The sequence below is a fragment of the Polyodon spathula genome, chromosome 4 (assembly GCF_017654505.1).
Source record: "Polyodon spathula isolate WHYD16114869_AA chromosome 4, ASM1765450v1, whole genome shotgun sequence".
NCBI lineage: Eukaryota > Metazoa > Chordata > Actinopteri > Acipenseriformes > Polyodontidae > Polyodon > Polyodon spathula.
Genome location: NC_054537.1, coordinates 1312166 through 1384254, shown reverse-complemented (window position 1 = coordinate 1384254; position 72089 = coordinate 1312166). Strand labels below are relative to the sequence as shown.

Below are 72089 nucleotides of genomic sequence, written 5' to 3'. Positions count from 1 at the left end.
GCCTTTCCTTTGTTCAGTACTATAAATGTCTGTGAGGAGAGAGAGAGAGAGAGAAAATATCTTTACACAAAACACAAAAACCGCCTGATTGTCAGGAAGTAAAAGAAATTGCTGCTTAAAGACAAGCAATTAGTGATCACCCAAGACCACTGCTTTTAGGCACTGCATGCCACCGGGAGATGTATGGCCATTCAATACTGTACTCTGTAGAGCTACTGTAAATAGAATGACAATACGCAGGACCACAAGGCATTTATCAATGCAACAGTCTTTTCTTAAGACTATGGGGTCATATTACCAGTTTAAGAAAGCTGAGGCACATCAAGATGCAACTTGCAAGGCAGGGTTCACAAACTCTCTGATAAGGCTATTCTACATGGAGGTGTAGGCCAGGGTGCTTTTTTTTTTTTCATTGTCCTGACACTAAGTTGACGGAGCTGTGTGTGCTCAGAGCCACATTTCTGATGCTGTGATTACATTCTACATGCTATGGGTTTACAGCAGGGTTACCTGTTGCTCATGGCACTATCGCTTTAATATGTTAGATGTGCTGTGTGTTACTTTCTCAGCATGCTAGCTTGTACTGCAGCAGACACAAGAACACACCAAAACTAAAAGGGCTAACCTATGTTACATCCTAAATAAGCAAGCACTGTATGTAGGCAGTCAGAAACCTATACAGATGGCTCTATTAATTAATTTACATGAATGAATGGCGAAATGCAATACACTGCAATGAGATCTAATACATTTATATGTATTTCTCCAGAGTGTCGCTCTTTTTGAGGGGGAACCCCCTCTCAGGGCAGAGATGTCATTTTGAAATGCAGAAGCCAATACATGGGTTCAGTTTAGGATGCCTGTGAGGTACAATACTTACTCTCCGGGACATAAAGAAACTCTGAAATCATTATCTAACATCGGCCTCATAATATGCCCATGGGTAGCTCTTCAGCAACAGGACCGATCTGTATATCTATTACCACATGTGTTATTTCAAAAATAATAAGGCAGTGGTGAGGACAGTTTTTTTTTTTTTTTTTTACAGGATTTAAAAGTTCTGTGTGTTAGAATAACCTCTCAATTTATCCAATTCTTTTGGTATTTAATATAAATCATATTGAAATGCTTCCTTTATTTCTCTTATGAATGTCTTTGCCTAAATCCAGGGGCTGCTAAAAGAAAAGCAGGCCATCGTGACCAACAGCACATTTACAATATACACAATGGAATCATTTATTGTGACTTGTGACTTTCTGATTGACTATAAAAATGCGTCTGTCATTGAACAGGTTGGGACCCAGGAGTGGAAGGACAGTCTTTTCCACCCCTGCCCTATGCAGCATTCACTATTCACACATCCAACAGTTCACTCACTTTTTTACAGTTGTAAAAAGGGTCAAGATCGTCCAGAGGCTCTCCGATGAGGTGGGGTGGGATATCCCCATATATGCGTGGCAGCTGCTTGCTGGCCTCGAGGTCGGGTCTCGGCCGTGGCTTTTCCTGGTCTCCCAGAACCTCTCGGTACTCCTGTTTGGCGTTCCGGGCCTGCTCCGCAGCGATGCGGTTCTCGATAGCAGCCAGGGATTCACGAGTGAACCGGTGCAAGCTGTCAGGACCCGGTGGTAACAACAAGGTTGCCATCTTTTCATCCTGATTCTTCTGTACTAGTTTTTACTTACAGCTGGAAAAGAATAGAAACACATCACACAAGAGTCAATGTTTAGAGCAGCTGGAGTTCACGCACACAATAAGTGATACAGGTAGGAAGAACAACGTGGCTTTTACTGCGATAAGTCCAATGAATAGCTAAATAATATCATGCATCTTTTTTTACTGTGTTTATGTTGTGCTGTGGTGTTGTGAGCCTCGTGTCAGGTCATCATTGTGAATGAGAAGTTATTCTCAATTGACTCATCTGGATAACAAGGTTTTTAATGATTGATTGGATGTTCTTTTGTATGTTTTTTGCAATCATTGCCTCTTATTCTAGTTACAGGTACAGTAATCGTAATTATTAGCTTTCACCTGCGTCCAGCAGCTGCTCTTCAGTTCTAGTTGTCTGATATATAGTGTATATATATATATATAAAATACTGTTTTTAATTATTCTGTTTTTACAAACTGGCTTTTTTTTTATCATAGTTTATCTAATTTTACAATTAAAACCACATTTTGTATCTCTTTTTTATTTCTGTTGTATTAATTGTTGTTTTTAATGTAATGGTTTAATTGTTCATTTTTTGCGTACGTGTGTGTGTGTGTGTGTGTGTGTGTGTGTGTGTGTGTGTGTGTGTGTGTGTGCTTGCATAGAAAGAGTAAGACCCCAATAAATAAATATGTTAGCAATAATAATAATAATAATAATAATAATAATAATAATAATAATAATAATAATAATAATAACGTTGTCGTTTTTCTATTCTAATTATGTTAGGGACTATTTTCCTCAACGGAATATTACCTGGCAAAATATCAGAAGTTCAAGGTAAATATAGGTTTTAAAGTTTTTTTTAAAGAGAAAATTCATAAATAAATAATTTTCTAATAGCGATAGAGCCCTCTCGATGCGGGCTCTACTGTGTGGTAGATGACCTTGACTTTCATTGACTTTTTTTAAAATAAACAAATCCCCTGGGCTGGATGAGAGCCTCCCAGTAGTACTCAAAGAAATGAAAGAAGTTATTTACAAACCGCTAACCAAGATCATGCAACAGTCTCTTGACACAGGGGTTGTACCAACAGACTGGAAAATTGCTAACGTAATACCGATCCACAAAAAGGGAAACAAAACTGAACCAGGTAACTACAGACCAATTAGCCTGACTTCTATTACGTGCAAACTTATGGAAACTATAATAAGATCCAAAATGGAAAATTACCTATATGGTAACAGTATCCTGGGAGACAGTCAACATGGTTTTAGGAAAGGGAGATCGTGTCTAACTAACCTGCTTGATTTTTTTGAGGATGCAACATCGATAATGGATAATTGCAAAGCATATGACATGGTTTATTTAGATTTCCAGAAAGCTTTTGACAAAGTCCCGCATAAAAGATTAATTCTCAAACTGAACGCAGTAGGGATTCAAGGAAACACATGTACATGGATTAGGGAGTGGTTAACATGTAGAAAACAGAAAGTACTGATTAGAGGAGAAACCTCAGAATGGAGTGTGGTAACCAGTGGTGTACCACAGGGATCAGTATTAGGTCCTCTGCTATTCCTAATCTACATTAATGATTTAGATTCTGGTATAGTAAGCAAACTTGTTAAATTTGCAGATGATACAAAAATAGGAGGAGTGGCAAATGCTGTTGCAGCAGCAAAGGTCATTCAAAATGATCTAGACAAGATTCAGAACTGGGCAGACACATGGCAAATGACATTTAATAGAGAAAAGTGTAAGGTACTGCACACAGGAAATAAAAATGTGCATAAATATCATCTGAGAGATACTGAAATTGGAGAAGGAATCTATGAAAAAGAGCTAGGAGTTTTTGTTGACTCAGAAATGTCTTCATCTAGACAATGTGGGGAAGCTATAAAAAAGACCAACAAGATGCTCTGAGACATTGTGAAAAGTGTTGAATTTAAATCAAGGGAAGTAATGTTTAAACTGTACAATGCATTAGTAAGAACTCATCTTGAATATTGTGTGCAGTTCTGGTCACCTCACTACAAAAAGGATTTTGCTGCTCTAGAAAGAGTGCAAAGAAGAGCGACCAGAATTATTCTGGGTTTAAAAGGCATGTCATATGCAGACAGGATAAAATAATTGAATCTGTTCAGTCTTGAACAAAGAAGACTATGCGGTGACCTAATTCAAGCATTCAAAATTCTAAAAGGTATTGACAATGTCGACCCAAGGGACTGTTTCGACCTGAAAAAAGAAACAAGGACCAGGGGTCACAAAGGGGCATTCAGAACAGAAAATAGGAGGCACTCACAAAGAAATGTGAGGGTCTGGAATCTGGAATCAACTCCCCAGTAATGTTGTTGAAGCTGACACCCTGGGATCCTTCAAGAAGCTGCTTGATGAGATTCTGGGATCAATAAGCTACTAACAACAAACGAGCAAGATGGGCCGAATGGCCTCCTCTTGTTTGTAAACTTTCTTATGTTCTTATGTTCTTATGGTTGCATAATAAAGTGTGCAGGAATAAAAAGAAAACGGAAGTGACATGTTTAGTTTGTGCAGTCTGGGTGTCTGTGCACATCTGCATGAGAATGTCACAGCATGTAACTGCAGCCAGGGCAAGATCACATACAGAGAGGAGCCCTCCATTGCTCAAGGACCATCAATCCTTTACAGATGGATAATACCCTGAAGGGCAAGGGGGTTTTGTCTCAAGAAAATAAAAATATATATTTATTTTAGTATGAGAAAACAAAAACATTCAGAGCGTTTTTTTTCTTGTATCAAATGTATCATCTGGTTTTCCTGCAGTGTAGAACATTTGGATAATTTAACAAATATGCATACGTTTGACTTGTTTCTCCTGCTTACGTGATCTGCTGTTACTAGCACCATTCACATGTCAATATGTGCAGCATCGCACACTCCTGATTTGAACAATGAGAAAGTCACAACGTTAGTCAAAAGTTAAATCAGTCAAAACATTTATTTTATCCAGATGAGTCAATTAGAACTAATTCTCATTCACAATGAGGACCAGGTACGAGGCTCACACCACCACAGCAAACAACATCAAACACAAGAAATAAGGAGTAAAAAACACATAATCAGTCATAAAACATCAAACATAAAACTCAGTCGCCACTTAGCAGGCACAGATGTCACTCTGTTCTAATAGTATTTTGAAATGTACCACTGTCCAGTGTTTCCAAATTTCAGTATAGAGATGAATGGGGGCCTCTACAATAAACACTTTAAATGCAGTATCATATTATAACTTTGTTTGTTTTGCTTGGTTTGTTTGTTTGTTTTTTAAACTGTAGAGGACACTTTTAAACTAGCTGTCCTAATATTCAGGATTGTTCCATACTCTTCACCGCACGTCAGTACATGCAAAAACAGCATGCGCTCATTACTGATTTTAACATGGAGCAAGCCTTATAATTAAAAGGTCACTCATGGAATTTATGTAACATTACATTAGTGTTCTAGTTTTTGTATCGAGCCAATATATGGGTTATACAATAAACATAACAGCTTTTAACTGTTTTCTACTGTTTTTCACAGGCTCTACTCCAGGTGTAACATATCCCAGCTGGCATACGTTGATCAAAATAACCCCCAAGCTAGCTTGCATCCTCTTTGTCCTGATGCCACTGTAGCTCTTAATAACTCACTATACAGTATACAGCTCTTTATATGCAATACAATACTGTTTAACACACAACAGCATCCATACAGCAGAATAAAACAAAAGACATTTCAGTAGACCAGCTGTTTGAGTCTTCAGTAGCTCCTGCCATCTCTCTCTCTCTCTCTCTCTCTCTCTCTCTCTCTCTCTCTCTCTCTCTCTCTCTCTCTCTCTTTCTCTCTCTCACTCTCTCTCTCACTCAATTCTCTGGGTACCTTGAGTCCCCAGCTGACAATTGGAGATGATTGAACAGGGGCGGCTGAACTGAAGTGCTGTTGCAAAATCAATAACTTGCCAGCCGACTTTAGTGCACATACAGTAAAGAGCTAATCATACTTATGGACGTGAAAATATGTCCTGTTTTCAGAGTACATTTACTGGTTCTGAAGTATTGAAAGCACATCCAATCTACTCCAGAAGACAGTGGTGGGGGTAGGGCTGTTCCCAAGGCAATGGTACACAAGGTCTCTGCTGTTAATTACTGGGAAGTGCATGCCTTGCAGTAGATGATTGCTGCTTGTTATTTTGATGAAGTGTAACAGCTAGGTATTCTGTTCAGGTTTTGAGGATATTAGCTGCAGTACAGTGTTAGCTATTCGCATGTTTGTGCTGTGCCAGTCAGCTGGAATGCAGATCACTGTTCTCTGCTGTTGTTTTTAATTCACGGTTAGGGCATGTTGACATGTCCCATACTAGCCCTTTTGTTCACTTGGTTTCTAAATTCCAAGATATTTCAATGTGTAAATGAAAAAGACAAGGGAGCCCCGTGGTTGGCAGATTTGTGTTTTGTTCACCAGTTTAACATCAACATTTATGAAAATTTGCAAGCAGCAAGCAAACATGTTGCGATACTTATGATTTAGAGTGGCAATGACTACTGAGCAGTTCTGTTTTGAAATTGTGTCCAGGTTATACCTGTACAATCTCTCCTGAAGCTCTCTCTATTAGAGCTACAGCTGCTGTTCTTGTTTGGGAATTTTGGTGCATTTACTGAGCTGTCAACATTGATAACGACTTCAACAAATCCATAGACATCTTCAGGAAAATAATGTATGGGCTGAAGATATCAACAAAATGTCAAGCACTGTAGCAAATAAGCACCGGAAATCTTAATTAACTTCATGAAATGTTGATTGACAGCCACTGTAGCTATTTTAAAATGCACATTTACTGCATGCCCACCACACAGCATTGCCTACGTGTAATATTGACCAGAGAAAACACTTATGCACTTTACAGGGTTGCTGGCTTAATTTGCTCTGTCAATTCCCAGAGCAGGGAAGCATTACTCTTTTTAACAGCACAACTTCAGCCCATCAATGCAGTGTCCCCCTTTGCTTGCTAACGTGCAGATGGCAGACTGTAACCCTTTCCACACCAAATGCCCTTCTTATGCTCGGCAAGACAGCAGATCTTACATACAGTTAGAGGGGCTGCCAGGCTGAGTCAGGTTGGAAAAGGTTCTATTCTGTTTAAATTGTTTCCTGATGAAAAAGTCTCGTAAGTAATGACTATGGGACATTATTTTTTTATAATTTCCACCTGTTTAGAACTACGGCAGATATATTAAAGCTGAGGGAACACAAAGTTCTTAAATAAATAAATAACATTCCTTAATAACATTCCTTAAAACAGTGTTTAGAGTTTTGTGACCAGGAGCTGATGCTTCAGACTGTGGCTATTCAAAACAGAAAAACTTTTCCATTACTGTTTTAAACAGTAAAAAGTCATCCGAACATAAAGCTAACAACGTTGTCTCTTCCTTGAAGGAAAACTACATATAAAAACTTTCCCAAGTTTTCCCAATGTTAAATTCCATGCTTCTCTGTGTTTTTATTTGCCTTGCTTAAGTGTGAAATTTTTTAATTTAATTTTTATTTTGAAATGCCTTGGCGCTATCTGTTTAATGGATTGAGGCTTCACTGAGGGAGCGTCGAGGGTTTTGTTATCATGTCAAAGTGTTCTCTGATGTCAGACTGCATTTAGTCAGCCCGTAGCGCTTGGCATTTCGCCACGATGCTTTCTCTTCATTTATGTTGTGTTTTGAAAAGTCACAGTGCACACAGAAGTTAATGCCGACTTTCCAAGCAAGGACACAAGAAAGGAAATGTTTTCAGTTACAAGGAACAACATGCCGTCAAACTCCTTTAATACTGCTCTTGTTAATGTGTCCTCCACGTCTCATCATCACGAGGAAATGTCCTCACCAGAACAACAATAACAAATAATATACAGAACACCCTCGCTATAATGAACCCGTGGGAGTCCAAGCCTTCTGTTCATTATAGCGAAAGGACACTATAAAAATGAACTATAAACTGTTGGAGTAAGTTAATGAGGTGAGATTGTGAATACCTGTTCATCTCATGTATGCAGTATTCTGCCTTTGCTTTATCCTATTCGTTAAATAATTAAAACACAGTACAAAAAAGCAAAATCCCTGACTTGAAGCTGAAATTTAATTAATAATCAATCTGACATGAACCGTTTCTAAATGCACCAAATCGGAATCGGAATGCAAGAATCCCAATCTGAGTTTTTATTCCAAATCAACCCGACATCAAAGGTTAATCAGATCCTCGAAGTTTGTTGTTGTTGTTGTTTTGTTTTTTTGTTTTTTTTTTTAATCAGTTTTGCTTTGCTGCATGGTTACTAAACAAGCAAAAGAGCAGAGTGCTTTTTGTCACCCTATATTCCTGACAGAGATATGCCTGCGTTACTCCTTTTTTCAAACGCTGAGTATAGTTTCCAACTCTGTTGCAACACAAAATGATTTTCTTTTCGGAGGCACAGTTACACAGCGCTCGCTTTAAGACTGAAGAGTTGACTTCCCTGACTGCGCAGGTGACGTCCCGTACGTACAGCCCAGGATGTTGAGAGTGTGTTTCTATGTTATCTTTTTTATTTTCTTTTATTTGTGGTCCAGGCTTCTGATTTTCAGTTTTAACTGATATAAAAAACGGTAAAACACCCCAGACACAGAACAAATTAAATCAGTGTATATCCAATAAACACAGGAATAACAGTTGAAATGGTTCACCTTGACTTGACACCTTTCCCTGTGGGGAAAAATAATAATAAAATACATACAAAAAAAAATATTTAAAAAACCATCCCAGTGCAGCTGGGCAATGTCCCCTCCTTCCAGACTTGTATCTCGCATTGATTCGTTCTGAATACTTAGTTTAAACCCATCCCTACTATAGTGACAGCAAACTGTATGAGGATTGTAAACACATGTGAGACTTAAAACGAGTTGCTCTTGCTCACAAGATTTAAAGCTGTATTACAGTTTGATAGGGAGTATTTACACGCTTGTGGAATTTAAAACAGAATTGCAAATTGTGGTGACATGAAAAAAAAAAAGCCTAAATACACAATACTCCCAGAAGAATATGCCTGTGACCATAATGCTTTCGCTGTGAAAGACAGCAAAGCAAAGAAGGTACAATTGAAGTGTGCAAGTACTGGCGAGTTACTGTACATATTGTGACTAGGGTGACCACCCACCACTAATTGGACGGGACAGTCCCTAAATGTAAAGATCAAGTCAGGGTCCCGGGCTAAATTACTTCAGGATGGAATTTGTCCCGGATTCCTAGACACAGTGCACCCTTACAGTGTATTGCCATAGTCAAACCATAACATATCAGTCTGGAGCAGTGTCTGTCTGTTGCATCGCTTTGCTGTACCAGGCTTTTCAATCAGACAGGGTGATCCATCCCAGTCCATCCACAGACCCTGCCTGAGAAACAGTAGACAGAGCTGAGGTGCAGGGGAGAGCCTGACACCAAACCACCTCCCACTGTACCAGGCTTTTCAATCAGACAGGGTGATCCATCCTACTCCATCCACAGGCACATATTTTAAGTGCTTCATTGCCTGTGTCAGCTCTTTGTTATTCAGCTGTTGCTTTCTAAGTAGGGCAGGCATAGTTCTGTGTCAGAAGATTATCAGCTGCCAGGGAACAGTGACCCGCAAGTGTCACTGGTGTAATTTTATTTGCTCACACACAACAGACAATTAAAGGTTATCAATGAGGGATCTGGTGTCAAGCCATGAATGTCTCCAACTTTAATACTGGTTTCAGCTTCCTTAGATTGCATGTTTACAAAATCCGAAATCTCATCTCACACTTAATGAAATGGTACAAGTTGTAATAAATATGAACTGTGTTATGCTCTGCCTACAGCATTTGTCAAAAATCTGACTGTTTTCTGTTCTTTAAAGTCACTATAAGCAGCTCCACAAAAGTGTATATGGCTCCAATTTGCATTGAAGCTTCCAAGCACCCTAAACAAATCAAACAGCTTCCTTTACAACCTGTAAACCACCTACTGCTCATGCTGTGCATTTTAGTGATAAAGCTCTTCTTACCAGGCATGTGGCGAGCAAAGCAAGCAAGCCAATCCAATTTGTTTCACTCAACACCTTGTCCATGCGAGCTATTTCACTCAATGTTTTTCCTTCTTTATTCAAGTCAAGGTTGTTATAATAGTAGAAAACACCAGTGGAGACTTTGAGTACATTGTTAGGGTTAGGGTTAGAGTATAAAAATGCAACATGTCTAAGACTTTTGCACAGCAGTGTATAAACACATGCCAGGTGAGGGACTGAGGGCTGCTAGTTGCCTGTTCATAGATCCTTCTTGCTAGTAGTTAAGAAGAGGGATGAGGGGAGGTTGTTAACTGTAGATTCTGTTACAATAACATTGACACGTGTGATTGAACTAAAACAACGGGATATTTATGGGTCTACTTGTATTTCCCTTATTGCTGATGATAAGATTTCACATTGACTCTGAGGAAGACACAATGCAATATGTAGGCATATAGGTTCAAATATATGGACGACCACATTTGTTTGTCATTCAAGCTATACATACACAATTGGTGCACATTTAATAAAGCCACATCATGAGACATCTCCCTGCCCTGCTCCACCATTAACCTGTTCCAATAATCACACTTCTGAGAACAGAACAAATCTTTCCATCAGATGCAATCACTCAAGTGCATCCCTGGATTTCCTCCCTCATCTGACATATGGAAGAGAAGCTTTCGCAGCCTTGTACAATGAAAAGGTCCTTGCGATGTTGACCCTGCTTCTCAATATGCAAAGCAACGCTGACCCCGTGGCATGTGAAGCTTTATAATTTCCTGGTCCATGCAAGGTCAGGGTTTGTCATTTTAACATTCTCTCATCTCACCGACTGTACAGGACAGAGTCTGAACACTATCTCCCGAGAAAACGTTTTACACACTGCTCTGATACAGTATAGGGTTTGTCATTTTAACATCCTCTCATCTCACCGACTGTACAGGACAGAGTCTGAACACTATCTCCCGAGAAAACGTTTTACACACTGCTCTGATACAGTATAGGGTTTGTCATTTTCTCTCGGTAATTGGTACTTCTGATCTAAAACCCATGTAACTCCAATAACTTGATGTTAGCAGGTGATGGAGGAGCAGAGTTGAGATTAAAATAGAATTATTCAAATGAAGCAGAGTCCTTTACAGAGATTATCAACGGTTTCTATATTTAGCTGACACCTTCTAAACTCTTGATTAGCGTCCAGTTTAAGCAATGAAATGTGATTCCTGCAAACTCTAAGAGGAGGAGGGTGTGCGGCTCCTGTGTGCGCTGAAACTCTCTTCCTCCAATAAAGATGCAGCCTTGCAGGGCACTGCTGTACGTCAGCTAACCTCAGAGCAGTCAAATAAAACTTCTAGGGTTAAAAAATAAAACAAACAAAATGGACCGAAAGCAAAACCTTGAAAGGGTTAATAAAACTGTAAGTTGAAGATTTTAAATGTGTTTAAACATCAGTCTGTAATCATAATTAAACCCTAATTATTGGGCATTGCACTGGTAGTTGACCCTGTCTTTGTCTGTTATTTAACTGATACTTTCCCAATGCAATCAACTACTAGGCAATAATGTCATCTGATCAAGGTTCTCGTGCTTAAGCAAAGTCTGTGTCTTCAACAATTAATCGGAGAAAAGGTGGATTTATATGACATTCATGGTTTAAAGTCCCAACTCATCTAATAAAGTGACTCGCCTTATCAATAAACAGATACATTTGGTGTCCTTAACAGGGATGAGGCTGAGGCGAGAACCGGCAACCCTGCCCAACGCAATCGACCGTCTCTACCACAATGCAAAAGAGCTTTAACCTCCTCCCATCTCACTGAAAGGGGACTGGACAGAATCCGTAACGGCAGCATACACACAACACTGCCTGCTGCATGTGCTTACACATTTTAACATAGTGTGCATAAAACGGGATGTGGTTTGATTTCTTGCAGTTCTACCTTGGAATTCAGACTGAGCATTTCAAAGTTATGAATGAAAGAATGCAAAGGATATCCATTCTAATCATATTATTAACTATTATATAACATAACATAACTATTACATGAATACAATAAACACATGTTGCTGTTTATAAAAGATTTTAAATATGCAACTAGTCAAATGAAAGCTAATAATGCATATGTGATTGTGACAGAGAGCGAATTAATCCTGTTAAACAATCTCCCTTTCGAGCTGTGAGGGCACGGTATAACTGAAGCAGAGTGCCCCAGACTGGATGGTTCAGCAGTTCATTCCAGGGTCAGTCGGAAGCCGGCCATCCAGGAAGGGGGCGGGGCCAATATACCAGAAATCATCGCCTTAATGCGGTAGGTGATGTGTCAGTCACGGATTGGAGGATACGTGATTGGCCGTGACTGAGGGTATTTAGGGGAAGTGGTCCAGTGATCTGTTCCTTTGGTTGGTTACTGAAAGGACCCGTGGGAAAGCGCATGTAATTAATAATCGTGAGAGTAATGGTGTTTTGTTTGTTTGTCAGTCCGACTGTTTCTGTTTGTTCTTGCTAACACAATCCGGGAGCTGTCGCTTAAGACAGCACCCAACCCGGACTTCAGTGCACGCGTGTTCACTAATAAATTGTATTGCACCACTCACACTTCAGCACTCACTCAGGACTGGCGATTGTGTGTGTTCTGTGTGTGTTTATACTGTGTTTATTATTTCAGGACTAAACCCTGTGGTTATTTCACTGAGCAATACACATTGTTGTGCATTGCCAGTACTCCTTTATTATTGCTGTTGTCAAGTGACATTTGTATTATAAATAAACGCCATCACTTCACCAGTGCTTTGTTGTTTGTCGTTGTATTGAGCACTGCATCACCTGCACACCTGTGCACTACTTACTACTTTGCCACAGCTATATATAAAAGAAAGCCCACAGGAAAGCAGTATTTATTGAAGCGTTCACAGATCACTGCGTCCTTCCCTTTGAACGTCTTCAGATTGCCCTGCATGTGGGAGTAATGTAAAGGAAATGTGTGCGCCCTAGTAATGTGGGGTGGGCTCTTGCATACACACACAACCTTTAATGTTTTTAAATCTAGTGCTGACTCAGATACAGTCCATGTTGTATTAAACTCCCTCCACACACAACTACCAGTTCACCTTGTGGAAAGACCTGAGTCTAAGGGACTGTCTAAAGTTCCATTAATTAAGAAGACCTGGATCTAAGGGACTGTGTCTAAAGTTCAGTTAATTAAGAAGACTTCGGTCTAAGGGACTGTGTCTAAAGTTCCTTTAATTAAGATGAAGAAAAGTGCCTAACAATTATTCTGAATGGAGCCAAGAACTCTGCCCCTTAGTGTAACCAGAATGTTTCCTAAACATTTTCAGAAACTTTCACTAAAAATGGAAATGCAGGTTTTCTTTAAATTAGTCCCAGTTTTTTTTTTTTTTTTAGTTACTTATCACTTAGTTTAGTGTGTTAAAGCATTGCATGAGGCGACCAACATGCAGTTAAGCACAGTAACGAACAGTCAATGGTATGTTAACCATGAAAAAGTACAGTAAATGCAAAGTAAACTGCACATTACCGTGCAAATATGCTGCAGTAAACTTTTACTCGTGCTCTGCTAATTAAAATGACCTGTAACTAAGCCCAATGTACCACATCCATACTGGCCCTTAGAAGTTACTGAGTTGGTTCACTCTACCAATCTGTGGTCACGTTCCTTGTCTGATGCCTTTACTTCTGGCACTTAACACAAAACGACAAGATCAAATTAATGATGCCCTGATCTTTGTCATAGTTTTCTATAGGTGGCTTTCTGTTGAGCAATACTACATCAATCAACATTGCTGGCGGATCTGAAAGCCTACGTGGCATCAGGACTTTGCTCATTCCACTCTGCTGTTTCATTGCTGTAAGCTTGCTAGAAACTCACAGGGAGTTTCTTTACTGCAGTGAGGAGAGCTGCTGAGTGTTTGGGGGGATCAGTTTAATGTCTTTAAATTCCCGCTGCATTGTACATGCAGATTAGCAGCCCAGGAACTGCATCTCTGTGATTTAGGATGAATGTACAGCTCAAACATTCTACTGCGTCTACATGTTTCAGTTTTGATGACTATAATAACTCAAACCATTTAAAACTTTGTCCATGACATTTAAATTAAATAGGTTCTGTATCGTGAACGCCACCCATTGACAATCTATGAATTAACTCAAGTTTGACTGATCTAGCCTGGTTACATATGGCAATCAACTACAACTGAGGATTAACTCCTAAATTTAGATCAAATCACCAATAAATTGAAATGACTTCAAAAGAAAACAACAAAAAGAAAGCAGGTAACAAGTGTCCAGTCAATGACTCTGATTGATTGAAGCTGAATAAGCAGCCATGAACATGCATCTGTGTGCAGACTGGAGCCAAAGCCCAGTAACTCTGGTTCTGTGATCTCCATGGATTCCATGCTAGGAGAACATACTCTCCTCCCTGTGTTACAATCACTTACAATGTGTTCATACACAGTTCAATATATTGAGCCAGATTAGCCACACCAGATACTGTATGGGGATGTTAATGTCACAGGGGAGTGTTGTGTGATGCATTGTTGTTGGTGAGGTCAGCGCATCATTAGCACCACTGCCTCGCTATACGAGCATCAAGCCTCAATATCAGACTCTTCGGTCATCACAGTAGAGGGACTGCAATGCGTTTAATCATAAACGAAAGGCTGTCTGAATTTTTCCTCCCATGTGCTCACACTCCACGGAAGATACCAGGAAGGCTGTGCTGAAGTGCGTTGAAAGACGAGGTGCTAACCTGTCAGACAGGCACTTGAACCACATACAGGAGGCGTGATAAACACACAATACTTCCAAGGTCATCTCTAGTGTGTGCCAGCCAGTGATTAAAGGCAAAGAGCATACAGTTTAATTGTCTCCCAGATGTCACATCTGTAACAAGTGGTTTCCAAGATTTAGCCTTTAATATTAAGTACTTTTTTAAAAAGTAGGTCAGACCATTCAGATCATCACTGCACTAAGCAAATCGAGACTCTGCTGTAATGAAGACCTGACATAGCTTCTCTCAGCCCAATCAGTTCAGACCAGAACTCACATAAAAGTAGGAAACTGCTTTGGACATCCACAATAACCTACAGCAGTGTGCAAAATGTACTAGAACACCTCAAGATTTGTCAGTTTTTGGGTCCGTAATCATTGATGTAGAAACAATAGGCACTCGTGAAAATGTTAGACCACTTTGTGCTTTACTGAGGCTTCTTAAACAACTTCTAAAAAGTCATGTATTTTACCATTTGTGGCTGTATGTTCCTTTTCTCTTACTATTTGAAATTAATTGCATGTGTGGCCTATTAAAGTCATCAATTAAATTAGACAATCGCTAATTTCCCTATTTTGCCAGTTTTCCAAGATTTTCATTTTCAGTGATTTGATTTCATATGCACAACAAATCAAAACAACAGAAGAAATGGGGTGTTGTAATACATGTGCACACTGCTGAACTACAGAAGCAATGGGGTGTTGTAATACATGTGCACACTGCTGAACTACAGAAGCAATGGGGTGCTCTAATACATGTGCACACTGCTGAACTACAGAAGCAATGGGGTGTTGTAATACATGTGCACACTGCTGAACTACAGAAGCAATGGGGTGTTCTAATACATGGGCACACTGCTGAACTACAGAAGAAATGGGGTGTTGCAATACATGTGCACACTGCTGAACTACAGAAGAAATGGGGTGCTCTAATAAGTGTGCACACGACTGAGCTACAGAAGCAATGGGGTGCTCTAATAACTGTGCACACGACTGAGCTACAGAAGCAATGGGGTGCTCTAATAACAGTGCACATGACTGAGCTACAGAAGCAAAGGGGTGCTATAATAACTGTGCACACGACTGAGCTACAAAAGCAATGGGGTGCTCTAATAACTGTGCACACGACTGAGCTACAGAAGCAATGGGGTGCTCTAATAACTGTGCACACGACTGAACTACAGAAGCAATGGGGTGCTCTAATAATTGTGCACATGACTGCACAGATGTCCATTTCATCATAATCGGATAAGCGGTGTCACACACAGATGAACAGACCAGCAGACTACGAGCCCACTCACTGTATCCCTCTCAAAGGTGAAATGTACCCACCACATTGCTATGAAAAAAAAACAGCCAATTGAATGATCTGACACACAGAAAAGTACATCAATTTATTCTAAAACTAATGTAAGAATAAATAAATTGTCATTGATGTTTGTAAAAGTTTATATGATGATAATGTAAATATCAAATGTAATGTATAACTGGTGGTTTAAAAAGCTAGCTAATTAGATAGGGGTATCAGTAAAATAGCGTATTGGATAGAAAGTGTTTATCATTATCCCTATGTTAGCTACTTTGTTTTTAAACATGTTACATGAATTATGATTAGATGGTATCTGGTAGCATGATTATACGTTTGTACAAATGCCAGTTTGATGCCAGTAAGGGTGGAATATGCAGAGGTTATGTTGCAACACACAGCAATGATAATGGATACATCTCTTCAACCAGATCGAAGCATGCTTTTGTGACTTCACAAGCTTCCATCTGACTGAATGTTACGTGCCCACAGTTGGGAGAATGTTGTGACATCACGAGATTCCATCTGACTGAATGTTACGGTGCCCACAGTTGGGAGAATGTTGTGACATCATGAGATTCCATTTGACTGAATGTTACGTGCCCACAGTTGGGAGAATGTTGTGACATCACGAGATTCCATTTGATTGAAAGTTACATGCCCACAGTTGGGAGAATGTTGTGACATCACGAGATTCCATTTGATTGAATGTTACGTGCCCACAGTTGGGAGAATGTTGTGACATCACGAGATTCCATTTGATTGAATGTTACGTGCCCACAGTTGGGAGAATGTTGTGACATCACGAGATTCCATTTGATTGAATGTTACGTGCCCACAGTTGGGAGAATGTTGTGACATCACGAGATTCCATTTGATTGAATGTTACGTGCCCACAGTTGGGAGAATGTTGTGACATCACGAGATTCCATTTGATTGAATGTTATGTGCCCACAGTTGGGAGAATGTTGTGACATCACGAGATTCCATTTGACTGAATGTTACGTGCCCACAGTTGGGAGAATGTTGTGACATCATGAGATTCCATCTGATTGAATGTTACGGTGCCCACAGTTGGGAGAATGTTGTGACATCATGAGATTCCATTTGACTGAATGTTACGTGCCCACAGTTGGGAGAATGTTGTGACATCACGAGATTCCATTTGATTGAATGTTACGTGCCCACAGTTGGGAGAATGTTGTGACATCACGAGATTCCATTTGATTGAATGTTATGTGCCCACAGTTGGGAGAATGTTGTGACATCACGAGATTCCATTTGATTGAATGTTACGTGCCCACAGTTGGGAGAATGTTGTGACATCACGAGATTCCATTTGATTGAATGTTACGTGCCCACAGTTGGGAGAATGTTGTGACATCACGAGATTCCATTTGATTGAATGTTACGTGCCCACAGTTGGGAGAATGTTGTGACATCACGAGATTCCATTTGATTGAATGTTACGTGCCCACAGTTGGGAGAATGTTGTGACATCACGAGATTCCATTTGATTGAATGTTACGTGCCCACAGTTGGGAGAATGTTGTGACATCACAAGATTCCATTTGATTGAATGTTACGTGCCCACAGTTGGGAGAATGTCTCCCGTCTGTAGCCTGGAGTGGTGCCCCTTCCTGCTACACTTGCCACCAGAAAACCACCATCAATGGGACTGGTGAATAGTCATATACTGTAAGCAGGGACTCAAACATAATCAACTACGGTGGAAAAGTTACATAAATGGCATCTTCCTTCAACAAATGAATTCTCCCTGGATGTTATCCATCTGTAGAGAGACTCTCCCCAGTGGAGCTAATATAAACTGTTAACATCCAAAAGTGGGAGACGATACACAGATGGTCCCATACTTATTACAATTATTAGGATTTACATAAACTGTTAATCACAATTTCCACTCTAGTGATAAGTTTTCAATGGCTTGTTAAAGCTGAGAGAACACGGAGCCACTTTGGAACTTGGTTTCTGGAGACTAGGTTTCAGGCCACTGCACAGCACTCCAGGGGAGACTTGGGGTTTGACACAGCAGTTGCCTCAAACTAGGTCTCCCTGTCTCCTGGAACCAGATTTCAAGCAACTGTTCCTGAAAAAGAGGCTTCCTGTATGTGTAAAAGTACATTAACTTTACAGAGTTCACACCTCCGCCTGGAAATCAATTCATTCAATAAAATGACAGTTACGTTGAGAAGATTATTGTGCAGGAATAGCGATGAAACATACACTTAATTTGTTTTAATTAAAGTCGAGTAAAATAAACGGCAAGTGCAACATAGAGATTTAGTTATGCATAAGGTAATACAATATAGATAGGTCAGACAGGAAGGCACGCAGGCAGGCAGGCAGGCAGCCACACCAATTGAAAGAATGCTAGTAATTCAAGAGACAAGGCTACAGGGATATGAAATGCTTATGTCAACAGACATTAGGCTTGGCCAGGGGATCTCCTGTTTGTCCCGCCTGGCAGACACACTCAGATAGGTGAGACCAGACGGTAGCCACGTCCCAAGACTTCACAATATAAAACAGGTGTTGTGAAATATCCCACATCTCAAGGAATGCGTCCTTGTGTTCTTTCAGGTCACGCGTACGCAAAGCTACGGAATAGTGCTAGGGCCTCGCCACAAAAATGTGACTTTCAAACCCCAAAATGTCGCTATTCTGCATATGAGCTGGGTATGCACTTGCTGACAGCGCTGCTGCCTGAGCCTCAAATTCACTGCCGTCGGGTTTTAATAAAGTCTAAAAATGGGCTTTTCTAGCATGCATTCCTTTTTACACATATATTATAGACTCATATCTGCTAGAAAAACAAAGCTAAAGTTTGGAGTAGGAATGTTTTAAATAATTAATAATAAATCTATGTTTCCCTTCAGGCAATATACAGCTTTTAATTAAGGCTGTTTTATCCATAAAAGCATCTTGCCCCACCACAATGAATCATTTTTATAAAGCCTAGACAAATGTTTCTTTGAATTAAATTGGTAGCAATGCAAATGATTTATATATATTAAGCACTATAATTATGTCAACAAGGGTGTCTATAGTGAGTCATTAAGGTGGTTTACTATCAATGTGGGGACAAAATTTGAGAAAATATCCCTGCAAACTCCTGAAAAAACGACGTTGTGGGGACGCCCCCACTTTGTAAAACACCTTTTTAAGAACTAAATATGCCTTTACAAAAAAAAATAAAAGTGCCAAAATATTGAGTTTGTTGTCAACTTTCACCCTGTGTGGAGTTTTGTCTGACTATATAGAAATAGTAAATATAAATAAAAAATAAAAATAATAAATAAAAATATAGTGAGAGTCAATGAGAAGTCCCCACAAGTATAGAAAAACAAACACGTGTGTGTGTGTGTGAGCGTATGTGTACGCCTAATTTTTATGAACACTATTCTGTTTTTATAACGTAGAATTACATGCTATACGATAATAATAATAATAATAATAATAAATAATAATAATAATAATAATAATAATAATAATAATATGATTCAACGACAGCAAATTACTTTATGCCAAGATAACGTACTAAGCTATTTTGGTTTAAACTCCTGCGCTTTGAAAGGTTAATAGCGCTGTATTTAGGTGAGATAAATAAAGGAGACTGTTGTGTAATAAGTAGGCCTACTTTTCATACTTCAGCCTACTGGTAAAAAACAAAACAAAAATAAAATAAAATAAACAGCACTCGTTTGAAACGTTAATTATTGTTTTTGTATATATGTTATGGCAGAATAAAACGAGCACACAACAATGACGTGCAGTATTAACAGCGGTCTCACGAGGAGAAATAAATCAAGGCCGCTTCCGAAGAGACCCGAAGTGCATGGCATGCAGAAATGCCACAGGCTGCGGGATACTTCTCAACACTGGCCGGCCGCTTCCAAAGAGACCCGAAGTGCATGGCATGCAGAAATGCCACAGGCTGCGGGATACTTCTCAACACTGGCCGGCCGCTTCCGAAGAGACCCGAAGTGCATGGCATGCAGAAATGCCACAGGCTGCGGGATACTTCTCAACACCGGCCGGCCGCTTCTGAAGAGACCCGAAGTGCATGGCATGCAGAAATGCCACAGGCTGCGGGATACTTCTCAACACCGGCCGGCCGCTTCGGAAGAGACCCGAAGTGCATGGCATGCAGAAATGCCACAGGCTGCGGGATACTTCTCAACACCGGCCGGCCGCTTCCAAAGAGACCCGAAGTGCATGGCATGCAGAAATGCCACAGGCTGCGGGATACTTCTCAACACCGGCCGGCCGCTTCCGAAGAGACCCGAAGTGCATGGCATGCAGAAATGCCACAGGCTGCGGGATACTTCTCAACACTGGCCGGCCGCTTCCGAAGAGACCCGAAGTGCATGGCATGCAGAAATGCCACAGGCTGCGGGATACTTCTCAACACCGGCCGGCCGCTTCCGAAGAGACCCGAAGTGCATGGCATGCAGAAATGCCACAGGCTGCGGGATACTTCTCAACACTGGCCGGCCGCTTCCGAAGAGACCCGAAGTGCATGGCATGCAGAAATGCCACAGGCTGCGGGATACTTCTCAACACCGGCCGGCCGCTTCTGAAGAGACCCGAAGTGCATGGCATGCAGAAATGCCACAGGCTGCGGGATACTTCTCAACACTGGCCGGCCGCTTCCGAAGAGACCCGAAGTGCATGGCATGCAGAAATGCCACAGGCTGCGGGATACTTCTCAACACCGGCCGGCCGCTTCTGAAGAGACCCGAAGTGCATGGCATGCAGAAATGCCACAGGCTGCGGGATACTTCTCAACACTGGCCGGCCGCTTCCGAAGAGACCCGAAGTGCATGGCATGCAGAAATGCCACAGGCTGCGGGATACTTCTCAACACCGGCCGGCCGCTTCCAAAGAGACCCGAAGTGCATGGCATGCAGAAATGCCACAGGCTGCGGGATACTTCTCAACACTGGCCGGCCGCTTCCGAAGAGACCCGAAGTGCATGGCATGCAGAAATGCCACAGGCTGCGGGATACTTCTCAACACTGGCCGGCCGCTTCCGAAGAGACCCGAAGTGCATGGCATGCAGAAATGCCACAGGCTGCGGGATACTTCTCAACACCGGCCGGCCGCTTCCAAAGAGACCCGAAGTGCATGGCATGCAGAAATGCCACAGGCTGCGGGATACTTCTCAACACTGGCCGGCCGCTTCCGAAGAGACCCGAAGTGCATGGCATGCAGAAATGCCACAGGCTGCGGGATACTTCTCAACACTGGCCGGCCGCTTCCAAAGAGACCCGAAGTGCATGGCATGCAGAAATGCCACAGGCTGCGGGATACTTCTCAACACCGGCTGACCTCACGAAAGGGGAAGATGCCGTTGAAAATTTTATTTTTACGTTTTCTCAAAAAGTATAGGAGAAATTAACCCTGTAATGCCCACGCATGTTTTAAATGAGAGAAGCTACTTTATTTATGTAACTAGATTCTGTTCCGTGTATAAATCACTGTGCTGCATACCAAATCCCCTATACCAGATCGGTGTTATCCCTGTGACAGAAGCACACATGTTCTGTGCAGTGTTTCTAATGTAATAGAGGCTCAAGACCTCCCAAGCTGGTCCCCTACCACTCCAGCAACGCTGTTAGACACCCTTCCAATAAACAATTTACATTGAAGGAATATTTCTAAACAAAACATTTACACAGTAAACGTGTCTGCCCCTTTTAAGCACTTGGATTCGGGCAGCTTTAAAAACGAACATCATTATAAAGTAGACTCGCTTTCACGTGCTGACCTGTTAAATTGAATAATTTATCTAAGTGTTATCGCTTCCTTTATATTGTACTCATATCCGGGAAATAGTTACAAAATACATTATTTTAAAAACATTTTAACGGTGCTTCTTATCGCCTATAAAGCCTCGTATTAGTCCCGTATGCCCCTGGCCGGCCACTCGGATCCCAAGATGCAGGGCTGCTATATGTCTTTCTTTATATCGTTGTATTCCTATTTATTTGGTTTGAGTTCCTCATCTGTTGCTTTTATTTACTTTAATTTTAAAATGTTCTCTCTCTCTCTCTCTCTCTCTCTCTCTCTCTCTCTCTCTCTCTCTCTCTCTCTCTCTCTCTCTCTCTCTCTCTCTCTCTCTCTCTCTCTCTCTCTCTCTCTCTCTCTCTCTTATATATATATATCTCTCTATATATATATATATATATATATATATATATATATATATGCCTATGGTATATGGAGGAATAATATTTTCTCAGTTACCCGCATATTAAAAATATTTTAGAAGAGCATAAACAAAGAAAGAAAGAAAGAAAGAAAGAAAGAAAGAAAGAAAGAAAGAAAGAAAGAAATGCAAACTCGCCAGTTCGCTGTTCCTGTGTTTTGACGGTTAGTCTCAGCTGTTGTCGTTCATCTTTCAGCGAAGCGCTACTGTTTAAATCAAACGTGTTAAATCCACAAAGCGAAAGAAAGAAAGATGAAAGATTTAAGATGAAAGAAAGAAAGAAAGAAAGAAAGAAAGAAAGATGAAAGTTGTAAAAAAGAAAGATGAAATATGAAAGAAAGAAAGAAAGAAAGAAAGAAAGAAAGAAAGAAAGAAAGAAAGAAAGAAAGAAAGAAAGAAAGAAAGATGTAAGAAGTCTAAACATGCACACGCTCGCAGGAGTTTCAGCACCTTGGACAACAGACCAGCAGTGCCGCTTGCCTTTCAAGGTAAAAAGATTAAAAGCGCTTTGCTGTGTAAAATATCCCGAGTTCTTTCAGGCTTGCGTTTGGTTTTACACTCGAGAGTTTAACTGCCAGTTTCTCTGGAGCCGAGAGCAGCAAGCAGCAGGGCTCGCCACGAGTTCGGCTCGCTATATGACAGTCGGATGCACCTGTTGTTGGGTTCTCCTGTAAGTATTGCAGGTACAGGACCGGCACTCCCCATAACCTGTATAACACGAGATACTTCACTTTTACACATGCATTCGCATCACGCATCCGCACATACACACAATGCTAACTGATGATGCTGAACTAGACTTGCGTTTAATTTGCAAGAAGAAAAAATACAATAATATACAATAATATATTGTTTTAATCCAGACAGAACTGTATTAGATTAAGAAGAACCCCGTAGCACCGAGAACTGATTCCAGCCGTTTCGCAGTGGTAGTAATACAAGTCGACTCGTCTCTCTCTATCACCACGCTTCCACTACACTCATAATAAGAAGCTAAAGGGACAGTACTAAACATGCGTACTCAAATAATTCAATCCCTGAAATTCGTGCACAGACGTGTGTTCCCATAACTACAACATGCGACACAACAAGGCTTGCACTGGCCCGAATCTGTAAAACGCATGAGATCTTAAACCTGGTTTTCAAATGTATTTGAACACAATGCAGTGCCAGACTGACTAGAACGCATTTTACATTTAGTAACGTTTACACCCTCAACAAAATATGAGCCGAAAACTAAACAATCTGTTCAATGGAAATAATGCAAATGTGCATAAAAAATACTGATTCAATTGCATATAGAGACAACTCCCCTATATTTTAAAATCCCAGCATTACTAAATTAGCAGTAGCAGTAGCAGTAGCAGTAGCAGTAGTAGCAGTAGCAGTAGCAGTAGCAGTAGCAGTAGTAGCAGTAGCAGTAGCAGTAGCAGTAGCAGTAGCAGTAGTAGTAGTAGCGGTAGCAGTAGCAGTAGCAGTAGCAGTAGTAGCAGTAGCAGTATTATAGCAGCGTAGTAGCAGTAGCAGTAGCAGTAGTAGCAGTAGCAGTAGCAGTAGTAGCAGTAGCAGTAGCAGTAGCAGTAGCAGTAGCAGTAGCAGTAGCAGTAGCAGTCAGCGTAGCAGTAGCAGTAGCAGTATCAGTACGTATCATAGCAGTAGCAGTATCGAGTAGCAGTATAGCAGTAGCATAGTCAGTGTATCAGCAGCAGTAGCAGTAGCAGTCATCAGTAGCAGTAGTAGTAGCAGTAGCAGTAGCAGTAGCAGTAGCAGTAGCAGCAGTAGCAGTAGCAGTAGCAGTAGCAGTAGCAGTAGCAGTAGCAGTAGTAGCAGTAGCAGTAGTAGCAGTAGCAGTAGCAGTAGCAGTAGTAGTAGTAGCAGTAGCAGTAGCATAGCAGTATCCATTAGTAGCAGCATAGCATAGCGTAGCAGCAGCAGTAGCAGTAGCAGTAGTAGCAGTACAGTAGCGTCAGTAGTCAGTAGCGTAGTAGCAGTAGCAGTATCAGTAGCATCAGTAGCAGTAGTAGCAGTCATCAGCAGTAGCAGTAGCAGTAGTAGCAGTAGCAGTAGCAGTAGCAGCAGTATAGCAGTCGCAGTAGCAGTAGCAGTATCGTCGGTCATAGCAGTATAGTAGCAGCAGTAGCAGTCAGTCAGTAGCAGCGTAGCAGTAGTAGCAGTAGCAGTAGTAGTAGCAGTAGCAGTAGCAGTAGCAGTAGCAGTAGTAGTAGTAGTAGTAGTAGTAGTAGTAGTAGTAGTAGCAGTAGCAGTAGCAGTAGTAGCAGTAGTAGTAGCAGTAGCAGTAGCAGTAGCAGTAGCAGTAGCAGCAGTAGCAGTACAGTAGCAGTAGCGGTAGCAGTAGCAGTAGCAGTAGCAGTAGCAGTAGCAGTAGCATATAGTAGCAGTAGCATAGCAGTATCGCATAGCGTCATCATAGCAGTAGTCAGCAGTAGCAGTAGTCATCGTAAGTCAGTAGCGTAGTAGCAGTAGTAGCAGCAGTAGCAGTAGTAGCAGTAGTAGCAGTAGCAGTAGCAGTAGCAGTAGTAGCAGTAGCAGTAGTAGTAGGTAGTAGCAGTAGCAGTAGTAGTGGTAGCAGTAGCAGTAGCAGTAGTAGCAGTAGCAGTAGCAGTAGCAGTAGCAGTAGCAGTAGTAGTAGTAGCAGTAGCAGTAGCAGTAGTAGCAGTAGCAGTAGCAGCAGTAGTAGTAGCAGTAGCAGTAGTAGTAGTAGTAGTAGTAGCAGTAGCAGTAGTAGCAGTAGCAGTAGCAGTAGTAGCAGTAGCAGTAGCAGTAGCAGTAGTAGTAGCAGTAGCAGTAGCAGTAGCAGTAGCAGTAGTAGTAGTAGCAGTAGTAGCAGTAGCAGTAGCAGTAGCAGTAGCAGTAGCAGTAGCAGTAGCAGTAGCAGTAGCAGTAGTAGCAGTAGCAGTAGTAGCAGTAGCAGTAGCAGTAGCAGTAGCATACCATTAAATGCGTATTGTTCTAATATAGGCCTAGATCAGTCATCTGGAGCATTTCCATTAGGTAAACATTGAATCAATCCGTAGTTATTTCTTTTCAATTTCCCAAATCTAAGCTCTAAGTAGAACGCTCTTCTCAGTTTGGAACCCGCTCTTCAGTGAAGTGGTAAGGTAAAAAACAACAGCGGTACTCACATATGAAACTCCTTGGTGTACAGCATTGCATCCAGAACTTGTTGTGTGTGTGTGTGTGTGTGTGTGTGTGTGTGTGTGTGTATATATATATATATATATATATATATATATATATATAATATATATATGTTGTTCTTTTTATTTACAATGTCCACAAAGTCATAGCAGCCCCCCACTTGTCGCCATGTTTATTCTCTCCTTGTAAATTCCCCCTTAATCCTTGATGCACTTGTTTGCCAAGTATTAGACTATACTATTATTACTATTAATATTGCCTCTCCCCGGCAGTCAGGAACACGGAGGTCAATTGTCAACCCTTCTGGTACATCGCTAGCTTCCGTGCAGATTACTGGTAGTTTGTAGCCAGCACTGACCTCCGCTAGCTCGCCTCTCAAAGTAGGTTATTGTTTTTTTTTTTTTTTTTCTCGCAGGCGTCTCTTTCAAACACCTCTCAGTTTTCTTACAGCTGTTAATGGAGCCCAAGGGAAACAAAAGCATAACCATGAAGTACAGAGCCCGTCCTCCAACTGCCCCTGGCTGGAATGAACAAGCATCCAAGCCTCTCTGCGAGCCCTCAAGCGAGGAAGTCAGATGTTCCGAGGTAACGCCTACTCCCCCAGCAACTGGGGGGCTGTTCATGAAACCACTGTGTGACACAGCATTTCAAAAAAGAAAAAGTTATTCTGAAACGAGTTTAAATCCCCTTCAAGTCGGTTCACACGAGTGGATCCAGTGGACACGTGACTGGCATGAAAACTCGTGCTCGTGGAAGCCTCCGAATTCATATAGCCCTCCAAAATCACTGTCACGCGGACAGCTGTTTTCTGCCGCTGCTCGCGCTTCGTTATAGAGAGATGATTGGTTTGGAGGTTTGCTTTGACATCCGGGGTATTCTCCAGCACCCCGAATTAAATGAGACACGCACCTGTTAATTGCACGAGCACGGGGGGCAGAGCAGCGTAACACTGCGCCCGAATATTCTGACAGGTAACCAGCAGACTACCTGTACAACAAGCAGCCCCACTGATAGAAGCGCGTACGCACTTTAACCAAAGCACCATTCATTTTACTGCACTCTACACATGGGCTGATGTATAGATTAACCTAAAGGGTTAGCCTTTCCGATTTATTAATACCAAATTAGTTGACAGTTTAGTTAACAATTGAAGAAAAAAGTAATGAGAAAATTCAATTCAGTGGACTTTTAAAGACTTCTTGTTTGCAAAATTCCCTGAGCGTTTTTTTTTTCTTCTTTTTTTTAATTATTATTTTTTACCAAAAGCTCTGTTATTTACAACTCGTGCTATGACGTCAGGTGTACCTGCGTTAGTGATTGCTTGCAGGTCTTTTATATCTGAACTAACAGCTCCCCCTCCCGGCCGACTGCCACACAGCGGAGTCCTGAGCCGTGCCTTTGAAATGAGTTAATGCGCTCAGCGAGGAAGACGGCAGAAAGCAGGTGGACGTCACGTAGCTAGTATGAGACAAACATTGACTGTCTGCACCTGTTGCCACATACATCAGAGGCCCTCCTCCTTAGTATCACCCCCCCCCCCCCCCCCCCCCCCCCCCCCCCCCCCCCATACAAACACACACACACACTCAACCAAAAGCTCTCTCCTACTGTAAACAGAGGAGCTCTGGATTCCTGTGTTTCCACACTGCACCACAATATAACCTGTACTGAGCTGTAATCTCTTAGCCCTCGTAATACCAGATTGCCACCAATAATACTGACTAGACGAGGCTTGCTTACGTCAGCAACTGTAGTTCTACAGGTTTCTGAAAATCAATCTCTCTCTCTCTCTCTCTCTCTCTCTCTCTCTCTCTCTCTATCTATATCTCTCTATATCTCTATATATATATATATATATATATATATATAATATAAATAAAAAAGTGCATGAACCAATAGTTATTTACAAAAAAACCAACATGAATGACCCTCAATTTGTAATTTTAGAAGAAATAAAATTAGATAATGTAAAATACCATTGAATAAAGGCAAATAAATGCATACTGGTAAATAGACTCAATACCATGAGGTCTGAAAGTTTAAATAGAAAGGAACCGTAGATCATTACCTCAATAACTACTGTATGTAGAAAATTACATCACAAACACATTAATAGATTTACATAGAAACAAGTGAGTGTAGTTACCATGGCATCAAAACCTGTAAGTACCTGCAGTGTTTGTTTTCAAACACAAAATCACTTAACAACACTGTGACAGAGATCGAATGACGCTTGGTGTTAGATCTCCCTCCCGACCTGAGAGGATACTAGATAAAGGGAGCAGAATACCCTGGACTAAAAGGCATGACACTTTAGTCCTGTGGGTAGGTGAAAGTTGGCTGGCTAGCAAAGGGACTGAGCTATGGTACCTAAACTCAATGAGCCGAACGAGAAACGACGTGGCATCCGTTGATTGGAGGAGCAGATGCGCTCGTTAACCAAGGGGTCATGAGCAAGGGTATACAATAGGGGCATAGCAAAGTAATCTGCTCCTTTGTAAATGGTTGTAGTTAACCTAAAAGCAGTAAACATATTGCCGAGATTGTTTTGTGTTTGTAAAGTGTCGTCTGTAACCGGGTCCGGAGTAAGAACTCACAGGGCCCTGGGCACAGACTAGACAGACCTTTTGTTGAGCAGCTTCGAATGCAGTTGCATTTCTACTGCATTTTCTTTTGCCTGCAGTTTCTCAGCATTACCAGCTCCATGGGCCGACTTGCTCCTCGTCGTTTTTTTCAGCCACTTCTCAGCTGTCTTGTAGTGGCTTGTCTTTATTTACTTTTTTTGTAAAAAGCTAAACTTTGGATTTTGTTGTACTAAAGTTGCTTCTTTTAAACCTTTTTGTTTATTTTTGTTTCTGTTTATCACACCCCACTTGAGTCACGACGGTTGGTAGCCAAATCCATCATTTACTAATTACCATATCAGCGGCTGTTAAAATACGCAAGCACGCAGTGATAGAACATTACTTTACACAGCTCCACTACAAACAGGCAGGTCGCGTATCAAAAACACTTGAGCCATTTTCAAGAGCGGGGGTGTCAAGAGTTATTAAGTAAAAATTGAACAGTATTAACTCGTCTTACAGTGATGGACACGTGATACACATGCATTCTAAGGCTCTGTAAATAAAACAAATGGAAGATTAAATATGTAAGATCATAATTATGGGGCCCCTGGGTCTGGGGGGGCCCTGGACCGGGGCGCTGTAGGCCCACCCCTTAATACGGCCCTGGCTGTAACTGTTATAGCAAAACAAAACTCTGTACCCCAACACATTGCTATGAGATGAATGCGCTGCATTCTGTTCATAACGATCTTTTAATAATTGGTCCCTCTTCCTTGTACTCTGTTGATTATCTATCGGTTATGAAGCTGCAGAGACCTCCCTTGAGTGAGTTCACTTGTGGGCTTATTAACAGAAGTACCTGACTCTGTGACATGCTGTGGAATGGTGTTGATGTTACAGAATGGAGCTGTGGACAAGACTACTGTACCTGACTTTGTGACATGCTGTGGAATGTACAGTACTTTGCAAAAGTTTTAGGCAGGTGTGAAAAAATGCTGTAAAGTAAGAATGCTTTCAAAAATAGACATGTTAATAGTTTATATTTATCAATTAACTAAATGCAAAGTGAGTGAACAGAAGAAAAATCTAAATCAAATCCATATTTGGTGTGACCACCCTTTGCCTTCAAAACAGCATCAATTCTTCTAGGTACACTTGCACAAAGTCAGGGATTTTGTAGGCATATAGTGAGGTGGATGATTAAACAATTATACCAAACAGGTGCTAATGATCATTAATTCAATATGTAGGTTGAAACACAATCATTAACTGAAACAGAAACAGCTGTGTAGGAGGAATAAAACTGGGTGAGGAACAGCCAAACTCAGCTAACAAGGTGAGGTTGCTGAAGACAGTTTACTGTCAAAAGTCATACACCATGGCAAGACTGAGCACAGCAACAAGACACAAGGTAGTTATACTGCATCAGCAAGGTCTCTCCCAGGCAGAAATTTCAAGGCAGACAATGGTTTCCAGATGTTCTGTCCAAGCTCTTTTGAAGAAGCACAAAGAAACGAGCAATGTTGAGGTCCATAGACGCAGTGGTCAGCCAAGGAAACTTACTGCAGCAGATGAAAGACACATCATGCTTACTTCCCTTCGCAATCGGAAGATGTCCAGCAGTGCCATCAGCTCAGAATTGGCAGAAAACAGTGGGACCCTTGTACACCCATCTACTGTCCAGAGAAGTCTGGTTAGAAGTGGTCTTCATGGAAGACTTGTGGCCAAAAAGCCTTACCTCCGATGTGGAAACAAGGCCAAGCGACTCAACTATGCACGAAAACACAGGAACTGGGGTGCAGAAAAATGGCAGCAGGTGCTCCAGACTGATGAGTCAAAATTTGAAATATTTGGCTGTAGCAGAAGGCAGTTTGTTCGCCGAAGGGCTGGAGAGCGGTACACGAATGAATGTCTGCAGGCAACAGTGAAGCATGGTGGAGGTTCCTTGCAAGTTTGGGGCTGCATTTTTGCAAATGGAGTTGGGGATTTGGTCAGAATTAATGGTCTCCTCAATGCTGAGAAGTACAGGTAGATACTTATCCATCATGCAATACCATCAAGGAGTCATCTTGAATTTATTTTGGCCCCAAATTATATATGACCCCAAACATACAGCGAAAGTCATTAAGAACTGTCTTCAGCGTAAAGAATAAGGAGTCCTGGAAGTAATGGTATGGCCCCCACAGAGCCCTGATCTCAACACCATCAAGTCTGTCTGGGATTACATGAAGAGAGAGAAGCAACTGAGGCTGCCTAAATCCACAGAAGAACTGTGGTTAGTTCTCCAAAATGTTTGGGCCAACCTACCTGCCGAGTTCCTTCAAAAACTGTGTGCAAGTGTACCTAGAAGAATTGATGCTGATCTGAAGGCAAAGGGTGGTCACACCAAATATTGATTTGATGTAGATTTTATTTCTGTTCACTCACTTTGCATTTAGTTAATTGATAAATATAAACTATTAACATGTTTATTTTTGAAAGCATTCTTACTTTACATCATTTTTTCACACCTGCCTAAAACTTTTGCACAGTACTCTCTCTCTATATATATATATATACCATAAATACAATATAGGGCAATACATTCTCTTACCAAAGCTTGATATAATACAGCTGTCAGACCCATGCCTTTGAGTTTATCTTTTGTACACTCAGTCATTTCCACTTGACATTTTTATTTCTATACATAGTTCACGGAACACATGATTCAACATCACATCACTCCCACTTATTCTCCACTCAGGGCTATAAAACTCTCTCACTCCAGTTGCTGGTCCCCTTGGTGTAGATCACATTTCTCTACAGCACTGGTGCGCATTATCATTAACCACTTAATCCTTTACAGGGTCGCAGTGAGCCAGAGCCTAACACAGGGCAGACACAGGATGCAAGGCAGGACTACACCCTGGACGGGATGCCAGTCCATCGTAGGGCACCACACACACACAAAGGGTAATTTAGAATGACCAGTCAACCTGAACAGCATGTCTTTGGACTGTGGGAGGAAACCGGAGTACCTGGAGAAAACCCATGCAGACACAAGGAGAACATACAAACTCCACCCAGACAGACCCCTAGGCCGGAATCAAACTAGGAACCCTGGGCGCTGTGAGGCAGCTGCGCTAACCAAAAATAGATTGAACTATTCCCCTGACATCCTTACACTATTGGTCAATACTCTCGGCCTGTCATGTGATTGGTTCACATCACTGTCAGTCCCACCTCTTTTCAAAGGAACACCTTTCTCTCCCCTGCAGTACGCTGAACACTGATTCTATGAGTTAACAGAAAATGAATTACAATTCATACTACAAATGATGCTCCAAACACTAAAATGGTTATTCAAACATCAGTTTTCTGAGACAGACTTAAAGGAAAAGCTGGAATAACAGCTCTTAGACAATGAAAATTATATGCAGCAATTGAACGTGGACAGACTTTACTTACTTCTCAATACAAACAGAACCTGAATGTGTTTGTAAAAGCAGGTGTGATGTTGAACAACTAAGTGCTGAATCCACGTTGCTGTAATTATTGTATGGATGCAATGGGCCTCCACCTCTGAGGTACACAAAACCAGGGGTGTTAAAAGAGTAAACTCGCTTCAGAAATCCTGTATTCATCCAATAGGAAACATTGATATTACTGCTGTAGCAATGGCAACCAATTCATATTGTCTGTTGATTCCAGTAATGTTGTATCGTGATTTATCTAACTTGTGCTCAATTTATGGTCCTGGCATTTAGTGTCCCAGGAAAGCACATAGAATTCCTGGGAAATGATCCAGGGTAATCAGCATCACATGACAACCCTAGGATGCACCCTGTGCGTGTCTGGCTGTGACACTCTCTGTGAAATCTAGAGAAGCACTGATCTACTTGCGATGAAGCTGACTCTGGATATCCACATCAGCACAAGCTATTGCGAGGGATCAGAGTCTAGAAGTATATGTAGGGCATCCATCTGTACTGTATGGGAATCATCCACTTTTGCATGTGCAGCCAGTGGTTATACAGCAGGTAGTGGTGACCTATTTTACTGCTAGCTATCATTTTTACATAACAGCCATGGCGGATGATGAACGTAATTTTGTTTTTGTCAGTGTTGCAAAACAATGAATAAAAAACTTAAGAGTGCTTATGAGACCTTGAATTCTTGCTGAGGGAACACAAAGCCACTTTTTCAGGAACAGTGGCTTGAAACCTGGTTCCAGCAGACCGGGACCTAGTTCCAGACAACTTTGCTGTTTCAAACTCCAAGTCTCCCCTGGGGTGCCATGCAGTGACCTGAAACCTCGTCTCCAGAAACCAAGTTCCAAGCTACAAAGTAGCTTTGTGTTCCTCAGCTTCTGAGACACCTAAGAAAACAGCTGTCTCAACATCCATACATGTGAATGTGATCTTTGCACACAATAGACCTGTGCAATACGGAATTAACACTTGTGTGTTCATTGCCTTGGTGCTGTGCTCCCAGTGTTCTCTTCATGGCTGGAGGATGGACTCGGGGGATCTTTCCTGGAGTGTGACACATGCAGAGAGGAGTCATTGGGTCTGGTGCTTACATTCACCCTGCTTCATTCTCTTATTGAATCAGGCTCTGCAGAGCCTGACCCTCTCAGGGCAGCCCCGGTGCTGTGCTGCAGGGAGTTCAGGTGAGGTCACCAGCTGGGACAAATATCAGTGACACAACAATTATCATGTCAGTGTCTTCAAAATAAACTCATGGACAACGCATGTGAACCATACTGAATGACTCTCCATGGCAAAGTGGACCCTCTACATGCCCCTCTAAAGGAATAGTATACTGCATTATCTGCAAGAAATGCAACAAACTGTATATTGGGCAAACTAAAAGGTGTTTAGCAGACCGCTTTGTGGAACATTTACAAAGCATTCAAATCAACACCACGCATTGCCCGACATTTCAACCATGATAATCACACTGCTGAAGACATCATCACCTGTGGGATCAGTCAGTGGAACAAATGCTGCTCGGAAAAAAAAAAGAACACGAGTTTATCATCAAAGTAGGAACTTTGGAACCTCTTGGAATGTACACATTCTATTGTGACATAATCGTGACATTATCCACAGAATTGTTGAAATATACAACTTTACTGCACTGTGTTTACTTTTCTTTCTACTCAGCTGAAGGGCTTTGTGTCTGATACATTTCTGTAGATAAACCATGTTATTTGTTATTTTAGTCACAATTGTAGTACTTTTTAATCCCTTACCAGACCTAACTTTATTGTATTTCAGTTTAGGAATAAAACAATTGAGCCCGATTGAGACCTTTACCATACAAATAGAAACCATCAAAATGAAAATAAGGGAGTAACTGAGTGAATTTGTGAAGGACACCAAACCGATGAGCGAGGAACAGGAACCGGCAAACAGTACAGACAGCACACGTAACAATCACAGAGTGCAGAGCAGCTTGAATAAAAATGTCTTATTACTGTATATAACTCAGGCCTGGGTGAGCAAGTCCACCACTTCATACAGGACAGGTTGCCTCCTCAGCCACCACAGCTCAACTCAGAAAGAAGCCATTCCCACAACCCAACCCCCGGGAAACAAAGAGCCAATGAGATGAAAGTTCCTTACGTCATACAACCAATAGTAAGACATTGATGTTCACTTCAGACTGCAGAAGGACACAAAAGAGTCAGAAAGTCAGCAATGTCTGACACACTGGAAGAGAGTCCTGCAGGCTTTCTCCAGGGTGCATCTAATGTGGAAGCATGCGGAAAGAGTACAGACTAGCTCAATACATATGTACTTAGCAAGCCACATGCTGTACAGGACATAAGAACATAAGAACATAAGAAAGTTTACAAACGAGAGGAGGCCATTCGGCCCATCTTGCTCGTTTGGTTGTTAGTAGCTTATTGATCCCAAAAGGATCCCAGGGTGGCAGCTTCAACAACATTACTGGGGAGTTGATTCCAGACCCTCACAATTCTCTGTGTAAAAAAGTGTCTCCTATTTTCTGTTCTGAATGCCCCTTTTTCTAAACTCCATTTGTGACCCCTGGTCCTTGTTTCTTTTTTCAGGCTGAAAAAGTCCCTTGGGTCGACACTGTCAATACCTTTTAGAATTTTGAATGCTTGAATTAGGTCGCCACGTAGTCTTCTTTGTTCAAGACTGAACAGATTCAATTCTTTTAGCCTGTCTGCATATGACATGCCTTTTAAGCCCGGAATAATTCTGGTCGCTCTTCTTTGCACTCTTTCTAGAGCAGCAATATCTTTTTTATAGCGAGGTGACCAGAACTGCACACAATATTCAAGATGAGGTCTTACTAGTGCATTGTACAGTTTTAACATTACTTCCCTTGATTTAAATTCAACACTTTTCACAATGTATCCGAGCAACGTGTTAGCCTTTTTTATAGCTTCCCCACATTGTCTACATGAAGACATTTCTGAGTCAACAAAAACTCCTAGGTCTTTTTCATAGATTCCTTCTCCAATTTCAGTATCTCCCATATGATATTTATAATGTACATTTTTATTTCCTGCGTGCAGTACCTTACACTTTTCTCTATTAAATGTCATTTGCCATGTGTCTGCCAGTTCTGAATCTTGTCTAGATCATTTTGAATGTCCTTTGCTGCTGCAACAGTGTTTGCCACTCCTCCTACTTTTGTGTCATCTGCAAATTTAACAAGTTTGCTTACTATACCAGAATCTAAATCATTAATGTAGATTAGGAATAGCAGAGGACCTAATACTGATCCCTGTGGTACACCACTGGTTACCACACTCCATTCTGAGGTTTCTCCTCTAATCAGTACTTTCTGTTTTCTGCATGTTAACCACTCCCTAATCCATGTACATGTGTTTCCTTGAATCCCAACTGCGTTCAGTTTGAGAATTAATCTTTTGTGCGGGACTTTATCAAAAGCTTTTTGGAAATCTAAATAAACCATGTCATATGCTTTGCAATTATCTCTTACCGAAGTTGCATCCTCAAAAAAAATCAAGCAAGTTAGTTAGACACGATCTCCCTTTCCTAAAACCATGTTGACTGTCTCCCAGGACCCTGTTACCATATAGGTAATTTTCCATTTTGGATCTTATTATAGTTTCCATAAGTTTGCATATAATAGAAGTCAGGCTTACTGGTCTGTAGTTACCTGGTTCAGTTTTGTTTCCCTTTTTGTGGATCGGTATTACGTTTGCAATTTTCCAGTCTGTCGGTACCACCCCTGTGTCAAGAGCCTGCTGCATGATCTTGGTTAGCGGTTTGTAAATAACTTCTTTCATTTCTTTGAGTACTACTGGGAGGATCTCATCCGGCCCAGGGGATTTGTTTATTTTAAGAGCTCCTAGTCCCTTTAACACTTCTGCCTCAGTTATGCTAAAGTTATTTAAAACTTTATAGGAACTGGATGACATGTGGGGCATGTTGTCAGTATCTTCCTTTGTAAAAACTTGTGAAAAGTAATCATTTAATATATTTGCTATTTTTTTTTTCTTCATCTATGATTTTGCCATTTGTATCTCTTAAACATTTAATCTCCTCTTTGAATGTTCTCTTGCTGTTGTAATATTGGAAAAACATTTTGGAGTTGGTTTTAGCTCCCTTAGCAATGTTCATTTCTATTTCTCTCTTGGCCTTTCTAACTTCCTTTTTGACTTGCGTTTGCAGTTCTGTGTACTCTTTCTGCGTACTTTCTTTTTGGTCCTTTTTTAATGCTCTGTAAAGTGCCTTTTTTCGCTGTATATTTTTTTTAATTGATCTATTAAACCATTTTGGCAATTTAGTTTTACATTTAGATTTGTCTACTTTAGGGATGTAATTGTTTTGCGCCTCTAGTACTACATTTTTGAAGAACAACCATCCTTCTTCTGTGGGTGTTTTCTCTATTTTACTCCAATCTACTTCTGTTAGTCTCTGTTTCATACCTTCATAGTTTGCTTTTCTAAAATTGTAAACCTTAGCTTTAGTCATTACTTTTGGGGTTTTAAAAAACACTTCAAATGAGACCATGTTGTGGTCTGAGTTTGCTAGTGGTTCTCTGACCTCTGTTTTAGTTATTCTATCTTCGTTATTTGAAAAGACTAAATCAAGGCATGCCTCCCCTCTAGTCGGTGCCTTGACAAATTGTGTTAGGAAGCAGTCATTTGTCATTTCCACCATTTCTATTTCATCCTTCGCGCTACCCACCGGGTTTTCCCATTTTATTTGGGGGAAGTTGAAATCCCCCATTAGTATGGCTTCTCCTTTGCTACACGCATTTCTAAGGTCATTGTATAACAGATTATTGTGCTCACCTTCTGAATCTGGCGGTCTATAGCATGCTCCTATTATTATGCCCTTTGAATTTGTGTCTGTTATTCTGACCCACATTGATTCGGTTTTATTTTCTTTGTCCAGATTTAACACCTGGGCTTCAAGACTGTTTCTTATGTATAGCGCTACCCCTCCTCCTCTTTTGTCCTGCCTGTCTTTCCTATACAGTGTATACCCACAAATATTATATTCGTCCCCATCACTCTCAGACAACCACGTTTTTGTAACACCTATCACATCATAGTTACCTGTTAGTGCAGTAGCTTCAAGTTCTAGAATTTTGTTTCTGATACTTCCAGCATTTAGATAAATACATTTAATGGTTGTCTTACCTGAGTTGTTGTTCTTGTTTTGATGCGGTCTCCCTTCTGTTTTTTTGTTGATTTCTCCCCCCTTCCTTTCTAGTTTAAATGCTTCTGAACCTGCTCGAGGATCTTTTCTCCAAGTAGACTGGTTCCCTTGTTATTTAAGTGCAGTCCATCCCGTCTATACAGATAGTCCTCGTTGTAGAATGTGGTCCAATGATCAAGATAGGTGAAGCCTTCCCATGTGCACCACATCTTCAGCCAAGCGTTTTGATTAATTATTTCCAGCTGTCCATAAGGAGACCAGTAAGGGTCCGAGGGAAATGAACTTCCACCTTGTGTAACTTATTTTTCAACACAGTAACATTAATGAGTGCTTTGTAACACAACATTCAATACTGTGCACTATGAGAATGCAAATACTGGATTTGTAATGAAATCCATTATACCTTATATCAAAACTACATGGCCAGACTACCATGGTCTACCAGAGTGAGGCTGGGATTATGGAAGTGAGGTCAGACAATGGAATGGAATTCAACACAGGAAGTGACAGAATACCAGGAATTACATTTCCAGCAAGATACTAGAAAAATCTAGATGCATTGTTAAAGCAAAACAAGTACAAAAAAGCAAAAAACAAAACATTAACTAGTAATAATGTTTCTATTGGTAATAAGAGTTTAATAAACAACTTGTTTATCAACATATAGCCTCAAGGAAGACCAGCAAAGGTGACGTGATCAGAGACAGCGTCATCATCTATGATGAAGTTTTACTTTGTGATGTCATTGACATAACAACCAAGCAATCTGACAAAACAGACTGAAAATTCACAGCAGATCAGCTGTTGTCTGAACCTTCTTTGTGATTCAGTAAGTTGTTTTGGCAATACTTTTTGGTCCTGTTCTCGTGTATGTTCAACAAAGGAGTTCCTTTTTTTAATTATATAACTTAATTTTGCATTCTTCAGCTTGACAAAGATAACTCAGGACTGACAGGGTTAAGAAATGCCTCTGAAGTACCTTGCAGTCTTTCTCTTAGTGTGTTGCTCTTGGTCGTTACACGACAATATCATCAAAGCCACTTCCAGTCTGTCCAGGTGTGACCAGCAGCTTGCTAGCTCTCCAGAGACCATGTCAGTGTTCTTTGCTGCTCCTGGATCCTGTTTCTACAAGTTGGAAAGAAAAGAGACCCAAACCCAAGAAGAGGCTGGCTAAATGCAGGCCGTTCTGAACCGGATGAAGAATGCATTGAACCCTGTCTCAGCACGTCCATCCCAGTACTCCCGCTTCAGAAGGATTCGGGTTAGGATCCAGACAGCAGGAATACTGCAGGGTGAGTGCTCCTCGATCGGAGTGCTGGTGGGTGAGGGCTCCCCGATTGGAGTGCTGGAGGGTGAGGGCTCCTCGATTGGAGTGCTGGAGGGTGAGGGCTCCTCGATTGGAGTGCTGGAGGGTGAGGGCTCCTCGATCGGAGTGCTGGAGGGTGAGGGCTCCTCGATCGGAGTGCTGGAGGGTGAGGGCTCCCCGATTGGAGTGCTGGAGGGTGAGGGCTCCCCGATTGGAGTGCTGGAGGGTGAGGGCTCCTCGATTGGAGTGCTGGAGGGTGAGGGCTCCTCCTGGAGGGTGAGGGCTCCCCGAGTGCTGGAGGGTGAGGGGATTGGAGTGCTGGAGGGTGAGGGCTCCTCGATTGGAGTGCTGGAGGGTGAGGGCTCCCCGATTGGAGTGCTGGAGGGTGAGGGCTCCTCGATTGGAGTGCTGGAGGGTGAGGGCTCCTCCGGAGTGCTGGAGGGTGAGGGCTCCTCGATCGGAGTGGAGTGCTGGAGGGTGAGGGCTCCCGATCGGAGTGCTGGAGGGTGAGGGCTCCTCGATTGGAGTGCTGGAGGGTGAGGGCTCCTCGATCGGAGTGCTGGTGGGTGAGGGCTCCTCGATTGGAGTGCTGGAGGGTGAGGGCTCCTCGATTGGAGTGCTGGAGGGTGAGGGCTCCTCGATTGGAGTGCTGGAGGGTGAGGGCTCCTCGATCGGAGTGCTGGAGGGTGAGGGCTCCCCGATCGGAGTGCTGGAGGGTGGAGGGTGAGGGCTCCCCGATCGGAGTGCTGGAGGGTGAGGGCTCCCCGATTGGAGTGCTGGAGGGTGAGGGCTCCCCGATCGGAGTGCTGGAGGGTGAGGGCTCCTCGATCGGAGTGCTGGAGGGTGAGGGCTCCTCGATTGGAGTGCTGGAGGGTGAGGGCTCCCCGATTGGAGTGCTGGAGGGTGAGGGCTCCTCGATTGGAGTGCTGGAGGGTGAAGGCTCCCTGATTGGAGAGCTGGAGGGTGAGGGTTCCTCGATTGGTGTGCTGGAGGGTGAGGGCTCCTTGATTGGAGTGCTAGAGGTGGTTTTAGTGCTGGCTGGAGTTACTCTGTTCATTGCTATTTGGAAGAGAGACTTGAATCAGGTAAGAGATCTTGGAAAAGTCTGTCTGTTGGTCTACTGGTACCAGGGCAGTGCGAAGGGGCCCAGAAAGATCTTGTTTTGTTTGTTTGTTTTTCCCTTCCCCATCTGTTCTTCCATCGTTGGGTCCTGACATTTCTTCAGAGATGGCTAGGAAGGCCCCTTTTTAAAAGTACTTAGCGTTGATTGTTTTTTTCTGGGGAGCGGGTTTGAGTCTCTGACCCGGGCCTGGAGCACCTTTGGCATGGCACAGCCTGCTACCTGTTATAACAGACTGCTTTGCTGTCTCTTCCAGGCAGTTGTATCAAGTCTCAGGCCCAAATTGAAAAGCTCTCCAAACAGCAGCCCATCCAGACCAGGGCCTCAGGATGGAGACTTTGCTGAGCAGCTGGTGGAGATCTGGAAACAAGTGGAACACATAGAGAAGATATTTCAGAGTCAGTACAGAGTGGGAGCTCAAAAGAAAAAGAAAGAGACTTGTGAAACTTGTCTCCTCTTCCTCTTCACCCAGTTCTTCATGAAGTGACATGGAACACTTCATCACTGACACCTCTAGGGGGCAGCATCGTGCTCCAGGACAGAGATGAGGGAGGGACTTCGCTTGTATGTTGCTGTTGAGTTGCAAAGCACTACATATGAATGAATAAAGATATTTATGCAACATGTTGGCTGATAATAATACTACTAATAAAACAGTGTTATCATATTGCCATTGGTACAATCCAACTCAGACCATATGCATTTGAGCATATTTTGTATATATTTGTGTTTCTTTCCTTCTAAAAAAAATGTTCAGTATGATTCAATATATGATAATAAATGAAACTAACTTTAAAAACCTGTGGTGTTTCCTGTTATGTTTTATTAGGACGTTATGATATACTATTTTAAATGAATTGCATGTGTGGCTGATTAAAGTCATCAATTTAATTAGACAATCACTCATTTGTCTGTTTTGACAATTGTCCAAGATTTTCATTTGAAGTTATTTGATTTCATATGCACAACGAATCACAACTACAGAAGCAATGGGGTGTTCTATACATGTGCACTCTTTTGAACTACAGAAGCAATGGGGTGTTCTAATACATGTGCACACTGCTGAACTACAGAAGCAATGGGGTGCTCTAATACATGTGCACACTGCTGAACTACAGAAGCAATGGGGTGTTGTAATACAGGTGCACACTGCTGTACCTGAAGCACTGAAGGGTACTTGAGCACCTGTATTCTGTGTAAAGAATAAGTCCCTGGTGTTTACAAGGCTTCTGACCTGTATGTTTGCCAAACATTTGAGACCTAAATATGAAGGTCAGAAAAGTTTATTTATTAAATATGCAGTTCCCAGGGAGAGTGTTATTTCCAAAATGAGTCACTTCAAATCTCTGTTTAAAGTACTGTGTACAGTGCAATCAGGGACACATCTGTCAGTGCACTGCCACCAATAACCTGCAACAGCTCCAGTTCTACTACTGTCATATCAGTGAATGGACATATATATGAATATATGAAGTCACAGAATATATATATATATATATATATATATATATATATATATATATATATATATATATATATATATATATATATATATATATAATATACATCATTTCTTTTCTGTTTTAATCTGGTTTATAATGTATATTCATATATATGTCCATTCACTGATATGACAGTAGTAGAACTGGAGCTGTTGCAGGTTATTGGTGGCAGTGCACTGACAGATGTGTCCCTGATATATATATATATATATATATGGCCCTCCAAGACTGTGACTGGACAACCCTGGCCTGCGATGGTCTTAATAGAGGAAGATAATTTACTTAATTAGACCTTTTTAATTGTTTTCAGCTCTTAAACAGTTCCAGAGTTCAAGTTACTTATAACATGTTATAGATAACTTGAAATCTTTAACGTTTAGGAGCTGAAAAAAGTAAAAAGGTTCAGTTACCTAAATGATCAGTTCAATTAAGGGCATAGTTAAGTAACTGAGAGCTCAGTTGGAATGAAAACCAGCAGCCACAGTGGGACAACTGCAAAGAACTAAAAGGAGTGTACTAAGTGGGGATGATCCCATGGCTAGCACGGAGGATATGATCCCATGGTTAGCATGGAGGATATGATCCCATGGTTAGCACGGAGGATGATATGATCCCGTGGTTAGCACGGAGGGTGATATGATCCCATGGTTAGCACGGAGGGTGATATGATCCCATGGTTAGCACGGAGGAGGATATGATCCCATGGTTAGCACGGAGGATATGATCCCATGGTTAGCACGGAGGAGGATATGATCCCATGGCTAGCACGGAGGAGGATATGATCCTGTGGTTAGCACGGAGGAGGATATGATCCTGTGGTTAGCACGGAGGAGGATATGATCCCATGGTTAGCACGGAGGAGGATATGATCCCGTGGTTAGCACGGAGGAGGATATGATCCCGTGGTTAGCACGGAGGAGGATATGATCCCGTGGTTAGCACGGAGGAGGATATGATCCTGTGGTTAGCACGGAGGAGGATATGATCCTGTGGTTAGCACGGAGGGTGATATGATCCCGTGGTTAGCACGGAGGATGATATGATCCCGTGGTTAGCACGGAGGGTGATATGATTCCGTGGTTAGCACGGAGGAGGATATGATCCTGTGGTTAGCACGGAGGAGGATATGATCCCATGGTTAGCACGGAGGAGGATATGATCCCGTGGTTAGCACGGAGGATGATATGATTCCGTGGTTAGCACGGAGGAGGATATGATCCCATGGTTAGCACGGAGGAAGATATGATCCTGTGGTTAGCACGGAGGATATGATCCCATGGTTAGCACAGAGGAGGATATGATCCCTGGGTTGGCATGGAGGATGATATGATCCCGTGGTTAGCACGGAGGAGGATATGATCCCATGGTTAGCACAGAGGAGGATATGATCCTGTGGTTAGCACGGAGGATATGATCCCATGGTTAGCACGGAGGGTGATATGATCCTGTGGTTAGCACGGAGGATGATATGATCCCACGGTTAGCACGGAGGATGATATGATCCCGTGGTTAGCACGGAGGGTGATATGATCCTGTGGTTAGCATGGAGGAGGATATGATCCCATGGTTAGCAAGGAGGAGGATATGATCCTGTGGTTAGCACGGAGGATATGATCCCATGGTTAGCACGGAGGAGGATATGATCCCATGGTTAGCATGGAGGATGATATGATCCCGTGGTTAGCACGGAGGACGATATGATCCTGTGGTTAGCACGGAGGATATGATCCCTTGGTTAGCACGGAGGATATGATCCTGTGGTTAGCACGGAGGAGGATATGATCCTGTGGTTAGCACGGAGGGTGATATGATCCTGTGGTTAGCACGGAGGGTGATAGGATCCTATGGTTAGCACGGAGGATATGATCCCATGGTTAGCACGGAGGATATGATCCCATGGTTAGCACGGAGGATATGATCCCATGGTTAGCATGGAGGATATGATCCCATGGTTAGCATGGAGGATATGATCCCATGGTTAGCAGGGAGGGTGATATGATCCTGTGGTTAGCACGGAGGATATGATCCTGTGGTTAGCACGGAGGGTGATATGATCCCGTGGTTAGCACGGAGGATATGATCCCGTGGTTAGCACAGAGGATATGATCCCGTGGTTAGCACGGAGGTTGCTACTAAACTAGTATGCAACTCAATACCAATTGCAACACACTAAGCAGCTCAAGACAGTCCCCAGCTGTGTAGCAAACATGTTCTGAATTGCAACAAAGCCAAAGGAGCTGCTGCTGCCCTCTAAAGCAGTGGTTCCCAACCCTGATCCTGGGGACCTCGTCTCTGCTGTTTCATAACCCTGGTACTGGGGACCCTGTCTCTGCTGGTTACCAACTCTGGTCCTGGGGACCCTGTCTCTGCTGGTTCCTATCCCTGGTCTTGGGGACCCCATCTCTGCTGGTTCCTAACCCTGGGGACCCAGTCTCTGCTGGTTCCCAACTCTGGTCCTGGGGACCCTGTCTCTGCTGGTTCCCAACCCTGGGGACCCCGTCTCTGCTGGTTCCCAACCCTGGTCCTGGGGACCCTGTCTCTGCTGGTTCCTAACCCTGGGGACCCCGTCGCTGCTGGTTCCTATCCCTGGCCCTGGGGACCCTGTCTCTGCTGGTTCCCAATCCTGGTCCTGGGGACCCTGTCTCTGCTGGTTCCTAACCCTGGGGACCCCATCTCTGCTGGTTCCCAACCCTGGTCCTGGGGACCCCGTCTCTGCTGGTTCCCAACCCTGGTCCTGGGGACCCTGTCTCTGCTGGTTCCTAACCCTGGGGACCCCGTCTCTGCTGGTTTCTATCACTGGTCCTGGGGACCCTGTCTTTGCTGGTTCCCAACCCTGGTCCTGGGGACCCTGTCTCTGCTGGTTCCCAACCCTGGGGACCCCGTCTCTGCTGGTTCCCAACCCTGGTCCTGGGGACCCTGTCTCTGCTGGTTCCCAACCCTGGGGACCCCGTCTCTGCTGGTTCCCAACCCTGGTCCTGGGGACCCTGTCTCTGCTGGTTCCTAACCCTGGGGACCCCGTCTCTGCTGGTTCCCAACCCTGTTCCTGGGGACCCCGTCTCTGCTGGTTCCCAACCCTGGTCCTGGGGACCCTGTCTCTGCTGATTCCTAACCCTGGTCCTGGGGACCCCATCTCTACACATAGCATTTTTCCCCTGTATATTATGCTATTTAAACTACCTTACACTACACAAATGGGTTTTTTGCTAACCCATTCCGCTAATACAATCATTGCAACATTAATATAGCAGTAAACCATCCCGCTTGAGCGGGGCTTACAATAATATTAATTATCCTTATATTTCAAAAAAGCCCTTTGCTTCTGACTGCCAGCTTCCTCCTCTTCTTGGTTAATCAACAGCAAGCTTCTGCCGAAGCTTTGTCGCCACCTACTGTTTGTTTTTATTATAGTTATTGTGAGCATAACATTGATTCCTGATTTTTTTTTTTTTTAAGTTTGGTTAAATCTCCCTGTTTTCCTAATGAATTTCCCCATATACCTGGCCATACCCCTATCTGTTCTATTACCATCCCCTATACCATCCCTAAAAAAGATCTTGAATATTCAAAGCCCTCAACTCTTCCCCTAACTCTAATCTCACTTCCCTATATCCAGCACATTCAACCATCTGGTGTTCCCCAGTTTCCATAACCCCACATCTCATATACAACCCATTCTCATGCGCTCCAATTCTATAGAAATGTTCATTTAAAGTTGACTGTCCCATAAACAGCCTTATTAGGTTACCTTCCTCCTGTCTACTCCCTCCACACCATCCTTCCCACAAGCTTGCCTTACTTTGTGGTTTACATACACCCTTTTTTTCCCTATTCCACATATTCTGCCATTCATCCACTATATTTTTTTCTGTTATTTTATGACACTCCCTTGACTCATAATGTACATCCATACCCACATTCACTTTCTTCACTGCCATTGCTAACCCATCTGCCCTCTCATTCCCCTCTCCCTGGAATCCACACATAACCCATATACAATCCTAAACACACACACATCCTGACACCAGATACATCACTTAATCTACTAAACCACTTCTATCCCCTTTTCCTTCATTCTTAATTGCTGTAGCCCTGATAACGAAGAAGAAAAAATGACTGCCCTCTTTACCTTAACCTCTATAATCCAGTGCCAAAAATAATCCCTATTAGTTCAGCCGTCATAATAGACATGTTCCTCCCTCAAATTCTGGAATGTAATAAGCTGCTCCATCTCTATAGTTACCTGTATTTTTAGGCCCATCTGTAAAAATCTTACAGTAATTTTCCCTCACGGTTTACTCATTCCCCCTCCAGTTCACAGAAAACCATTCTATCTCCTTTTCTTTAACTTTTAATAAATATAGATCAATCACTGGATTTTAAAACACCTTGGACTGATGACAGAGTTTATATTTTTTGGTCTCACCCTTCCTATCCAGTCTTTCAATGTTCCCTGCTCCTCAATAGCTTTCTTAATTCTCACCCCTAAACTTGTATCACAGTCATTCCTTTTCCTCATCAATACCTCATACTCCCAACAGGGCTTAAACATCCTTTGAACACGATTTCCATCTCCTCTTCCATTCATTATCTTAGCCCAATACCTACTTCTCATCCTCTTCCCTCTTAAAGAGAGGCATTTCACCTGCAACCTCTTGCAATGCTGGCGATGGACACAGCGCTCCTCTGCTTAGTCACAAAGCCCTAGCTTGTACCACATCCCATTCTCCCAGCTCATATTATATCCCTCATATTATACCAGCATACATCCATAATCCAGTGTAGCCCTGCTCAATGCTCTATAGATCATCAACAGAGTTTTCATACTGCTCCCCACGAGTTCCCCAACATACTCAGCAGGTTCATCCTTCCCTTACATCTCACAATCAATCTGCAGAGTCCATTTCAACTTCTCATCCAACAACACCTCCAGAAATTTAAACACTGGCTCTGCCTTTAACATCATCCCATCAAACTCAATTCTAATGCCTTCTGTTTAGTTCTTACCAGAGAAAATTACACGTTTGTTTTGGATTTTGAAAACTTTACCACCCATTCTGTTGCCCATCAATGTATTTTCAATATCCCCATTCAGCACTTTAATCCAGTTTTTAATTTCAAAGCACACAGTGATTTTCAGCAGACTCTGGCAAGGCGTTTATCACAACGCTGCTCTCCTCATGATCACACTCTGGTCCGGTCTTCTGCTTGCTCTCTTCGCGCCTCTTCTCTTGCAGGTCCGCCTACTCTGTGATTTGATGGCTGCGATTGGTGCAGCACCTTTGCCGTCAGCATTTGACTGACAGCAGCTTCCGGAAGTCTTTCCGTGGAAGTGACGTCGCGCTGTCAACATGTAAGATGGCGGCTCATCACAGGCAGAATGCAGCTGGGCGCAGGAAAGTCCAGGTAAATGTACAGTATAAACGCTAACCCCAGACAGGAGCTCGGGCATGGGGGCACGGTGCTGCCCTACGCCTCAGCCTGCGTGCTAATGTCGAGCACAGGTGCAGGGGAGCTGCAGAGTGGCGTCCTCCTGAGACAGCGCAGTGATTACTGCGAGGGGCAGGCTCCGTGCGCTGCCGGTCTCTCTCCCTGCTGGCTGCTTCCACTGGGATGGATCGGTCAGTGAAGCACATCTGTAAAGAGCTGATCCAGACAGGGGCTGATATCACTGCGCGAACACGAAGTTATCAGATGTGTAAAAAGACACGAAATAACGGTGGATTGCAAAAGGGCCCGGGTCCTGTTTTTTTTTTAATTGTAGTGGGTAGGTCATGCAGTCGTACAGCGGCAGCCGTGTTTAGATTGAGTCAAGGCAAAACATCAGCCATCAGCATGTTGTGTTCTTTTCATTTTGGCAAGCGTTATTTGCTGCGTCCGTTTCCTGTACCGTGACCGGTTCGTTTAGTAAGGTTTGTATGGGGCTCGGTGCTGCTGTAGTACTGCATATATACCTTGCAAGTACCTGGTCCAATGCACTAAACACTTCATTACTGATCGGAAAAAATCCAATAATAATAAGAAGAGTTCTGTTGTGGAATAACTCCCTTGGACTGGTAACCTTTCAGTTTTTATATTAAACGTTTTATTCATATAATGCAATTACCGCTACTTCACAGTTTCATGTTTATTCAGGTCGTCCGTGTTTACAGGGAAGTGCTGCATATTTAATTGGATACAGTTGTATAGTTTTGCAAAGTTCAGAATGTGGAGTCAGTTGGCTATCAATAAATAGGAACCCCCCTGGTGTAATGACTAAGGAGAGAAGGCGACTTGCCAATCTGTGTCAATGTAGCAAATGCACTTGAGTTATTTTTTTACCATTAAGCCAACACTGATATGTCCCTAACACAGACAAACAATATATATATATATATATATATATATATATATATATATATATATATATATATATATATATATGTGTGTGTGTGTGTATATATATAATCACATTACACCAGTGTATATAGCTGAAGAAAATGCTGATTGTTAAAAAGTCCTGCTCGCACTGTTTCTTCATCTCTTAAGATTATGCTGTGTATCCAATTCTCTGTGTAAGCTTGTGATTAATATTGCTGTATTCTGTTAGAATGATCTGTATTACAGTATATAATTCCAGGTAGAAAGTGCTACTGTGCAATGATTGTTTAAGAGATATTGCTGTATACTGTACATCAGCATTAACAGTGACACAGAATATACCAGCGCATTGTGGTGTTAGGATTTCTAAGTAGAGTTTAAACATCATGCAGTTTGTATGTGTGTGGTTGCATTCAGTGCGAAAAGACCTAGGAATCCATGTTTTGTAGAACATTGGTTAAATGCATGGTCATCTACTGTAAGTTCACAAAAAGTAGAGTTTGGGGATGCATAGGGTATTTTTTTATGCTTGTTGAAGGTTATTTAGAATGAAGGATTAACCTACATGGCAGCTATTTTTGTAAGTGCAGATAAAGATGGTCCTTCCGATGGAGGATTAAGTAAACCCTGTCTGTTCTATGCCTTGCAATTTGGATTTTTATTTTTATTATTTGGGGAGTGCTGAGTATAATTTGAATAAGCGCAGCACTGCCCAGGTACATAAAACACAGCAACTGTAAATGCAAGCCCTCAGTGACACTGGGTCTGTTCCTATACCTTCAGGGTAGGTCCATCATTTCAGGCATACATTTCAGACACTTTAAAGATGCAAGTAATCATGAAGAGGGTTTTTACTTGGGCATAGTCATCCAGTTGGGGCTGTAATTCAGATAGAAGTAATCCTCAGCCAGACTGGGTCTCTGTTTAAATACCTAATGAAATGTTAATGTTTAGTACTGTTGCCCTACACTGGCTGGCTTCACGATTAGAGAATGTCTTTAAGAGCCACCATGCATATCTCCCAGCATGCATTGTTTGACTGGAAACTGGTGTCTGAAGGTTTACTGATTTGAGCCGCTGTACAGTAGCATGCCTTTTACTTGTCCCTATACATTGCACAAGTCTGCAGGCTCTATACATCAAACTTGTGCTTTTCACTTGTATTTTTTCTTCTTTTTTGCAAACATTGCCGTTTGATTTGTGCTAATAGTTAATGCTGTAAGAAGGACAATAGAAATATTTGCTTGTGGTTTGTCATGTTTGTAATAAGCAACTTTGTGATATTGTTTTTAATACATGTTCATTTTACTGCTAGATTTATGAGACTGGTTTCCTGCGGTAGTACTGTATAGAATGAAAGGAACATCAAAACCACCCAATGTCTCATTTTTTAAGTTATTTGACGTGCTCCCTCTGTCTCTCTGAACGTTTCTCGGTTGGTTGACGTGCTCCCTCTGTCTCTCTGAACGTTTCTCGGTTGGTTGACGTGCTCCCTCTGTCTCTCTGAACGTTTCTCGGTTGGTTGACGTGCTCCCTCTGTCTCTCTGAACGTTTCTCGGTTGGTTGACGTGCTCCCTCTGTCTCTCTGAACGTTTCTCGGTTGGTTGACGTGCTCCCTCTGTCTCTCTGAACGTTTTTCGGTTGGTTGACGTGCTCCCTCTGTCTCTCTGAACGTTTTTCGGTTGGTTGACGTGCTCCCTCTGTCTCTCTGAACGTTTTTCGGTTGGTTGACGTGCTCCCTCTGTCTCTGAACGTTTCTCGGTTGGTTGACGTGCTCCCTCTGTCTCTCTGAATGTTTTTCGGTTGGTTGACGTGCTCCCTCTGTCTCTCTGAACGTTTCTCGGTTGGTTGACGTGCTCCCTCTGTCTCTGAACGTTTCTCGGTTGGTTGACGTGCTCCCTCTGTCTCTGTGATGTGTGTCTAATCCACTTCACTGCTGTGGTGTTGCTGCAGGTGTCCTATGTAATACGGGATGAAGTAGAGAAATACAATCGCAATGGGGTGAACGCACTGCAGCTGGACCCCACATTGAACCGGCTGTTCACTGCCGGCCGAGACTCCATCATCAGAATCTGGAGTGTGAACCAGCACAAGGTACTGTAGCTGTCTAGTGCTCACTCCCATAGCTGTGGAGAGGGGTGCTGTAAATACTGTGTATTATTGCTCTTTTGGTCAATTGAAAACACTGAAGTTGTAAATACTTTTGCTAAAATAGCCAGGAGCCTTTTTAACAGAAAAATAAAATTGCCTTACCTTAAATATATAATAAGACAAACATACGGCTGTAGTTGGGTTGGAGGCACAAAGCAAAGCTGAGTGACTGCCTTCAACCAACAAAGCCATGCTAATGCAACACAGCACACAAGTGCTGGAGTGTGTTATCTCACCGACAAAGAAAAAAAAAGATGTATGTATATGGAAAAAATAAATAAATAAAAAAAGACAATTTCATTATATGTCCTTATGCTTTGGAGAAAAAAATATTCCCTCAAACAAGGTTCTGTTTGTTGTAAGCATTAAACTGGAAGTTTGTAACGTTTCTATTTATTGTAATTAATTAAAATGAAAGAAGCCTCCGTGCTGGTCTCAATTTCTCCATAAACAGAGCTGACATGACCCGCAATGTTAGCCTTGTTAGTGATCAAGCATTTTAAAAATACCAATATACATTTTTGTTGATCATGAAAAGATACAGAAAAGGAGGCAAAGACAAAGATCACTATCCATGCCTTACTGCCGCTGACCTGGAGAAGCCAATACACAAATATATTATTGGCATTTTAAATGCTTGATCACTAACGGGCTGCCATTGCAGAGCAGCACTGAGGCTAACAATAATATAACAAAGCTAGAAATTGAGCAGCCGAACTGAAGCGTAGAATTCTCGTAACAGACCGTTTACATTTTCAAGACAAACTCTTTTTAAGTTGATTTACCATTTCTTTTAGTTTTTTTTATTTCATTAAGTTGTTAACTTGTTAGAACTCCGTGTGTCTGTTTGTTTTTTTTTGTTTGTTATAATTCTAGCCACTTGTCTACTGTCATGCCTCGGAAAAGATCAAATGTGACGAGAGGAATATCAATCATTTTTAAAAACTGTAAAATACCCCTCGAAACAATGTGTATGAGTATTGCAAGTTTAATATGTCGTATATTGATAATTTATTAATCAAACTTCTTGTCTTGTTTCACAGGCGTTTATTACATTTTTTATTGTGAAACACTAACATGTCTTTGCCGTGAAATGCGCTACATAAAAATAATTTGATTGATGACTACAATGTGTAATGAATTAAAGTGTATAGAGAATGTAGAAACTGCTATATTTCAGAAATACACACAGTACTTAGCTGGATCAAACTGGTAACTGCTAACGTCAGTGTGGTTATTTAAGTATAATATGGTTGGTAACACTTCTGTTTTTTTTTTAAATTGTAGCAAGACCCCTACATAGCATCAATGGAGCATCACACAGACTGGGTCAATGACATCGTACTTTGTTGTAATGGAAAAACTTGTAAGTATTTCACCCTTTGAATGTATCAACACTGTTCTAACAGTATATGCTGTACCTGTTGGTAATATAATGTGATGTGTTTACTCTGAAAGCATTTGCATGGACAGTATAATAATAATAACAGCAGTGTTTATTAGGGTCTGTGAGAGGGCGGTGGAATTCACTGGACACAAACACAAGGTTCAAGTTGAACACCCCACAGGGGTGTACTTTATTAAATTCACCACAAGGTGGCAGTGCTCTGCTGAATACCCGCATACCAACAATGGTAAACGGGGCCAATGGAGAGTGCACGCACACACACAGGTGCGTCAAAATAATAGTCCAGACGAGAGGCGAAAGCAAAAAGAGAAAATAAAACACAATAATAAAACTACGAACAAAAGGTTGCTGCTTCAGCAGTGTTCCCCCACCGTTGCTACCCGTACGGCTCGGGTCTTCAGCCTGTGTCTGCTCGCTACTCCTCTACCTAACACTGTGTGGGGATGCCCAAGGTTTCCCCGCTAACTACACACGTTCGCCCTCGGGACTGTTCTGTTCGGTCTCGCCTTTATGTTTGACCAGAGCTCCCGCTGTCGTTCTCCCAGAAGGGCGGACCTGAGGAGTAGCAGAGCATTATTTTTATAGGTCAAGCACCACTCAAGACCCGCCTCTCAACCACTAAGAGAGAAAGAGAAAGAGTGAGCCCTCTCCCAGCCTCCCCGTGTCACTGCCATGATTGACAGGCGGGCCCTTCGTGGCTCCCGAGCTCCCCCTGCAGGATCATGCACGCACCAAAGAGCCAGTACAGGACCCCCCTGTTACAGGGTCCTCTCGTCTGAGGGATGGCAGAAGCACCATGACTAGGCAGCTCCCTGTACAGCCACACATGTTTAGTTACTTTGAATAGCAGTTCATTCAGCTTGCACTGTGCATCAAGGGCTCTAATAATCCATTGCAAAACATGACTACCCTTCTAAAAGTGTACCGTGGTATTTTTGAAGTTTTACCATGCATGATTATACAGTGTATTTACCACAGCTTTCTATGTTTATTAATGTCCTTTACCATACCTCTCTATTCATTACTATGCTGACCTACTCTTTACCATGCTTTCACTGTGCAGTATTACTAGGGGTCTACTTAGATCGTGGTAAATTACCGTATTTTTTGCGGGTAGGTTATGGAATAAAGGATTTCGCTTACGTTTTGCATACCTGTATACACATTAAAGTAGAGAATATTTCAGAGCACTATAAAGCCTAAAAATAGTTGCTGTCATTTGTTAAAGGCAAGCATGAATCATCCCCCAGCTGTTGCTGCCGACATTCTCTGTCCGGTGTGGACCTGCCCACACACTGAGACTCTACGCCTGCATCCACTCAATTGGTTGGAAGTTATACAGATGTGGAAATCGATTAGGAACAGTCCCAAAACTCGGTTACCCAAGGGCATCTGGCATACGTTAATAAAGGCAACGTATGCAGCACGTTTGTTGTCATGTTATTTGTCCCGTCCAATAATTCATTCATTAGTACTTCGTCAAATCAAAGAAAACGCGCCTCTTCTGGTCTAAAATTCTAACTGCATTTAAAAAGTAAGCAGCAGGTTGTTTGAAGCGAGGTGGCTGTGCTAGATCATACCTGTAGTACTGATTTAACTTGGATATAACCGACAGGAATAGCCTACTTATTGTCTGCACTGACTTTCCAGTTTGTTTTATGAAAGCTGTTAATTTTACTTTTTGTTCAGCAGCCTCTGTAATAGCCTTTCATTTAATGTGTGATTCTGACTGAAGCTAAATAGCGATTGACAGTACTTTCTCCAAAGACACATTACATGATGTGCAAAACAGTTTCCTCCATCTGCATGTACAGTAAACAAGAATGTTAATCGCTTTGTTTTGTAAATGTTATTTGTCCAAGGACGTTTTTGTTTTTTTTGTTTTTTGCACAGGACAGCGAAGGAATAAAAAGGCCTGTCTACAGAAGGAAGATACATAGTTTGCGTCTCTTGCGTTGTGCAGTAGTTCATTTAACGACGTTTCTTTTTTTTTTTTCTCTCCGTACTTGTCTGGTATGCATTGACCCCTGAAAGAGGTGAATTTCGCGGTGACCCCTCAATTTCCCGATTTTCTGCGAAATCGCGATTTAGGTAGACCCCTAGTTATTACACTTTGCAATGCTTTTACTTTTGGCAAACTTTTATAAGGGTAAGGTACAAAACCCACCAATGGATCAGCTCAAGTAACCTCTGAATACATTTGAATTGAATGCTATTGCCTTAATGACCTTGCTTTATTCCTATTTATTTTGTAGTAATATCCGCTTCCTCAGACACCACTGTCAAAGTCTGGAATGCACACAAAGGATTTTGCATGTCAACACTGCGGACACACAAGGTAAACTAAACTATATATACTGTGTGTGTCTCTGTCTGTCTATCTATCTGTCTCCATCTAGCTATCTGTATATCTGTCTGTCTGTCTATCGATCTATCTGTATATCTATCGATCTATCTATCTGTATATCTGTCAATCTATCGATCGACCTGTCTGTCTGTCGATCCATCGATCAAAAGTGTTATTTTTTTTGGATGTACACAGAAGGTTGTACACAGCTGAAGGGCTTTTGTCTGAAACGTCCTGAAATAAATAGTTTCAAGAAGATCCACTCACAATGATTTCAGATGTAAGGGAGGATGTCAAAAATATGATTGCAGGTTGTACACTTCACTGTGTAGAAATGTTTAAAAGCATGTGCCTGTGCTCTTGTTTTTGCAGGACTATGTGAAAGCGCTGGCATATGCAAAGGATAAAGAGGTGGTGGCATCAGCAGGGCTGGACAGACAGATATTCCTTTGGGATGTAAATACCCTCACAGCACTGACTGCCTCAAACAACACGGTCACCAGTAAGTGTCTTAGGGTAAATAATCCACCAATTAAAGTGCATCGTTTAGATTCAACTGAAGCCATTGTTTATATAGGCCACCCACCTTCAGGGCTTCAGTATGTTTAGCGTGCTGCCTGCACGTCATGCATGTAAACTGTACCCTTGCAATGAAATCCTGGTGCAGATTAGTGCATTGTCCCTCTATTGTAAGTAAGAACTGCTGACCCTTTAATGCTGCTTGCTGACCCTCTTACAGCTACTAGTATCCCCTGGTGTGTCTTTGTTTTAGACCATTACAGATCAGAGCAATTTGATGTAAGTGGTGTGAGTTTAGTCTGGGTGTTATCAAAAAGCTTTTTGTGAGAAATCGGAGTTCTAAAAGGACGTTCCAGTTTTTGAGTGGTATTAGTAATAATGTTGTTCTTCTGATGCAATGAAGCATTTTGCTTTTCTAAGTAAGCGCTATAGGTAGTAGGGAAATTACTTTGCAGACATTATGCACCCAGTATTCTTTTTTTTGTAGTGTATCTTTGGCTGTTGTATTTGTAGGTTTCTGGTGTCTGCTATAAGGACCCAATGTTGATCCCAGGGCATTAATGCTAAGGCAGAGGTCACTAATCCCTGATGATGGGATTCTAGGTGTTACAGTAGGGCTCAATTAGACTTTGCCCTGTGAAGTGAGCCTGGTACCATGTCATCACCACCCTACTTTTTTTTCGCCTGCACTACCGCCAGGTTTCAGACACAAAGGAGACAAATGTATTGTTTTCACTGAAGCAATATTTCATCAAAATTGGGTCTCTAGGGCAGGAGCAAAGCAATTTCACAGAACCCCATATTTTAAAGAAATGTGCTATTAATAAGTCCAGCGTCTGTATGTGTGCGTATGTGGGTAAATGTGTTGATGTTTCTGTGCTGCAAGCACAATTTTTAACGAATACGAAAATGAATCCAGTAAAAGTAAGCAACATTATTTAGATGGCCTAGGTTTTGGAGTGTCTCTTTCGTAAATGTCTTTAGCCCAAGCTGTGCTAACCACTGAGTTTCTGCCAAAGAAGTTTAGTAAGCCCCGTCTCATTCTCGTAGACCTAAGTAGATCCTCACTGCTAACCCTCTTGACTGCTCTGTCACAAAACCGCTTCCTCCCTGAAGAAGTTTACCAAGCCCCTGTCCCATGCTGGCAGACCCAAGCCCATGGCCCCTGTCCCATGCTGGCAGACCCAAGCTCCTGTCCCATGCTGGCAGACCCAAGCTCCTGTCCCATGCTGGCAGACCCAAGCTCCTGTCCCATGCTAGCAGACCCAAGCCCCTGTCCCATGCTGGCAGACCCAAGCTCTTCCCATACTCTCTTGACTCATTCTCGTAGATCCTCACTGCTAACTCATTCTCGTAGATCCTCACTGCTAACTCATTCTCGTAGATCCTCACTGCTAACTCATTCTCGTAGATCCTCAATGCTAACTCATTCTCGTAGATCCTCACTGCTAACTCTCTCGACTCATTCTCGTAGATCCTCACTGCTAACTCTCTCGACTCGTTCTCGTAGATCCTCGCTGCTAACTCATTCTCGTAGATCCTCACTGCTAACTCATTCTCGTAGATCCTCTCTAACTCTCGACACATTCTCGTAGATCCTCACTGCTAACTCATTCTCGTAGATCCTCACTGCTAACTCTCTCGACTCGTTCTCGTAGCTCCTCACTGCTAACTCGTTCTCGTAGATCCTCACTGCTAACTCTCTCGACTCATTCTCGTAGATCCTCACTGCTAACTCTCTCGACTCATTCTCGTAGATCCTCACTGCTAACTCTCTCGACTCATTCTCGTAGATCCTCACTGCTAACTCATTCTCGTAGATCCTCACTGCTAACTCTCTCGACTCGTTCTCGTAGATCCTCACTGCTAACTCTCTCGACTCGTTCTCGTAGATCCTCACTGCTAACTCTCTCGACTCGTTCTCGTAGATCCTCACTGCTAACTCTCTCGACTCGTTCTCGTAGATCCTCTCTGCTAACTCATTCTCGTAGATCCTCACTGCTAACTCTCTCGACTCGTTCTCGTAGATCCTCACTGCTAACTCTCTCGACTCATTCTCTTAGATCCTCACTGCTAACTCTCTTGACTGCTCTGTCACGAAACAGCTTCCTCCCTGAGTGGGAACAAGGACTCCATCTACAGTCTTGCCATGAATCAGATGGGAACAGTAATCGTTTCCGGGTCCACAGAGAAGGTTGGTTTCTTTTCAGCTTCTTCGTTTTAAACTGGCAATAGACGCTATAGACCAGGTTTAACAGGTATAATGCATTTATAGTTTAGGACCTGAAATGACATTTAATTCATTTACTGAAACGATTGAGAACATGATTGGAACAAAGACCTGGTTAGGAATCGCCCAATCAGGGATTTGCCCCTACCTGATTTAAAACCTCAATGTTTGATGCAGCTGGTTTCGTTTTTGTTGAAGACATTTTAAAGAAGTCGGGCAGTTCTATGCAGTTTGTGTTCAATCATTTACTGGAAGCAAACTAAATCAGCTGCCAGGTTCCTAAATGCAGTGTACAGGAAGTGCATCAATCGGGCAAACTGTGTTTGTTGTTAAATGCTAAAGATTATGTAGACATATGTAGACACTATTCATTCAGAAATGGGAATGTTCACAGGAAACTACATATTGTGTACATTGTACGGAAATCGTGAAAACAGTACAGCCTTGAGCAGGAGTATTACCTAGTGTTATACAAGGATAACGCTTGCGTACAGAATGTGTGAAGAACATAGCCTGCAGTACATTTACATGGATCTCTTGCTTGCTAAAACAACAGGTTCTGCGAGTGTGGGACCCACGGACCTGTGCAAAGCTAATGAAGCTGAAAGGACACACAGACAATGTAAAGTCTTTGTTATTAAACAGAGATGGAACACAGGTGAGTCTCTGAGAGAACCGTGCAGGTAGAGTGACATGTCCACCTTTTAACTAATTCTGTGTACTGTGCACCAGCTTCATGTTCTAACCAAACGTAGTTTAGTTTTTTTTGTTTTTTGTTTAAAAAAAAAAAAAAAAAAGTGAAGTTTGCACAAACATGATCTCTATGTTAAATAACAAACTTTTCCTGCATTTAGTGGTGCAGAAGAAATCCTGAATTCCAAAGCATGTTTTTAACCAGGGCTGGCTGTTTCTTACTATAAGAATGAGGGGCAGCATTCTGGTTTCAGAGCACTGTCTCACTCCTCCTCTTGGAGCGGGTGCAGCCTCTCTCCATGCTGTGATTCTGGTTTCAGTGCACTGTCTCACTCCTCCTCTTGGAGCGGGTGCAGCCTCTCTCCATGCTGTGATTCTGGTTTCAGTGCACTGTCTCACTCCTCCTCTTGGATTCTGGTTTCAGTGCACTGTCTCACTCCTCCTCTTGGAGCAGGTGCCAGTGTACACAGGAGTGTTAAAGAGAATAGAGCAGGTGGTGGAGCCCCAGCTGGTCTTTGATATATCAAGTGCAATCAATCCAGAAAGTCGTGGTCATGTTACTGTTTTTACTGGCCTGAAAGTGAATCCTTACTATTTAAAAGTGTTTGTTGACCGAAACAGAACAAAACCCCGGTGAAAACCCTCGTAAAGACTTTTCTTGCTGACGATGCTTAACTGAATAATCAAATTATCAAACAAAAGTTAAAAGAACACAATGTGCTTACCTGAGTGTGGAACCACAGCTGGGAGACGTCGAGTGCATAGCTGAAAAATAAACCAAAAAAAAAACTTATGATTTGATATTAAAGAATGTGTTATCGTTTGACTTGTAAACAAAAGGCTTATTGTTTAAAAACAGGAAAAGCGATGGGTGTAGCGAGGTAAAGCTGAAAGGAAACTTGTATTTATTTACTGGTAAAGTTGTAAGGGAGGTTTGGCATGCACGTACTCTTCATGGGGACGGCACGGCCAGGAGTCCCAGGTTACTAAAGGGCCAGGCAAGCACACCTTCACAAGTAGAAGGGGAGGCTTCGACCTTGGAAGATAAAGGGAAAATGTGTTTTTTAACTTTGCTATCGGAATAAACAGCTTCTGGATAGGTTTGTAAAATATCTTCTACAAAGTAAAACGAAAACTATCTGCTGTTTATTCTAAAATATTACATGTATTAGTTTAGATTGTTCCAGGGTGGAGGAGCCTAGCTGGGTAGCCTGCTATAAGTACCTCCTGGGAGTTCATTTGAGTGAGAGACTCTTAGTAGCTCTGAGCTGAGAGAAGGGTGTTAAGCTATTGCACCTTTAGTCAGTAGAACATTGTTGGTATCCATGTTTTAATTCATTTTGCTGTGTATAGATTTGTATTGGCTCTTCATTAATGAATTGCTGTTCTTCACTGTACAGTCTGCTGCTGGTCATATTGCTCCTCTTTACTGTCTGATTGTGATCTCTTGAGTTTGTTTAACAGCAATCCAGCACTGTGTGCTGCAGGAAGTACGCGGCAGCCCTTGCTAAAATACATAAAAACATAGTTTGTGCTTTAATAGAGCGTTGCACTGGGGTAATAGCAGGGCTGTGGCAGGCGCTGGCTGCCCCCATGACTGAAATGCCTGTTCTCCATGGTGCAGTGCTTATCAGGCAGCTCCGATGGGACAATCCGCCTGTGGTCCCTGGGCCAGCAGAGATGTATAGCCACGTACCGAGTCCACGATGAAGGGGTCTGGGCTCTGCAAGTAAACGAGGCTTTCACCCACGTTTACTCAGGAGGACGGGACAGGAAGATCTACTGCACAGACCTGCGCAATCCAGACATCAGGGTGCTCATCTGCGAGGAAAAGGCACCGGTTCTGAAGGTAAGGAGCTGATGGGTGCTTTTAGACAAGTCTGATGCCTTCTCTCTGCTCCAGTTCAAGTACTGTAAGCAATGGCCATTTCAGAGACTTTGTCAAGTAAAACTGGCGTTCATTGTACTGAACCTAATACCAGGCACGAGAAACTGTTTTTAGAAGGCAAGCAAGGCTTTTTAGCATTTAATCGCACAAAACGCAGTATCTGTAATAGATACACTTTAATTAAATAAATACCATAAATCATTTTTTAAAAATATATATTAATACATTTGGTGAAACAGCAATGTAAGTGTTCAGCAGCTGAATATTTGTGGTTACTATTTACAGTTTCATGTACAGGACTTGAATATTTCATAAGTTTCCCCAAATCCAAATTGTTTGTCCTACAATTACAACTGCCCCCCCCCCCCCCCCCCCCCCCCCCCCCCCCACCCCCCCCCCCCCCCCCCCCCCCCCAAACCTCTGAATTAAGAAAGTGTCTTCCTTTAGTGTCTTCACTCTCCTCTTGTTGTTTAGATGGAACTGGACAGATCTGCAGACCCCCCTCCAGCTCTCTGGGTGTCCACCACAAAGTCCTCCGTAAACAAATGGGTAAGTACAGAGACGTTCTTAACCCATTAAGTGCCATTGCCCTCCTTTTAAGACAGGCTACTTTGTTTGGAGCATTTTTAACTGGCATCTACCTGTTACTTTCGTTCTGTCTTATTATTCTAATAGCTCACTCTAATTTTTGTTCATGGTGCATTTTTCTTTAGTCCCTGAAAGGTATTCACAATTTCCGAGCATCTGGTGAATATGACAATGACTGTAGCGCTCCCCTGACACCCCTGTGCACACAACCTGAACAAGTGATCAAAGGTGAGCTGTCTGAATTACGGTCCAGACCCCCAGATTCAACATGTACACATTACACAGCGTACCCACTGTATATAGGGGAGAGGTCACAGTTAAATGAAGGGCTTCCAAGGCACTCTGTAAAGTCAATTAAAGGGGCAGTTGGATCTGACAGCTGTCTGGGGCTGCTGGGTTAAGCCTGGAAGAATTAACCCGTCCCTTGAGAGCTTGAAGTCAAATTAATTTATCAGCAAAACCTTCTGAGATCAAGGTCTCCTAGGGGGTAGTGTCCTGGGATAATAGATGACATTCAGTGGCATTAGTCACCTAGTTCAAACTAGGTGACTAATGTGGATACTAACCACAAATAAGTATGCCATAGGTATTGAACTGTATTATCCAGTGTAATGTCATAACATGATGTAATCGCATCTTTTCTTGTGTTTATTTACACTGGAAATAAGTTGGTTTCAAATGCAGAATTATATTTGGCATACAGTTTAAACATATTGGAGAAAAATTGAAAGTGTAGGGCTGAGGATTTATGGAATGTTCTTTTTGTTTGTCCACTAGGGGGAGCTAGTATTATTCAGTGCCACATCCTGAATGATAAGAGACACATACTTACCAAGGACACCAACAACAATGTGGCATATTGGGATGTACTTAAGGTGATTATGATACGGTTCTCTTTATCAGGTTTTAGATTTACAGAGTCGTGGAAGCATGTTGTAATGTGGCATTTCGTTTCTTTAATCAGGCCTGCAAGGGAGAAGATCTGGGAAAGATAGAATTTGATGAAGAAATTAAACAACGGTTCAAAATGGTATATGTGCCAAACTGGTTCTCAGTAGACCTGAAAACTGGGGTGAGTCTTGGTGTTTTCTGTATGGTGTTAAACTGGGGTGAGTCTTGGTGTTTTCTGTATGGTGTTAAACTGGGGTGAGTCTTGGTGTTTTCTGTATAGTGTTAAACTGGGGTGAGTCTTGGTGTTTTCTGTATGGTGTTAAACTGGGGTGAGTCTTGGTGTTTTCTGTATAGTGTTAAACTGGGGTGAGTCTTGGTGTTTTCTGTATGGTGTTAAACTGGGGTGAGTCTTGGTGTTTTCTGTATGGTGTTAAACTGGGGTGAGTCTTGGTGTTTTCTGTATAGTGTTAAATCTGTGTTTTAGCATGAATTGCAAGCTACTGTAGATACCCCAAGTATGATAGATTTACTAACAATGCAGAATGACCGGGTAGCATTTGTTCTCTCTAACCCCAAGCAGCGAGAGCCCAGCCTGGATAATATTCAGTGTAGTGCTGCTCTTGGCAGTCCGGAGACAGACGCCTGTTTTTTGAGGGTAAAATGAAGAGACAGTGTCACACAGTCACTCCGCACTGGTAGGAAGTAGATCATATTTGGGGGACTGTTCATTAAAATCTCTTGCATGTTTTTAAAGAGAAGATGATTTTCTACTCGGAGATACCCAAGTATTTAGTAAGCGAGGGGTCTGAGGTGAGGAAAGACGAACAATACAATCCCAGGTAGGCTTGGTGGTCCAGTGGTTCAAGAAAAAGGGTTTGATACCAGGAGGTTCCTGGTTGAAATCCTGGCTCAGCCACTGACTCGCTGTGTGTGGCCCTGAGCAAGTCACTTAACCTCCTTGTGCTCTGTACTTCAGACAGAGGTCCTATTGTAAGTGACTCTGCAGCGCCCCCTAGTCTCTGAGTCGTTTTGAATTAAAGCGCCTGCTAAATAATAATAATAATCCCCACCCCTAGTGTTTCTGTAAATCCTCTGTTGCTTCCACACTTTAACACATGGATTGCATGTTAAAGGGTCCTGTTTGTTGTGTACTCTGCAGTTAAAGCAAAACTGTTCTCAAGCTCTTCTGGGTTTAGCTGTGACCCCTGTCTTGCTGCACTGTATTCGATTCTCTTGTGTTGGATTTGTTTTATAGATGCTGACGATCACTTTGGATGAGAGCGACTGTTTTGCTGCCTGGGTGTCTGCTAAGGATGCTGGGTTTACCAGTCCAGATGGTTCAGATCCCAAATGTAAGTCACGATGGAGCCGGCACTGGCCCTGGCTCTGTAACTTCTGGATATATAAATTAAGCCCCCCCCCCCCCCCCCAAAACCGCTCGATCTGATATGACATATTCCTTAGATTATGCTACCAGGGATGCTTTGTTTTTCAAAAAAAAACCTTCAGGGCATTGTTCCTGCTAATCTCTCAAGTTGTTTAATACAAATAAATACATTACGCAACCTATTCAAGTGTTGTAGGGTTCTGCTCACGTGTTTCCCTAGCTGGCAGATAGGCTGCTTAGTTCCACTAGGCAATCAGCTGATGCTGAGTTCCTGTGTCCCAGACATCAGGAACACTGCTCCCCGTTGTGGGAAGATAATAGCTTTCCACTTGGCTAAGTGTAGGGAAGCGCCTGGTTGGAGCTGAGAAGATAATTAGATGGCGTGCTGGTAGAATAGAAAGCTTGGAGAAGCCCCCCTCCTATGAGCAGAATGCTTGATTGTCACCCCGGTCACAGGGGTTCTGGCTCTGGTATTGATTTATTGGTTTGTGCCCGTGTTTACAGCACAGGTACAGTCACAGCTCTGCAGTGTAACAGCAGCAGCACTTAGATACTCTTAGATAAAGGGAGACAAGTCGGTATAATCTGCTGTTCGTCGTTCCAGCAAAAGCAGGTCATCAAACAAACGTGCTTCCTCTACCACAGGGGCCACTTCAGTAAGAAATGCCCCTCTGTTTTAACCAGCTGGTCTAGAGATGTGCAGATCATTCAAAAAACTTTGAGAAGAGCAGTGAAACTGGTAGCAATCCCCAAAAATATATATCAACCAGGGGCTAGTTTCACAAAGCAGTTCTAGGTAGCAGTCTGCTAAACACAATTCACTTCCATAATAAAATAAAAACACACTTATCCTTTAATCATATAGACTTGCTGAGCGGATTTCTACTGAGCTTTGTCGTATCTTAAAATAATGTTTTTCTAAGCATACTAAAATATCTTGCTGACTAGCAGCCTGCTAAATGCTGGCAGTGCTTTGTGAAACTGGTATCAGAAGATCAGTGTGTGCAAAGAATCCTGTTGGAGCCATTGAATGAAATGATGCATACAACCACATGTCTTTCCTTCTTTAGTAAACCTGGGTGGGCTGTTGCTTCAAGCTCTGTTGGAATACTGGCCAAGAACACATATCAGCCAAGTGGATGAAGAAGAAAATGAAGTAAACCACGGTGTGTATCTTCAGTTCCACCTGTTTGTTTAGAATATAGCAGATATAAAGGATGGTCTGCAGAAACATGAACCATGCTGACATGATACTTTCCCTGTACCCATAACACAGGAACTAGGAAGGCTGTCTAGGTCATTGTCTCACTGGTCACACACAAGGAGTGTGGTAACCCTTTGACTTGCAGGTCAATGTCATTTTTAGAACAGATCATCCAATATGGAAACCCCTTTTTGCATTACGTACAGATTTGGCTCCTCTTGCTTTTGCTGTAACTCTGGGAATCGGATGTAGGTCAAGCATCTATAAACAGGCCCATCTTCTGCAGGAGTAGAATCGAAGCCATGTTTTACAAACTCGGGTCATGCTTGCCACCTTTCAGTTGGCTCAGAGCCGTGGCTATGAGGATGATTCTGCAGCGGCAGCAGATTTGAAGGATCGCTCACCTTATTATATATTTATTGCATTTATGTAGAGCTTTTAATACAAAAGTATTGCAAAGCACTGTACAGGACATAGCAGAAAAAACAGAACAAACTGCAATACATTTGTATAGCATGTCACACATACAACTGTTACAGTAAAACCCACCCACTAAAACCCACTAAGATAAGAAAGACCTTTTATAAAAGTGCGTTTAGTCTTGATTTGAAAACTAACGGTCCCAGCTTCCCTGAAGAACGTCATCTGTTTTTAGTTCAATGGTGGCAGTTTTAAATACTATGTAGAGTCTTCAATCAGTTCCACCACCACACTTCCTGCTGGGAATAACTTAATAAATCATTTAAGCTGGCGACTTCTAAGTGTTTTAACTCCTCTGGAAAAAATCCAATGGCAACTTTGAGCTGTGCTGTAGAATGGGCGTTGTGTGACTTTGCTTTTGGGATGCTTCTTGCTCGCTACACAATGCACACGTGTGTTCTGTGATCACATTGTCACGCTTGATAGTGCAGGCCCTCTCAATCAGACACACCACATGCTTTGACATCGTCTTACAGTCGGTATGCAGCTGTATTCTACGAGTCCAGTTTGTTACAGGTGGTGTCCAGTCAACATTAACCATTTCAGTGCCACTTTCTTGTAATCTCTGAACATGTTATTTGTACAGAGCACTTGAATTGCCTTTACAAGCTGTATACAACTATTGTCTCAGTTAAAATCATCCTTTTCACTGCTACATTGTAACCTCTGGACGAATCAATCTTTCACATTTCCATATTCCTCATGTTTTGAAGCTATTCAGCCATTCTGTCTGATATGACATACTCGGCGCGACCCGGAATGTTTTGTTCTTGTTTGCAGAAACTCATTTCTTGGTGTGTGGTATTGGTGTTAGTAGTGTATGGTATTAGTAGTGTGTGGTGTTAGTAGTGTGTGGTAGTGTGTGGTGTTAGTAGTGTGTGGTGTCTGGTGTTAGTAGTGTGTGGTGTTGGTGTTAGTAGTGTGTGGTGTTAGTAGTGTGTGGTGTTAGTAGTGTATGGTGTTAGTAGTGTGTGGTGTTAGTAGTGTATGGTGTTAGTAGTATGTGGTGTTTGTAGTGTGTGGTGTTGGTGTTAGTAGTGTGTGGTGTTGGTGTTAGTAGTGTGTGGTGCTGGTGTTAGTAGTGTGTGGTGTTGGTGTTAGTAGTGTATGGTGCTGGTGTTAGTAGTGTATGGTGCTGGTGTTAGTAGTGTGTGGTGTTGGTGTTAGTAGTGTGTGGTGTGGTGTTAGTAGTGTGTGGTGTTGGTGTTAGTAGTGTGTGGTGCTGGTGTTAGTAGTGTGTGGTGTTGGTGTTAGTAGTGTGTGGTGCTGGTGTTAGTAGTGTATGGTGTGGTGTTAGTAGTGTGTGGTGTTAGTAGTGTGTGGTGTTGGTGTTAGTAGTGTGTGGTGTTGGTGTTAGTAGTGTGTGGTGCTGGTGTTAGTAGTGTGTGGTGTTGGTGTTAGTGGTGTGTGGTGTTGGTGTAGTGTGTGGTGTGTGGTGTTAGTAGTGTGTGGTGTTGGTGTTAGTAGTGTGTGGTGTTGGTGTTAGTAGTGTGTGGTGTTGGTGTTAGTAGTGTGGTGCTGGTGTTAGTAGTGTATGGTGCTGGTGTTAGTAGTGTGTGGTGCTGGTGTTAGTAGTGTGTGGTGTTGGTGTTAGTAGTGTGTGGTGCTGGTGTTAGTAGTGTATGGTGTTGGTGTTAGTAGTGTGTGGTGTTAGTAGTGGTTGGTGTTAGTAGTGTGTGGTGTTAGTAGTGTGTGGTGCTGGTGTTAGTAGTGTGTGGTGTTGGTGTTAGTAGTGTGTGGTGTTGGTGTTAGTAGTGTATGGTGCTGGTGTTAGTAGTGTGTGGTGTTGTAGTGTGTGGTCTGGTGTTGTAGTGTATGTGTGGTGTTAGTAGTGTTGGCATGGTGTTAGTAGTGTGGTTCTGGTGTTAGTAGTGAACCCCTCAGTTGGTATTGCCACTGCTTTGTTTTCATATGTAAATGTTTTGTAGTTAACGGTGAGCAGGAGCCCCGAATACAGAAAGGAAATGGGTAGTTCCAGGTGCCGTGTTAGTAGCCGGTCATCTTTGGTGTTAGCAGGTGGGTGGTGTTCAGGTTAGTAACTTGGTCCTGGTGTTAGTAGTGTGTGGTGTTGGTGTTAGTAGTGTGTGGTGTTGGTGTTAGTAGTGTATGGTGTTGGTGTTAGTAGTGTTAGCAGCTCTGGTGTTAGTAGTGTGTGCACCTGGTGTTTAGTGTGTGGTGCAGTGTGTGGTACACAGTCAGCACCTGTGGTGTTGGTGTTAGTAGTGTGTGGTGTTATCAGTGTGTGGTTTGGTGTTAGTAGTGTGTGGTGTTGGTGTTAGTGGTGTGTGGTGTTGGTGTTAGTAGTGTGTGTACACAGTTAGTCAGCACCTGGTTTGGTGTTAGTAGTGTGTGGTGTTGGTGTTAGCACCTTGGTGTTGGTGTTAGTAGCTCTGTGTTGGTGTTATCAGTGTTGGTGTTAGTAGTGTGTGGTGTTGGTGTTACAGTGCATGGTGTTGGTGTTAGTAACAAACAAGTGCTGGTGTTAGTAGTGCATGGTGTTGGTGTTAGTAGTGTGTGGTGCTGGTGTTAGTAGTGTATGGTGCTGGTGTTAGTAGTGTGTGGTGCTGGTGTTAGTAGTGCATGGTGTTGGTGTTAGTAGTGTGTGGTGCTCTGTAGTAGTGCATGGTGTTGGTGTTAGTAGTGTGTGGTGCTGGTGTTAGTAGTGTGTGGTGTTGGTGTTAGTAGTGTATGGTGCTGGTGTTAGTAGTGTATGGTGCTGGTGTTAGTAGTGTGTGGTGTTGGTGTTAGTAGTGTGTGGTGCTGGTGTTAGTAGTGTGTGGTGTTAGTAGTGTGTGGTGTTGGTGTTAGTAGTGTGTGGTGTTGGTGTTAGTAGTGTATGGTGCTGGTGTTAGTAGTGTGTGGTGTTGGTGTTAGTAGTGTGTGGTGTTGGTGTTAGTAGTGTGTGGTGTTGGTGTTAGTAGTGTGTGGTGTTGGTGTTAGTAGTGTGTGGTGTTGGTGTTAGTAGTGTGTGGTGTTGGTGTTAGTAGTGTGTGGTGTTGGTGTTAGTGGTGTGTGGTGTTGGTGTTAGTAGTGTGTGGTGTTGGTGTTAGTAGTGTGTGGTGTTAGTAGTGTGTGGTGTTGGTGTTAGTAGTGTGTGGTGCTGGTGTTAGTAGTGTGTGGTGTTGGTGTTAGTAGTGTGTGGTGTTAGTAGTGTATGGTGCTGGTGTTAGTAGTGTGTGGTGTTGGTGTTAGTAGTGTGTGGTGTTGGTGTTAGTAGTGTGTGGTGTTGGTGTTAGTAGTGTGTGGTGTTAGTAGTGTATGGTGCTGGTGTTAGTAGTGTGTGGTGTTGGTGTTAGTAGTGTGTGGTGTTAGTAGTGTATGGTGCTGGTGTTAGTAGTGTGTGGTGTTGTTTCATATCTCATGTTTATGTGTGTATTTTAGTTTGCATGCAGGTCATGTGGTTCCCTGATTGAACCCCTCAGTCAATATTGCCACTGCTTTGTTTTCATATGTACATGTTTTGTAGTTAACGGTGAGCAGGAGCCCCGAATACAGAAAGGAAATGGGTATTTCCAGGTGCCGCCCCACACGCCGGTCATCTTTGGTGAAGCAGGGGGGAGGACTCTGTTCAGGTTAGTAACTTGGTCCTGCTGCAGCATTACTGACACCTGAAGCAGCGTTTCTACCTTAGTGGATAGCAATGCTTAGCACCTTTAACAAACAAGCAGCTCTGTACACAGCATCAGCACCTTTAACAAACAAGCAGCTCTGTACACAGCATCAGCACCTTTAACAAACAAGCAGCTCTGTACACAGCATCAGCACCTTTAACAAACAAACAAGCAGCTCTGTACACAGCATCAGCACCTTTAACAAACAAGCAGCTCTGTACACAGCATCAGCACCTTCAACAAACAAGCAGCTCTATACTCAGCATCAGCACCTTTAACAAACAAACAAGCAGCTTTGTACACAGCATCCCCTGACTCGTACCCATTGTTCACATTTCCATTGCCTACATGGGCCATAAGTGTGCAGTTTTTATAGAAACCCCCTTTTCAGCAAGCGTTTCTTTTCATTTTAAAAAGTCTGTTTCTGCATGTTTCACTCTCATTCATTTCCCCAGCAGTGTGTTATGGGTCAAAGCATTGGTTATTGACAGGAAGCAAGCCAGTGAAGGGGTAGGACAATGTACACTGTCCCAGTGCAATGAGCCAAGAAGTGCAAGACGTGTCCGAAACATGGAATGAAAACCAAGCACTTTCTTTAACCTAGAGAAGATACCGGCTTTTAAAATGGAAATACATGTTTGCTGAAAGACATGTTTCAGTTAAAACTGCTTCTTTTAGACCTATGTAATGAATGGCTTTGACAGATGAGAGGAATGCAGAGCTCTTTAGTTAGTTAGTTCTTTCGAAGCTTTGTGAAAAGGGCCCAGTATGGACGCAGGTCCTCCCAGTACTTGTTTGAGGGGAGTGTATGGGGTCAGTACAGGTTAAACACATTTGAGCACACTTGAGAACACTGCTCAAGCTCAGCTGCAAGGTGAGAGGATGTTTTCCAACTCAAAAAACCCAGGACACAGAGGAACAAGGAATGGATAAAGTGGGCTACATTGGACCTTGTGTAGAAGAGATGTGTATTCTGAGTCTGGAGCAACATTGTAACTCATGCTAATAAATAGATTGTGTTTAGATATTGTTAGGAAAACAGAGTGTAAGCAGAGCTCACAAAGTTCAGATTCACACCCCCACATTTAGGTAAGATATATAAGACAGGCACTTGAGAATGTGAGTGAGACAAGACCCCAGAATCCTCTCCTGATGAGAGACCCTCTCCGTACCTGAGCTACCTCCCAGAACATTAGGGAACCGATCACTGTCTGATTTCTGTTCATAACTTAGCATTGCACTGTGTGCACTCGTTTCCAGGCGTCAGATTAGTTTCCTTACAGGACTGTAGTTCAGTATTTTTGTAGCAGTCATGTAACACTATAACGTTCTAATGAAAAAATAGGTGAATGGAGGGACTCGCTTTTCTTTTTATCTGTGTGCTTCTTCTCTCAGATTACTGTGTCGAGATTCAGGGGGTGAAACAGAATCCATGCTTCTCAACGAGACTGTTCCGCAATGGGTTATTGACATCACTGTGGATGTAAGTAGACCTCTATTGCTAGAGTCAATCCCATGAGTGCTGTTTAATGGTAGATCACTAGTTTGTGCGTGTGTGTGTGTGTGTGTGTGTGTGTGTTTATTTTAGTACCAGTATTAATGGTGTTCTGCACTTGCTATTGCTATGTATTGCTGCTGTGAATCTAAGACTCTTGTGTGAGTGGCTTTGTCCAAGCTCTTTCAGGCAGCTACAGTATCTGGAGGAGACATCTACCAGCATGAGAAGAGTTCATGCAACAAAATCACAAACTTGGTTTGAATTTTTCATACACTTTAGGTACATATCAAAACAAAATTGCATGCTGTGAATTTAGCTGCCTAAAGAGTCTCCATTGGATAGTAAGCTGTATATTAAAACCGCATCGCACTGGAACTTTAGAGGTTCTCCTCAACATTATACATGCTGTTAATTCAGATGTAGATTTTGTGATCAGTGTCTTCATAATTGAATTGAACAACCTCTATCTCCTCTTTTAACTTGCAGAAAAACATGCCTAAATTCAACAAAATCCCTTTCTACCTCCAACCTCATTCCTCTTCAGGAGCGAAGACATTAAAGAAGTAAGTTGGCTCAGTTGTCAGGACTCTTGTTTCTTCAGTCCAGGATGACAGGCTGGTTTGTAAAGCATGGTGCTGGTTTGAAGCATTAGGATGATTGGCAGATTACCTTCTGCTGTAGATATAGGAACCTTTTCACTAAACTTTTAACCAAGTTACTTAAAGGCTGGTTTGAAGATTACATAGTTTTGTATGCATCGGTTTTTCTATTATAACAAGTTATAAATATTCTCTATGCATTCTCTATAACAGTTAAGATAGGAGAAGGTTTAGTTTTGCCAGAAGGGCATCGTTAAAATAACTGGAAGGAAATGTAGTTAATTAGTAGCATGCTAAAAAAAAATTAACAATGTCCTGCATTTATCTACAGGAAGCTGATTCCTGCACCCCAGGTTATTTATTTTACATTGAATACAACATTGTTTTTGATCAGTGAACGGTCAGCAAGCTGGGAAGTGACTTGGCTGTCTGCTGCTGCAATGCTGAAGGCTGTTTGTTTCACTGCTTTTAGGGATCGACTATCAGCTAGCGACATGCTGCAGGTCAGGAAGGTGATGGAACACGTGTACGAGAAGATTATCAACCTGGACAACGAGTCCCAGATAACCAGCGCCTCCAATAACGAAAAGCCTGGAGAGCAGGAGAAGGAGGAGGACATCGCCATGCTGGCAGAGGAGAAGATTGAGCTGCTGTGTCAGGACCAGGTGTGTAGACATGCCCCTCCCCCTCACTGCTCCTGGCAGAGGAAGAGATTGAGCTGCTGTGTCAGGACCAGGTGTGTAGACATGCCCCTCCCCTCCCCCTCCCCCTCACTGCTCCTGGCAGAGGAAGATATTGAGCTGCTGTGTCAGGACCAGGTGTGTAGACATGCCCCTCCACTCCCCCTCCCCCTCACTGCTCCTGGCAGAGGAAGAGATTGAGCTGCAGTGTCAGGACCAGGTGTGTAGACATGCCCCTCCCTCCCCCTCCCCCTCACTGCTCCTGGCAGAGGAAGAGATTGAGCTGCTGTGTCAGGACCAGGTGTGTAGACATGCCCCTCCCCTCCCCCTCCCCCTCACTGCTCCTGGCAGAGGAAGAGATTGAGCTGCTGTGTCAGGACCAGGTGTGTAGACATGCCCCTCCCCTCCCCCTCCCCCTCACTGCTCCTGGCAGAGGAAGATATTGAGCTGCTGTGTCAGGACCAGGTGTGTAGACATGCCCCTCCCCTCCCCCTCACTGCTCCTGGCAGAGGAAGATATTGAGCTGCTGTGTCAGGACCAGGTGTGTAGACATGCCCCTCCCCCTCCCCCTCACTGCTCCTGGCAGAGGAAGAGATTGAGCTGCTGTGTCAGGACCAGGTGTGTAGACATGCCCCTCCCCTCCCCCTCACTGCTCCTGGCAGAGGAAGATATTGAGCTGCTGTGTCAGGACCAGGTGTGTAGACATGCCCCTCCCCTCCCCCTCACTGCTCCTGGCAGAGGAAGAGATTGAGCTGCTGTGTCAGGACCAGGTGTGTAGACATGCCCCTCCCCTCCCCCTCACTGCTCCTGGCAGAGGAAGATATTGAGCTGCTGTGTCAGGACCAGGTGTGTAGACATGCCCCTCCCCTCCCCCTCACTGCTCCTGGCAGAGGAAGATATTGAGCTGCTGTGTCAGGACCAGGTGTGTAGACATGCCCCTCCCCTCCCCCTCACTGCTCCTGGCAGAGGAAGATATTGAGCTGCTGTGTCAGGACCAGGTGTGTAGACATGCCCCTCCCCTCCCCCTCACTGCTCCTGGCAGAGGAAGAGATTGAGCTGCTGTGTCAGGACCAGGTGTGTAGACATGCCCCTCCCCTCCCCCTCACTGCTCCTGGCAGAGGAAGAGATTGAGCTGCTGTGTCAGGACCAGGTGTGTAGACATGCCCCTCCCCCTCACTGCTCCTGGCAGAGGAAGAGATTGAGCTGCTGTGTCAGGACCAGGTGTGTAGACATGCCCCTCCCCTCCCCCTCACTGCTCCTGGCAGAGGAAGAGATTGAGCTGCTGTGTCAGGACCAGGTGTGTAGACATGCCCCTCCACTCCCCCTCCCCCTCACTGCTCCTGGCAGAGGAAGAGATTGAGCTGCTGTGTCAGGACCAGGTGTGTAGACATGCCCCTCCCCTCCCCCTCACTGCTCCTGGCAGAGGAAGTGATTGAGCTGCTGTGTCAGGACCAGGTGTGTAGATTTTTCCAAGATTCAGTTACAGTGGCTGGATTTAATATGTGCAACAAATCAAAAACTGAAGCAATGAGGTGTTCTGATAAACACATCTCAGCCATTCATGAACATAACGATCCTGTATTAAAGGAACACATATTTGTTGCTGCAGGTTTTGGATCCGAACATGGACTTGAGAACAGTGAAGCATTTCATCTGGAAGAGTGGCGGAGACCTGACCCTCCATTACCGACAGAAATCTATATGAATCAAGAAGGGCCAGGAGTTCCACCACCAGCCTGTACTGTTAATTATTGTAGCGGTTCCCAGCACCGCCCCACACAACCCTGTGTTAGCTGCATGCTTCAGTGAGCAGCCCTGTACAGACCATTTCTAACTATCGAAAAGAGGAAGTTTCTTCCTGCTGTAACATAGGAACATTACAGAGTATATAATGACATTTGAAATCACTACTGTCTGAATCAGGACAGAGAAAATAAGAAGGGGGGGGGGGGGTGCTGTGTACAGTGGATGGATTAAAGAATATTTTCCAGGACAACCCTTTTTTTCTTTTTGAATTCCTAGTTGTCTGTCTTGTATAGAAGGATAGAGCGTCTGATTTTATTAATATTGTTTGCAAGGCTCCGTGTTGATCGCTTGTACACGTCAGCGTTCGCGTTGTGATTGATCAGTAAGCGCACGCTTTCGTGTTTCACTCTGGTTTTTGCAGTACATTCCAGAACACAGTACTTGTTTCTAACATCGTGTTCCACTCCCTGTTTGTGTCTCTTCATATCTGTGAGCGAGTGAAGGATGGGGACATTCAGTAACAGGAAAAAGAAAACAATCCAAACACGTTCTTTTATCGGATACAAGTAACGATGGGCAACGACCTGGCATGTATCACTCCACCTCATCATTACTATTGAAATGCATTCATTCACTGTAGCAAGAACTCTAAAACAACCCCTTAAGCATTGTAGACGGGGGAGACCGAACCTTCTTCACACACCACTTCTATGGCTTGCACTTTCTTTTACAAGATAAAGCCACATAGACCTATTGTTTTCTTTTTGTAAATTATCTGTACCGAGGAACACATGAAAACCAAACTTTTTTTTTTTTTTTACAAATAAAGTTTATTATTTTCAATAAAACATTTGGCTTTATTATAATTTTTGACTTTATTTTGTAGTTTTCTGAGCACACTGCAGTATGCATTCTTATTATTTTTTAAATCTCTCTCGCTCTCTCTGTATCTATATAGAGCAGAATTGCAGGTGATTTTCTTCATGGTGAGAATGCTGATTCCCACTCAGTCTGCTCTGGGGGCTCTTTGTGCAGTAAACATGTTGCCCTCGTTGTTATCCATCTGCGTTCGGGGAGCTTGTCCATTATTTTGTCATGAATTAAGCAATGCCTGCTTAACTGCGCTTTGCAAATTTAAGTGTCGGATGACAATGAAAGTTATTGAACTGCAGAATATAATAGATTATAACAAATATAGTGTATTGTAACTTTAAAAAAAAAAGCTGTTTTAATTTCTTTTTTGTCCAAAATAAATAAATAAGAAGCACCTGTTAAGTCTAGTTGTTGTACAAGCTGTATATGAAGTTGAAATCTATGAGGAATATGTAAAGCTGCCATCTCCAAAACCCCTGTATTATTTCTGCTCCCCTTGTTGATTGTAACTATATCTGTAGTATATTTTAGTTTAAAATCTGCTAAATAAATTGACCAATATAAGTTTGCTTTTACATTGACAGAGACTCTGT

General features: G+C 42.7%; 2 protein-coding genes across 3 annotated transcripts in view; one reads left to right on the top strand and one right to left on the bottom strand.

Annotated features, from left to right (window-relative positions):
* LOC121314040 (sodium channel protein type 4 subunit alpha-like) overlaps positions 1-25930 on the bottom strand; it is a 189053-nt gene extending 163123 nt beyond the window's left edge. The window contains exons 1-3 of one of the 2 annotated variants that reach the window (XM_041246825.1): positions 25556-25930; positions 1378-1684; positions 1-29 (exon numbers count right to left, since the gene is read on the bottom strand). The exon at positions 1-29 is cut by the window's left edge and continues 90 nt beyond it. In XM_041246825.1, coding sequence (XP_041102759.1) covers positions 1-29; positions 1378-1644 — 296 coding nt within the window. In that variant the 5' untranslated portion in view covers positions 1645-1684; positions 25556-25930. Of the gene's footprint in view, positions 30-1377; positions 1685-25181; positions 25262-25555 lie in introns of those variants that run through there. The other variant, XM_041246826.1, reaches the window with a different exon arrangement.
* Positions 25931-45677: 19747 nt separating this feature from the next.
* On the top strand, positions 45678-71388 carry LOC121314039 (WD repeat-containing protein 48). Its single transcript, XM_041246823.1, has 19 exons — positions 45678-45749; positions 48657-48797; positions 50142-50220; positions 52518-52600; positions 52982-53111; positions 55234-55322; positions 55915-56016; positions 57676-57900; positions 58414-58488; positions 58653-58755; positions 59305-59402; positions 59492-59599; positions 60674-60770; positions 61876-61971; positions 65956-66061; positions 67496-67583; positions 68085-68161; positions 68670-68862; positions 70487-71388. The coding sequence occupies exons 1-19, from the start codon at positions 45702-45704 to the stop codon at positions 70580-70582; spliced, it is 2034 nt and encodes a 677-aa protein (XP_041102757.1). The 5' UTR covers positions 45678-45701; the 3' UTR covers positions 70583-71388.
* Positions 71389-72089: the final 701 nt, after the last annotated feature.

Coding starts and splice junctions, on each gene's coding strand:
- LOC121314039 (XM_041246823.1), top strand. CDS start 45,702: ATGGCGGCTCATCACAGGCAGAATGCAGCTGGGCGCAGGAAAGTCCAG. Junction 59,600..60,673: donor CAGTAGACCTGAAAACTGGG/GTGAGTCTTGGT, acceptor TTTGTTTTATAG/ATGCTGACGATCACTTTGGA. Junction 66,062..67,495: donor GGGGGGAGGACTCTGTTCAG/GTTAGTAACTTG, acceptor TTCTTCTCTCAG/ATTACTGTGTCGAGATTCAG.